The sequence below is a fragment of the Oryza sativa genome, chromosome 6, assembly GCF_034140825.1.
Source record: "Oryza sativa Japonica Group chromosome 6, ASM3414082v1".
NCBI lineage: Eukaryota > Viridiplantae > Streptophyta > Magnoliopsida > Poales > Poaceae > Oryza > Oryza sativa.
The window spans coordinates 21013040-21069449 of record NC_089040.1 but is presented as its reverse complement, the minus strand read 5'-3'; the positions used below and the strand labels follow the sequence as shown (position 1 = coordinate 21069449).

General features: G+C 44.7%; 3 protein-coding genes across 4 annotated transcripts; 1 reads left to right on the top strand and 2 right to left on the bottom strand.

Moving 5' to 3' along the window:
* The first annotated feature begins 33880 nt into the window (after positions 1-33880).
* On the top strand, positions 33881-34984 carry LOC4341221 (uncharacterized). The gene has a single exon (XM_015787914.3). It carries the CDS (start codon positions 34027-34029, stop codon positions 34648-34650), a length of 624 nt encoding a protein of 207 aa, XP_015643400.1. The 5' UTR covers positions 33881-34026; the 3' UTR covers positions 34651-34984.
* Positions 34985-35751: 767 nt separating this feature from the next.
* On the bottom strand, positions 35752-43743 carry LOC4341220 (uncharacterized). 2 transcript variants are annotated; one of them, XR_003242849.2, is made up of 3 exons: positions 40689-43743; positions 39322-39410; positions 35752-36158 (listed from the first exon to the last, which is right to left on the bottom strand). XR_003242849.2 is itself a non-coding variant. In XM_015787913.3 (2 exons), the coding sequence occupies exon 1, from the start codon at positions 43657-43659 to the stop codon at positions 40714-40716; it is 2946 nt and encodes a 981-aa protein (XP_015643399.1). In that variant the 5' UTR covers positions 43660-43743; the 3' UTR covers positions 35752-36158; positions 40689-40713. The 2 variants fall into 2 exon arrangements, 1 of the variants encoding a protein (XP_015643399.1); XM_015787913.3 differs by lacking the exon at positions 39322-39410.
* Positions 43744-47422: 3679 nt separating this feature from the next.
* Positions 47423-54379, bottom strand: LOC4341219 (T-complex protein 1 subunit gamma). The gene is made up of 14 exons (XM_015788576.3): positions 54230-54379; positions 53836-53897; positions 53392-53464; positions 51846-51913; positions 51640-51709; positions 51229-51297; positions 51069-51140; positions 50885-50958; positions 50508-50785; positions 50017-50401; positions 49812-49937; positions 49518-49622; positions 48091-48165; positions 47423-48003 (listed from the first exon to the last, which is right to left on the bottom strand). The coding sequence occupies exons 1-14, from the start codon at positions 54258-54260 to the stop codon at positions 47815-47817; spliced, it is 1677 nt and encodes a 558-aa protein (XP_015644062.1). The 5' UTR covers positions 54261-54379; the 3' UTR covers positions 47423-47814.
* Positions 54380-56410: the final 2031 nt, after the last annotated feature.

Sequence of the window (56410 nt, the reverse complement as noted above, 5' to 3'; positions counted from 1 at the left end):
GAACTTGCTAGTTGGGCCTTGTATCCAGTATAGCCCATTAAGGGAGCATTTCAGCTCAGTTCAAAAAAAAAGGGAGCATTTCAGCTAAGGTCTCCGTAACCTCCTGCTGTCCTCCACCATATAATAAGGCAGCAGCAGCCACCAAGAACACTCGAGTTTTGATTAGATGCAAGTTTAGTTTCAGCTACTTCCTTATATTCGCGTGAATCGGCTAAACCACCCGGATGCTTGATTTAGAACCCTGACTTTATGTGTATTAGTTTTATCATTTGGCAAGTGTTGTGAATTGTTTCCTTATCAACTTGTTCTTCGATTGCCTACAAGTTAAGTATTGTTCTTGGCACAACAAAAACAACAATAAATTAGAGCCGATGTACTGGTTGCTAAGGCGCAACGCCGCTCTGGTAGTTGTAACCGAACCACCAGCGTCATCTCCTCCCACAAATCGAAGTTATTATTCTCTCACTAAAAGATTGGGAACCCCGTTGCTACATCAAAATGTGGATGTCCCAACAGACATGAGCATGGATGTGTTTAATTTGTTCCACTATATTTACTTTCAGCTACTCATACAACCTCTACCTCATTTTGGCACTGCAAGTTATCCATACAACAAAAGGAGGTCAAGGTTTCCACAACAATCTTGCTCTTCTAAATGATATTCCATCTTCAACTCATCCTCATATCAAGCTTTTGTCTCTATGAGCATTATTTTTTAAAGAATTTTTCTTTTCAGTTGAAATGAAGGCGTATTCTCCAGCAAATTATCAGTTTTGTAAGATACCTTTCAGCCATAACAATCATTTTCATATCTACTAACAAAATATACAAATTTTAATTGTCTTGTAGTAAAATTTGATTTTATTTTTCTATACTGAAAGTCGCATATATTTCCAATTTTTGCTCTGGGCCGGGTACCCAGCTAAGGGCTCCCTTTGAACTGGTAGCGCTAATGCGCGCGGAATATTAGTTCGAGCGCCACACGACGCCCTCTCCTTCCGGTTTTTCTATTTTTTACCACCCCACCTTTGCTTTGCATCTCACCTTTTCTCGGTTCCTTTTTTTCTTTTTTTTTACCACCCCACCTTCCGTGTTTCTTTTTTCTCTTTTCTATCTCATCCGTGCTTCATCAATGGGCCCGCTAAAATATTAGCCATCCAGATTTTTCTGTTTTTCGTTCCTTCTCTGTAGTTTTTCTGTTTTCGCGTTTTAGTAAAATATTTACCGTCTAGTTTTTCTTTTCGAGTTTTTCATTCTTCTAGTATTTATGCACGTTTCAAAAGTAACGAATTTAATCCGACGAGTTTTTCATTTACTCCAAGACTCCCACATCTGCTCTTCAAAAGTAACAAATTTATTCGCATGAATGCCTCCACATCGTATGACACCATACCTAGCTGGTCGTAAAATAAAAGAATTACTACCAACTTACAACGCAAGTAATTCTTTTACCAATATTATAAATATTGTTTAGATTTCATGGTCTAATATTATAAATATTGTTTAGATTTCATGGTCTGTGAGTAAAACAATTACTACCTTCCTCTTGTTATAGCCCATGATCTCGTAGCCACCGTGTAGTAATATGTTTACTGATGTATTCAATACATAGTATAAGAGTAAAAACTGAGATTTCGTGGTCTGCGAGTAAAACAATTACCACCTTCCTCTCGATATAGCCATGATCTCGTAGCCACCGTGTAGTAATATGTTCATTGATGTGTTCAACATACAGTATAAGAGTGAAACTGATACTAAGAGTATTGTTGATATGTATCACAAAATAGTCGTATGAATGAAAATATTACAGGCTTAATCACACACAAGCAATAAAATTACTCATAGGTGAATCAAACTAGAAAAAAAAATGATTCAGCCAAAAATCTATCTGGTGGCTTTGCTGGATCTTGCTATAAGGATGAAGATGATGGTTTGTGTCTTATGACGGGTAGTGGAGAGGGCAACCGGGTGGCGATCAGTAGTCGACGATGGAATCATGGAAGGATGTAGCGGTGTGGTATAGAGATGAGCTCGACGTTGCACAGTAGCAGCCATCCATCATCTAGCAAGCACGAAAAAAAAATGCAAAAACATTCTCGTTCATGTCAATAGAGATGACGAGCAAAAGAAAAATAGCAAACAACCTCCATCACCGGCGCACTCCACCCTATCCTCTGCGGCCAGCCACATGGAGCACAATGTGCAAATGTAGGATATGTGCAGCCCATCAATTGAGTTTAGGTAATATTGGAGATTGCACGCTAATTTGATTTGCAAAAAAAATTAGGGCTTCATGCGTGAAATGGAAGGAGAGTATGTAGATGCAAATCAGAGTGTCATTTCCTTACTTGCTTGTTCTATCAATGTCGCCGACGTGGAGCAGCCGCTGGTTGTTGCTATTGGCCCTGGTGAACACCTCCTTGCTGGTTAAGGTGTTGCCCAGCGTCTGACGGCGAGGGTCGAAGCAGTGCCTTCTCCTCATCTGCCGCCGGCCACTGCCATCAATCGCCACGGTGTCGTCGTCCTCCTCCTCCATGGTGTGTCGCCGATCTGTGGGCTTTTGTCGGTGACATGGGACCGGGAGTATCATGACTAGAGGTTTGGGCAGGAGCAATCACCCACGTGGCCTGACCCCCTCGGGGGGGTCGGGCCCGAGGGTGATGTGGCCGCCCCCCTCTTTGTCTCCCCGAGGGGTCGGACCGCTCCCGTTTCGGCCCCGAGGGCTGAGGCGCCCCGACCCCTTGTGGGTTTGGCGCCGCGTGTATGGGTTAGGTGAGCATAACGGGGCTCACCTAACCGCATTTATTGCGGTTTAGACGAGCGCGTCACGCCGCATGTAACGCAGTGCAGCGCGCTCGTTTATCCGGTCTGTGACCAGTCATAGACCGATCAGATCGTGGGTTAGGTGGCGACAGGCGGTCTGACGCACGCCTCGCCCCATCCCGTCAGGATAAGAGCCTCCAAGCACTCGTCCCTAGCCGGAGCCGGCGTGTTAGCTCCTGGAGGTGGCACGTTGGACCCGGTCAGATATATGCCAGGCTTCATCCCAACCATTACAAGCAAGATATTGTATGAAGAAGGGCGAACATGCAGATTGCTAAACTGACACGTGGTGGACAAGAATGACCGATTTGTGACCGGTCTGACACTGGTCATGTCGTCGGCAGACAGCCATGTTCCCACGTCGCACCTGCTTCCGGCGGAAGTGGAGGTAGGTATGGGCCGTCCCATCAGAAGGTCATTCGGACGGCAACCATTACAAATCTCCGTCCATTTATGAAGAGAAGGCAAGTCAAGTTTGAGAAAAGAGAGGATAAGTCCCCACACAAAAAAGAGAGATGGTGCATGTGGTATCCCCTTGAGATATAAAAGGAGGACCTCGCCCACTTAGCAAGGGGGGACGGAAAAAAGAACGATGGACGAAAAGAAGAAAGGAGAGAGGAACTGGAGAGTAGATCCCACGAGAGGAAAAAAGGGAGAAGAGGGTTTCTAGAGTAAGAGCTCTCTTGCTCTCCAGCTCTTTGTAGCTTCTTCATACACAGATCCACCAAAACACAGGAGTAGGGTATTACGCTTCTCAGCGGCCCGAACCTGTATACATCGCCCGTGTCTTGTGTTTTTTCCATTCTCGCGAACTTTCCACAGACCAGGAGCTTAGAACCTCACCCAGGGCCCCCGGCCGAACCGGCAAAGGGGGGCCTGCGCGGTCTCCCGGTGAGAAGCCCCACGCTCCGTCATCTGGCGCGCCAGGTAGGGGGCTCTGCGTGTGTTTTTCTAAGCTCTCGCATTCTTTCGTGTGCGCCAAGCTTTTCCTGTTCAGCCCAATGGCCGAACAAGCAAAGGCGCACAACCTCTCTCCGAGCGTTAGCGGTGACGACGGGGAGCCGAACCCACACCGTCGAGCTCGTACTCCACCGCCCCCTCCACGCCAAAGTCCTAGGCGGGAGGAGGCGCTCGAGAGGGTCGAAGGATCCGAGACTTCGACATCCACAGGTGATGGAGAAGGGCGCCGAGATGGGGAGCGTCGCCTCCTCGTCTACGGCGACGGCAGCACGCCCCAGGGCGCGCTCCAAGCTGCGGGCGCGCTCCTACGTCACCCGCCCGTTGTCCTTGACCCGGAGTCTCCAGCCCAACGTTGGCTGGACGACGTGGCCAACTTGGTCATGACGGCACGGCAGCGCCTAGGTGCTGGTGGGCGGTCCTCCGCCACCAAGACCTCTGGCGCTGCTACCACCGGCTCCGTGTCGTCAAGGCGGAGGGCGCGGCGAGCGGCGGCTGTTGCTCGCCATTCGGCTGCCACTCCCTCGTCAGCACCTCCAACCCGGGAAGATCAGCGTGGGGGGCCAGATGCCCGCATCGATATCGAACGCCGGCGTAATGGTCGACGTACTGCCCACGCAACGGAGGGCGCCTCCTCGTCCGGAGTGTCACCTCAACTCGGACGCGGGGATCAGCCCTCCGTGCCCCCGGTTGGTGGTGTCGGCTGTAGAGCCTTTGTGGCGAGCCTTCGGAACGTCCGTTGGCCCCCAAGGTTCCGGCCCACCATCGCCGAAAAATATGACGGGAGCGTCAACCCCGCCGAGTTTCTCCAGGTCTACGCGACCAGGATCGAGGCCGCCGGGGGCGATGACAGGGTCATGGCGAATTTCTTTCCCATGGCCCTGAAGGGGCAGGCACGGGGTTGGCTAATGAACTTGCCACCCGCGTCGGTCCACTCCTGGGAGGATTTGTGCCAACAGTTCACCATGAACTTTCAAGGCACATATCCGCGCCCAGGTGAAGAAGCGGACTTGCACGCAGTACAGCGAAGGGATGATGAGTCACTTCGCTCATACATTCAGCGGTTTTGTCAAGTTCGCAACACCATACCATGCATCCCTGCACACGCGGTGATCTACGCGTTCAGGGGGGTGTGCGGCACAACCGCATGCTCGAAAAGATCGCCTCCAAAGAGCCCCAGACTACCGCGGAGCTTTTTCAGCTCGCGGACCGAGTGGCTCGTAAGGAGGAGGCATGGACCTGGAACCCCTCCGGTTCCGGTGTGGCAGCTTCGGCCGCCCCCGGATCCGCTGCTCGGACAGGGCGGCGTGACAGGAGGAGGAAGAAAAGGTCCGCCCATTCTGACGACGAGGGTCATGTCCTTGCCGTCGAGGGTGCTTCGCGGGTCACCCGAAAGGGGAGGTCTGCGAGCGACAAAAAGAAGGAGGCCGGCGCTCCCAGCAGGGAGCGCCCAACCGGCAGGTGGTGCACCGTCTACAACACCTCCCTTCACGACCTCGCGGACTGCCGCGCCGTCAAAAGTTTGGCTGAGCGGACGAGGAAGTGGGAGGAGGAGAGGAGGCAGGAGCGCCGAGGGGGCAAGTCCCCGGCGGTTCCTTCCGGCAATCGGCGAAGTGAGGCCAAGCAGAAGGCCCCCGCCGAGGACATCGATGACGGCGATGATGACCTAGGTTTCCAAGAACCTGGGGCCACCATTGCCACTGTCGATGGGGGAGCGTGTGCTCACGTTTCTCGCCGGAGCCTCAAGGCCATGAAGCGAGAGCTTCTGGCCGCGGCCCCTACTCATGAGGCGACGCGCCGGGCGCGGTGGTCGGAGGTTGCCCTCACCTTCGACCAGACCGATCACCCACCGTGCGTTGCCCGGGGAGGACAGATCGCAATGGTGGTTTCCCCCACTGTTTGCAACGTGAAGCTGGGGCGTGTCCTCATTGATGGGAGAGCAGCCCTCAACATCCTTTCCCCCGTAGCCTTTGACGCCATCAAGGCCCCGGGGATGGTGCTCCGGCCGTCCCAGCCGATTATCGGTGTGACGCCGGGGCACACTTGGCCGCTAGGTCATATCGACCTCCCGGTCACCTTCGGTGGATCCGCCAACTTCCGCACGGAGCGGGTGAACTTTGATGTGGCGGACCTCAGTCTGCCCTACAACGCGGTCCTAGGGAGGCCCGCGTTGGTGAAGTTCATGGCGGCGGTCCATTACGCCTACCTCCAGATGAAGATGCCGGGCCCCGGTGGCCCCATCTCTGTCCATGGCGACCTCAAAGTCGCGCTTGCTTGTATGGAGCAGCACGCGGACCACCTCGCCGCCGCGTCCAAGCCCAAGGGTGGCGACGAGAGGCTTGGCACCTCCGTCCCCGCCGCCCCGAGGCAGCGGATGATCACATGCGACGAGGTCCCGGTCAAGGAGGTTGCCCTGGGCGACGGCCCGTCCAAGACCACAAGGATCGGTGGTCTTCTGGACGGCAAATAGGAAGACGCGCTCGTCTCCTTCCTGCGGGCAAACGCTGACGTCTTCGCATGGAGACCGGCAGATATGCCCGGGGTCCCCAGGGAGGTGATTGAGCACCGTCTCGCCGTGCGGCCGGGCGCAAGGCCGGTCTGGCAGAAAGTGCGGCGGCAGGCCCCGGAACGTCAAGCCTTCATCCGCGAGGAGGTGGCGCGACTGCTGGAGGCCGGATTCATCCGCGAGGTCATCCATCCGGAGTGGCTGGCGAACCCGGTGGTCGTTCCCAAGGCGAACGGCAAGCTTCGGATGTGCATCGACTACACCGACCTTAACAAGGCATGTCCTAAGGACCCTTACCCCCTGCCTCGCATAGATCAGATTGTCGACTCCACCGCGGGGTGCGACCTTTTGTGTTTTCTAGATGCATACTCTGGTTACCATCAGATTCGCATGGCTAGGGAGGATGAGGAAAAAACTGCATTCATTACCCCCATAGGAACCTATTGTTATACGACAATGCCCTTCGGGTTAAAGAATGCAGGTCCTACTTTTCAACGTACTACTCGAATTTCTTTGGGTAGCCAAATAGGACGTAATGTTGAGGCTTATGTCGATGACTTGGTTGTAAAGACGCGCAACCAAGAGACCTTACTTTCGGATCTAGCGAAAACTTTTGAGAGTCTCCGCTCCGCCCGCATAAAACTGAACCCCGATAAGTGCGTGTTCGGTGTACCTGCGGGCAAGCTTCTCGGGTTCTTGGTCTCTGCCCGAGGCATCGAGGCCAACCCCGAGAAGATACGAGCTATAGAGCGGATGCGCCCCCCCAGCAAGCTTAGGGATGTGCAATGCGTCACCGGTTGCATGGCCGCCCTAAGTCGGTTCATATCGAGGCTGGGAGAGAAGGCGCTACCCTTATTTAAGCTCCTCAAACGCTCCGGACCGTTTACCTGGACGGAGGAAGCTGAACATGCCTCGCCCAGTTGAAGGCGTATCTCAGCTCTCCCCCAGTTCTGGTCGACCCGGAGCCAAATGAACCCTTGCTACTCTACTTAGCAGCGACCCCGCAAGTGGTTAGTGCGGCGTTGGTTGTGGAGCGCGATGAGGACAATCCTCATTCCGCGCATCCCCACCCTGTGCTGGCTTGGCCTGGGAGAGAGCAGGGAGGAGAGGCCCCCGAGCCGAACGGTGGCCCAAGGCCCCCGACGACTGGAGCTGGCCCTCTGCCCGCTTGTCAGACGGTGCCAGGTGCCCCCGACCCCCAGGATGGCCCGGGGGCCACTGCGGGAAGGCCGCACCTATCGCCCTCTGACCCCGAGGTTAACCCTGTGCCGACTCGACCCGGGAGAGAGCAGGGAGAAGAGGCCCCCGAGCCGAACGGTGGCCTAAGGCTCCCGACGACCGGAGTTGGCCCTTTGCCCGCTTGTCCGACGACGCCAGGAGCCCCCGACCCCCAGGACGGCCCCGAGGCCACTGTGGGAAGGCCGCACCTGTCGTCCTCCGACCCCGAGGTCGTCGGCACAGAAGACAAGTGCGCCCCACGTGACCGCTTGGACGAAGAGCGCCCCAGGCATGCGGCCCCTGGCGAAGAGGATCGGCCCCACCGAAAGGTGCAGCGGCCCGTCTACTTTGTTAGTGAGGCCCTCCGGGACGCCAAGACCCGATACCCTCAGGCCCAGAAGATGCTTTACGCTATTCTGATGGCCTCGAGGAAACTGCGCCATTATTTCCAAGCGCATCGGGTCACGGTGGTTACGTCTTACCCCCTCGGCCAAATCTTGCATAATCGAGAGGGTACTGGACGGGTGGTGAAATGGGCAATTGAACTTTCTGAGTTTGATTTGCACTTTGAACCACGCCACGCTATCAAGAGCCAGGCCCTCGCCGACTTTGTGGCAGAGTGGACCCCAGCTCCCGAGCCCGTCTCCATTCCCGAGGCCAGCTCGGGCCCCTCGCAGCTGCATCACACCGCCTACTGGGTGATGCAGTTCGACGGGTCCCTGTCTCTTCAGGGCGCCGGTGCGGGGGTCACGCTGACCTCGCCGAGCGGAGACATCCTCAGATACCTGATTCGCCTCGATTTTCGGGCGACCAATAATATGGCAGAGTACGAGGGACTCCTTGCGGGACTCAGGGTGGCAGCTGGACTGGGGATCCGCCGCCTCCTGGTGTTAGGCGACTCCCAGCTGGTTGTTAACCAGGTCTGTAAGGAGTACCGGTGCTCTGACCCGTAGATGGACGCTTATGTGCGCCAGGTACGGCGTATGGAGCGCCATTTTGACGGGATAGAGCTTCGGCACGTGCCCAGACGGGATAACACGATTGCCGACGAACTCTCACGGCTCGCTTCCTCGCGAGCCCAGACCCCACCGGGCGCCTTTGAAGAAAGGCTTGCCCAGCCGTCGGCGCGACCCGACCCCTTAGGGGAGACGGACGCGCCTGACCGGCCCCCGAGGCCCGTCGGAGTCCAGGCCTCGGGACCCGAGGGGAGCGCTCCCAGCTCCCTTAGATTGATTGCTTGGATCGCTGAGATCCAAGCATACCTCACAGATAAGACTCTACCCGAGGACCGCGAAGGGAGTGAACGCGTCCAGCGCATCTCCAAACTCTACGTGCTGATAGAAGGGACCCTTTATCGGCGCGCGGCTAATGGAGTCCTCCTAAAGTGCATTCCTCGGGAACAAGGCGTCGAGCTTCTCGCCGATATCCATGAAGGCGAATGCGGAGCCCACTCCGCCTCGCGCACTTTGGTTGGCAAGGCCTTTCGCCAGGGTTTCTATTGGCCGACGGCTCTCAATGATGCGGTCGACCTGGTCCGGCGATGCAGGGCGTGCCAGTTCCACGCCAGGCAAATCCATCAGCCGGCCCAGGCCCTGCAGATCATACCACTTTCATGGCCATTTGCTGTCTGGGGGCTCGATATCCTGGGACCGTTTAGGCGGGCCCCGGGCGGGTTTGAGTATCTGTATGTCGCGATCGACAAGTTCACTAAGTGGCCCGAGGCTTATCCGGTCGTCAAGATCGATAAGCACTCCGCACTTAAATTCATTAAGGGCATCACAGCCCGGTTTGGAGTGCCTAACCGTATTATTACGGATAACGGCACCCAATTCACTAGTGAGCTTTTCGGTGACTACTGCGAAGACATGGGCATCAAGCTCTGCTTCGCCTCACCCGCCCACCCCAGAAGCAATGGCCAAGTGGAGCGCGCCAATGCGGAAATCCTCAGAGGCCTTAAAACCAAGACCTTCAACATCCTCAAGAAGCACGGCGATTCATGGATCGAGGAGTTGCCAGCGGTGCTCTGGGCAAACCGAACCACACCAAGCCGAGCAACCGGGGAAACGCCTTTCTTCCTCGTCTACAGCGCGGAAGCGGTTCTCCCATCTGAGCTCACCCTGAGGTCCCCTCGGCCCACCATGTACTGCGAGGCTGATCAAGATCAGCTTCGCAGAGATGACCTCGACTACTTGGAGGAGCGAAGGCGGCGCGCGGCCCTCCGAGCCGCGCGCTACCAGCAGAGCCTGCGGTGCTACCATCAGCGCCACGTCCGGGCCCGATCACTCTGCGTCGACGATCTCGTCCTACGCCGCGTCCAAACGCGTGCTGGATTGAGCAAGTTCTCACCAATGTGGGAGGGTCCGTATCGAGTGATCGGCGTCCCCCGGCCGGGCTCCGTTCGGCTGGCCACGGGCGACGGCACAGAGCTGCCTAATCCGTGGAACATCGAACACCTTCGTCGCTTCTATCCCTAAGGGGGATCGGGTGTCAGGTTTCGGGCTCGGGCCAACCCCGCACCCCCCTCGGGCGTGCAGGGTTGGCCGGGGGCTACCACACATGCATATTCTTATTTCTCTTCTATCTGTATTTCAATAAAAGCATTTTCAATTTCCTAAAGGCTGTATCTGTGCTGTTGTTTCCTTTTGAAGAATCTTGACTTGAAATAGGTCACTCGTGCTCAATCCTGCCCTCGGGGGCTCGGGTCGGCTAAAATCGCCAAAAGGGGCCCAGAACCGAGCCGTGCCCCGGGGCGTGGTGAACTCCGGGGGGGGGGGGGGAATCGGCAAAAACCCACAATCGGGTCACCCATAACCCTCGGTCACCACGCTCCCGGCCTGGCCAGTCTCGACATGTGGATCTCCCCAGGCACTAGCCCCGACCCGAGCCAATTGAGGACTGGGACCTGGGCACGAGCCCTTGTTCAAGCCAAGACACAAAAGGACCGCGGCACAGACCATCCTCGTCTCATACACACAACAAATAGAATTGACACAAAAATTTCCTCTTTATTTGATTACAGATTAAATTAGTCTATACAAAAAGGAGGCCTGAAGGCCTCGGAAGAAAGAAGAAAATGGCGGAACCAGCCCTGCCATTGCGAAAGGGAGGAAGAAGACGGACCGCCCCGGGTAGCGTGGCGCCGAGCGTCCCTCGCCCAGCGTGACTATCTCCCGGCCGGTGGCAGATTCCGGCATGAAGCGGCGCGGCAGCCCGACCTGTCTCTCGCTCACGATGCGGGAAGGCGGCAGCACGCTACCATCAAGCGGAGCGGAGCCCCGTGCCATGACGCCGGAAGAAGAGATGTTTGAGAGCGAGCGCGTGTGGCGAGGGTAGGGCACAGGAAACAAGGAGTTAGGGCGCAAGCGGCGAAGACAAGGGGAATAATGGCGAGAGGAAGGAAGTAAATCCCTTCCTCGGTGTCTTTATACCCTTGCCAACGCTGTGCTCGGCTCCTCGCTTCTCGCGCCCACTATCTCGCTCCCTCGTTTCTCGCGCCCACGCTTCCACTAATCCCATTCGCCCGCTTGCGGCGCATGAGGTGGATATGCGGCTGTGGCGGTCGAGATGGAACATATCGTGCGCGCGTTAATTACGCTCGCCGACCGAAGCGCCATCACCATATCTCCAGGCAAAACGAACCGGCTCGTCCCAATTCGCGTGCTACTCGAGTAATGTGGCAGTCTTGAAGAGACCGCTCATTATTGACAGCCGAGTTACCATTGCCGATGTGTGTGATTTGCGACCGTTGGGTTTCTGCCCAACTGTAGAGACCAGCCCCACTTGTCACCAGGCCTAAGTAAGTGGCGTCACGCCCGACCGCTTCCCTCAAGGAGGGCGATCGCCCTGGCATAACGCCGGGGGCTACTGTCGGTGACATGGGACCGGGAGTATCATGACTAGAGGTTTGGGCAGGAGCAATCACCCACGTGGCCTGACCCCCTCGGGGGGGTCGGGCCCGAGGGTGATGTGGCCGCCCCCCTCTTTGTCTCCCCGAGGGGTCGGACCGCTCCCGTTTCGGCCCCGAGGGCTGAGGCGCCCCAACCCCTTGTGGGTTTGGCGCCGCGTGTATGGGTTAGGTGAGCATAACGGGGCTCACCTAACCGCATTTATTGCGGTTTAGACGAGCGCGTCACGCCGCATGTAACGCAGTGCAGCGCGCTCGTTTATCCGGTTGTGACCAGTCACAGACCGATCAGATCGTGGGTTAGGTGGCGACAGGCGGTCTGACGCACGCCTCGCCCCATCCCGTCAGGATAAGAGCCTCCAAGCACTCGTCCCTAGCCGGAGCCGGCGTGTTAGCTCCTGGAGGTGGCACGTTGGACCCGGTCAGATATATGCCAGGCTTCATCCCAACCATTACAAGCAAGATATTGTATGAAGAAGGGCGAACATGCAGATTGCTAAACTGACACGTGGTGGACAAGAATGACCGATTTGTGACCGGTCTGACACTGGTCATGTCGTCGGCAGACAGCCATGTTCCCACGTCGCACCTGCTTTCGGCGGAAGTGGAGGTAGGTATGGGCCGTCCCATCAGAAGGTCATTCGGACGGCAACCATTACAAATCTCCGTCCATTTATGAAGAGAAGGCAAGTCAAGTTTGAGAAAAGAGAGGATAAGTCCCCACACAAAAAAGAGAGATGGTGCATGTGGTATCCCCTTGAGATATAAAAGGAGGACCTCGCCCACTTAGCAAGGGGGGACGGAAAAAAGAACGATGGACGAAAAGAAGAAAGGAGAGAGGAACTGGAGAGTAGATCCCACGAGAGGAAAAAAGGGAGAAGAGGGTTTCTAGAGTAAGAGCTCTCTGGCTCTCCAGCTCTTTGTAGCTTCTTCATACACAGATCCACCAAAACACAGGAGTAGGGTATTACGCTTCTCAGTGGCCCGAACCTGTATACATCGCCCGTGTTTTGTGTTTTTTCCATTCTCGCGAACTTTCCACAGACCAGGAGCTTAGAACCTCACCCAGGGCCCCCGGCCGAACCGGCAAAGGGGGGTCTGCGCGGTCTCCCGGTGAGGAGCCCCACGCTCCGTCAGCTTTGATGGTGGATCGATTCAGATCCAAAAAAAAAGGAAAAAAATAAAGTGGGGGCAAGAGTGGTTGGTTGGGTATGGGAAACATAGAATATATACCGGAAACAGAGAAGTTGTTTTTATCGAGTAAATCATTTACTCCGATAATGGTGGGAGCACGATGCGGGACGTGTGGTGCGATCGCAAGAATGGGAGTTGTTTTTATTATTGAAGTAAATCGTTTACTCGAATAAAGGTGGGTGGTAGAGGCGCGCGATAGGAGTAAATCGTTTACTCCGACAACGGCAGGAGTGGGATGACGGGACGTGGGGTGGGGTGGGCCTGAACTGATGCATGCTTGGTTGAAATATTAGGAGCATGCGTAGTTCTACTAATTTATATGAAATGTCTACAAAATATCTTCGCTCCAAGAAATATTATCCGGAAAACACAATTCTGTGGAATATTCTGTTTTCGATTGTTTAATTATCCGGCGGTCAATTGTGCTTGCCTCCTTGCTGGTGGTCACTGAAAAACAGTTCTAGACTGCTAATCAATTAACACGTGCAGACTAGAAGGACTAAAATAACTTTAAAATTATATATACGTCATTTCACAAAGATAGTACCCAAGCAATATATGGTCGATCTAGCTTGTGCAGGTGCTCGATCGGATCAATTACTATTTAGTCTAATAATTGATCGAACAAGAACACAATCAGAAAAGAGATTCCAAGCTATATCATATCTGGAAAAAGGTACAGATGCTAATTGATTTAATTTGAGTTAATTAGCTCCAGTTATTGCAAATATTTGGTCTAGTTGTACTTGTACGGGCATATATGGTTGCTTCCTGGCACTAATTAATCTCCATGGCAGGTGGGCTTAACATCTGGGAATCTCGCTTACCAGACGACTAAGTTGTGGTGCTAATGTATTCAGAATGACCTTTTTCAGATGATTTATTGAATTATTTTTAAAGTATTAACTAGATTATTAATACAGATTAGTTACTAATATGTTTTTAAAACTTCTTCTATTACATAACTGAACATTCGTTTTAGATCTTTGTTAAGTTTATTTTCAAAATATTTATATTATATCTAAAATCAAGTAGATATTTCATGGTAATAATCTGCTCACTAATCTAAAATAAACGAGACCTTAGTCGATAATAAGTTAGTTATTCTTACTCAAACATATCTACCAAGTGTGTAGTCCCATGGATTAATTTATTAAAAATCGTATGTCAGACTACATGACTATGGGGAATGGATTTAATGTGGAAAAACCTTTTTGGGAAAGAAAAGAAAATAGTGTAGTTTCAATATATAATTGCGGTTTTTTCAAATTAAGATGTTTTTAAAACACAAGTACAATGTTTTCCTAAATTAGCTAGAAAGGTTAATACTTTAGTATGATCAAATGCCATAAACCACAAAATAAAACCATCTAGCTTTGTAAATGGGATTCAACTTTAGTGTGCCTAGCCAACATAAGCTCCGGTGCCAGACCGATCGGTTGTAAAGAGAATTCATTCACTATACGTTGCTTTGAATATATAGTACCGGATGTCGTACTTGTTCATATTACATAATCTCCGGTGCCACACCGATCAGTTGTACAAGAGAATTCATTCACTATACGTTGCTTTGAATATAGAGTACCGGATGTCTTCCTTGTTCATATTACATAATCTGCGGTGCCACACCGATCGGTTGTACAAGAGAATTCATTCACTATACGTTGCTATGAATATGTATAAGTACCGGATTGCCAATCTTACTTGTTCATATTAGAAGACAATTTTCCAAAAAAACAAAAAAAAAACCATCTTGAGCTTCCTGTTTCTTATACTCCCTCCTTCCCATAATATAAGAAGTTTTAAAGTTAGACACGGTTATTAAAAAGTAGGTATAAGTGAATGGTGGAGGGTTGTGATTGGATAAGTACGTAGTGGAGGTAGGTGGGAAAATTGAATGATAGAGGGTTGTGATTGGTTGCGAAGAGAATTGTGGTGGAGAAGTTGTTATATTTTGGGACAAATTCTGAAAGCTAAAAGTTTTTATATTTTGGGACAGAGAGAGTAGTGATTAGTAAATATGGAAGCACTTACAAGTTGAAATTATGGAAATATGCTACTACCAATGTTGGATATAATCAGACAAATTCAGTTGGCAACATCAGTCACAAGTCATAGACTTCTTTCAAGATACCTCTTTAATTAGTTAATTAATATCATAGCAAGATCTGGCTAATCTTCACATCTTTTAGCAAAAGGATCATTTGTCTTTGTCTTTATATGTGCCAAGTGCCATATCAGTATCTTGTTACTCAATGGTTGAAATTTACTAGAGCTCTCTTAATTATTCTTCTTTCTTGTATACACTGGTCCTAATCCAAAAGCCTCCAATTAAGCAGGGAACTTCAAATTAAAGTCTCCAAACTAGATATATCCTAAGGTAGGTCAGATACGTTCTGCACTATAGGCTTTAATTTCAGTATGTACTGCTACAAATGCTACTACCCAATTTAGAGCACTTTAGCTTATCTGGGTTTAAGTTAGGTCAGATGCCCCTCCACTAGCTTTTGGCTGCTATTAACTAGTTTCAATCGTGTGTGCACTCTGCCAATTCTCCTAATTTAAGAGTAAGTAACAATAATTACCTAGGGGATTAGGATGCTTAATCAAGTATGAATCATCTGATGATGCATGTCATGATAATAAAGTAGGATTGATCTGACTCTTACTACATGGGATGAGCTGTTCTTGTGCTAGTTATATACTCCCTCCGTCCCGAAAAAAGACAAACCCTGGTTTCCGTGCCCAACGTTTGACCGTCCGTCTTATTTGAAAAAATTATGAAAAAAATTAAAAAGACAAGTCACGCATAAAATATTAATAATGTTTTATCATCTAACAATAATGAAAATACGAATTATAAAAAAAATTCATATAAGACGGACAGTCAAAGTTGGACACGCAAACTCAGGGTTTGCCTTTTTTTGAGACGGAGGGAGTATACTTTTAGACCACTTGGAACAATAATGCAGAGATGATGATGCCACACATTCTGTATGTATCGAGTGTGGGAGAAGATAAGATATCATGCAGATCTAAGTTAGCAAAGAAGTGATGAACAACCTTTTTAGAACACAAGGAAGAAAAAGTGCTCCAGTTGAGTATTGTCATTTGTGACAGTGAAAGACACAGATAATCCTTTAATTTATTCGCATCAATGTATTATTGGATGTTTGTCCAACGAATGTAAAATCCTCTGGATTCGGTCAAGCCGTCCACCGTAAGTTGAGTGCGTTGAGAGTTGGGAGTGTGTGTGATCAACTAACTAGCTTTGAGTGCTCCAGAAATTATCTTTCAGTTGTGAGTTGTGACCCAAGGTTTTGTGAATTGCCAAAAAGAAAGTAGTCTTAGGTTTTGGCAACTACCAAAGAAATCCTCGTCCTGGGACTCCCCCTTAGAGGCAGTTTAATTATTGATGTCTCTCTCTATGAACAATAGGAGATTGTTTTAACGGCAAACAAGATTATATTGTTTCAGGACTAGGGGAAGCACCATTGGTGGTTATATATATAGCCGTACGCATGGAGTACTACATCATTTGCACGTTTCTAAAACGTAGAAACGGTTTTTTTTTTGGAGGGGGGAGGCGAGCGAAATATCATAAATTTGAGGATAAATAATTTTTGAAACTTAATCAAATTAACCAAATTTGATTTTTTTTACCAAATTTAAAAAAATGAGGATTTTTTTTTTGTGGGGGGAGGGGGGTAGGGGAGTGGGGGGGGAGTATTGTGATAGATATCCAAGCTGAGAATGGCACCATAATAGGCTCACATTGATTAGTCTAATAATTGTGTAGAGTTTGATGGAGCTCCATCCTACGGAGAAAACAGAGAGAAAAGGGGACAAGCTAGGGAGGACTGTGGTAGCTTGGTCCTTGAGGTTGTGACCCATGTAGCGCGAATGCGCGAGATCGAAGAAGGATGGGGCAATGGCTGAATAAGTTGATAGGTGGACCTGTGCATTAGTGAGAGATATGTGAATAGTGTTGGTTTGTAACCGAAATTTTGATAATTTGATCTTTAAAAAAACTTATTTAAAAATAAATAGTGTCAAAAACTTATTTTAAAAATAAACCGTGAACTTAGGGTCATCGGAATTGGCGTAGAGGTCCAATGACTCAGCACCAGCCATCATGGTGCTAACCACTACCCGCTGATGAGGCTGTGTGCAAGGTGCAAAAGGGTCAGTGCCATGTTCCAAGTAAGGTCTTAAGTAGAGGATATGTCCTTTGCAATCGTCATCCCCAGTGTAGCCCAATGGTAAAGCTCTTCACTTGGCAGGGTTGTGAGTTGTGATCTAGGTTCTGTCTCTCGGTTTGCATATTTTTATTTCTTTTCCCATTGGTAACAGATAAAGCTTAAAAAAAGTAGTGCTCAAAGGGAGAATCGAACCTAGTAAACCACTAGTCCACTGTGATGTATTATGGGGGTCAGTGCCATGCCGCATGGCATTGACCCCCTTACACTTTGCACGTGGACTTGTTAGCATGGTAGCGGCCGATTAGCCCCATGCTCGCTGGAGCTGAGCGCCATTGGACCTTAGCGTCAATCCCGATGACGCTGAGGTCACGGTTTATATTTACAATAAGTTTCTGCTATGGCTCATTTTTTATATAAATTTTTAAAAGGTTAAATTATCAAAATTTCGGGGTTTGCCAAGTGACATGAACCACATGAACCGTATGTGTGCATGTCTAGGGTTGAAGATGATTGGATTGGCTACAAGCTAGGGAACATGGTGAGGAGGATGCTGGTGGCCACAACGAGGAGCTCAAAGGCTTTCTATAGAAGGTGGGTTGAAGATGCTGGATGCTGGTGGAGTGGTGGCCACACTAGATCCATTAAAGGAAGGATTGGGTGATTGGGTCTACCGTCTACGTCCACTACACGCTTAGGGACACAAAGTTGCTACCATACTTAGGGCCTGTTTGGTACAGCTCCAACTCCTAAATTTAGTTACAGGAGTTGGGTCTGGAGTGGAGTTGTGGAACTGCCTAAACCCAGCTCTACAACTTTAGTTCATTTTGTGAGAGAGCTCCACCTAGCTCCACTCCCAGTTTTGGTGGAGCTAAAACTGTTTGGCTGAGCTCCAGCTCCAGGAGGGGTGGAGCTGGAGCTCAGCCAAACAGGCCCTTACTAATCCTATGACATCAAATTATCAAGAGATCGATATCGATCGACAGAAACAAAGAACTTACTAATGTTAGCTCTATAGCCACTGGATGCGTTCATATATTTTACTGGTCTGTTTGGTAAAGCTTCAACTTTTAAATTTAGCTCCAGGAGTTGGGAGTTTGGAGTAGAGTCGTGGAGCAGCCTAAGCCCAGCTCCACCTCTTTAGTTCATTTTGTGAGAGCGCTTCACCCAACTCCGCTTCCATTTTAGGTGGAGCTGAAACTGTTTGACTGGGCTCCAACTCCATGAAAGGTGGAGCTAGAGCTATGCCAAACAGACCCTTCAACCCATTTTGGAGCGGGAGGAAGATAACACTTTCTCATCGAGATTTCATTTTAAGCACATCGGGCATAAATTCTATTTGTTGTGTTAAAAACGAAATAGTTGACTTTATGGTCTTAGAACCTACTACATTGGAGAGCAAATAAAATAAATACCATGTCAATTTTGCTTAAAAAAATGAGCCATATTTTTCATGATTTCAGTCACATGTTTTCACCATATGATTGCTAACATAACACTCATGTAAGTATTTCTTGACTTTCGTTTTCATCTTTTTTTTATTTATGTGTTATTTTGCACTAGCATGTCTTAAGGAATCAAGTACTCCCTTCATCCCAAAATATAAGAAGTTAGTACTATTAATCTGGACAGCCCCTTATCCATATTCATAGACGTGTCCCATCTAATACTAGCTAGAGATTATTATATTTTGAGACGGAGGGAGTTGTAGGTAATTAATTGCCCCCCCCCCCCCTCCCCGGTTTATAGCGAGTACTAAGAAAAAGTTGCAGCATAAGATTTGTAATTTGCAGTGTATAAACATATGAATTGACAGTGTATGTAAGACACATGTTAAAATAACTTTACCGCTTCGATGAAAATTCATCTAAATAAGAGAGAATCTATTTTATATCACAATGATTTGCCATGCATCGACTTTATCTCCCTCTATAATATGCTACTGACTTTATCAATTTTTTCTACAATATAACATTAGGGTGGAAACTTTTCAAGAAATGAATAAAATATCCTTTAAGTCATACAAGGGTATTGATTGACCTACTTGAAGTTTTGAATAATTATGAAAGTTCTTTTTTACATAGACTTCTTACAAAATATAGACATTTGTGTGCATTTCAAGATTATGTATATTACTTAGTAGTATTTTAATACATGCAAAATAAAATTTTAAAATATACACATGCTTTTATATTATGTAAGAAGGCTATATAATTTTTTTTTATATTTTTTAAGACTTATAGCAGGTCAACCAATAGTCAACTCTTGTAAGTCTTGAAGAGCATTTTAGGTTTTTTTTAAAGAGGGAGACTACAGAACGGTATATCGTTCCAACGGAACAGTTGTTGTCAGCATGACATCAGCAGATACCATGTATGTACTAGATATGACACCCTGTAGGTATCAGATCTAGTATCAAGATACCATGCTGACGTCAGTATGATATCGTAGGTATCAGATCAGGTACCTTTGATACCAGACATGATACCCTGTAGGTATCAGATCTGGTATCTAGGTTCTATGCTAACATCGTCATGGTATTTCTAAGACCAGATATGATGCCTTGTAGGTATTAGATCAGATATCACATCAGCTATTCCATTGCAACGGTATATCATTATGTAGTATTTCTATTTTCAAAGGTATCCATCTCAATAGCATATTATAAAATAATTGATAAACTCAGTGGCATATTATAAAGGGAAACAAGATAGATGGTAAATCGTTGATCTAAAGTAAACTCAGTCTCATGCAATAAATTCTCTCTCAGAAAAGAAACTGGTGTACATGTAGCCAGGGCTAGCTAGGGGAGATGGATTCTAATATCTCGGGTGGACGTCCACCCGTTTCTTGCATGCCACCTAAATGATTATGAAAAAATTCAAAAAAAAATCTAAAGTAGGTTAATATGTGATATATTTCTCACAAACATGCAAGTTCAAATTAAACTTCTACAAGTTGTAACAAAAATAACAAATTAAACTCTAACTAGTATACATATATTTACAGTCAAATTTGTTGTTTTTGTTAGAACTTGTAGAGGTCGAATTTGAACTTGCATGTTTGTGAGATGATATATTACATATTAATCTATCATGTTAATTTTTAAAAAAAATTTCTATAATCATTTTGATGACATGGAAGAAACAGATGGACGTCCACCCGAGTGTTTAAAACAGTTTCCCCTAGCTAGGCACCACCAAAAGAGCACCATCCTATCATATCCAGTCACTATTACATATGCATGCATGTTTCATGGGTTATTGACCTGACTGACATACTTTAGTTGTTGCTGGATATCACAGCAAATATTCCGTGTACCGCTACTTCACACAACAAGTCTATTGGGCGCCATGGCTTGCATTATTGACCTAACAAATCCTGAAAGGAAGCTGTCAAAGTAAGGATCGATGCCAACGTGTGTAAGATGAGAAAAGTGCGTGCTAAGGTGATATATATTCGTTAGGTATTAGCTTACGTGCGTGAAAAGCGAGTGATACCTAACTTATGGTCGAGTATATATATGTTTAGCATCAGATTTGTGTATGTGTGTGTATGCGTCTGACTGCAGAAATAATGGCTGGAAAAGGCTCGATCAAGGGAATGAAAAGGAAATGCAAAGGTCAGGACCGATGGGACCGCCACTATCCACACGAGAATTAAGTTTGCAAATATTAATCTTGCTTGCGTTGTTTGAGAAACACAATCATGCATGTTCCTCGCGGAAATAAAAGTAAAGTTAAGTAGATAAGGGTTAATCAGTGACGGGGGCTCATAATTTTGTATAAGAAAATAAGAGCAAAATAAGAGCAACAACTTGCTGCAGAAGAACATTAAAGGAAAGTCGTAACCCCGATGGTTTTTACACCTTTCAGCTGTAAGCTCAAAGCCGACATGGATCCTAATTGTGGACTGTATGTTTTTTTTTTTGCTTTGTAGAAGCATCACTATAACGTAAATTAGTGAACAAACACCAAATATAGAATATAATTATATAAAATAAGATAACCATGATCTTCTCCACTGGTGAGTGGTGACTGACAGCAAGCGGTGTAGTAAGAAAAATACTGCATAAAGAAAGGGATATGAAATATCCATAATATGCATCAAATGGACGCTAAGTGATCGATCTTATACCTCCCGGTCCAAAACGTTTCAAAGTTTGAGTTAGGGGAAGCCATGGGCCACCCATCTTATTGTTAGCGACAGATCAACTAAAATCTTTCCCAAGTTTTGACCGAGGTTAAAAACTAAATGGTTCTGATAGTTCAGATTAAATAGTATTTGATTTTGAAAGTTATTTGTTTTTCATTCTTCACAACGATTCGAGGTTGCACAATGGTCCTTTACTTTTATTAATTTCTAGGGACCAGGGTTATTCACGTCATTCCAATTTATGTACTTGGTCATAAAACAACATATATATTCTTTCATAAATGAACCTTGCAAAAAAAAAATTGGAGAAAATATTGTGCTTTTATTGGTTAAATAAACTATTTACACCAACTTTTTCATCCACACCTCTCTTGTTTCAAGGACCGAAAAATCAAACAAAAAAATGAATAAGTTACTCTTAATTTGCACCGGGTAAAAACACACTGTTTCACTTTACACTAGGTTTAGAACATACTTTCGTTTTACACCAGGTTGTTTTAAAATAAGTTTCACCTAGCAGTAGGATACATCACCAAAAACCTATAGAAATTTCATCAAATTTTATAAAATACGAATGGAACTTTGTAAATCATGGTCTAAATTCAAAACATTTCATAAGTTTCACCTGTAGTTTATAACATTTTCCTTTAACTATATGACTCAATCTAGTAAATGTCAAACTTATTTTGATATAACATGGTAGAAAGTGAAAATTTACAGTAAAGCCAGTTTGAAACAAGATACATTCTACCCAGTACAAACTTCAATTTACTTAATAAAAAATTCAGCTACACAAAAATGTCGGTTTGATTTCGCTATAACGTTAGTGTTTGACTATATAATTCAGTGCGCCATTGTAAGTAACAACGTCTTATAGTCCGATACATTTGGTTGGCTCAGCTCGCTATCCAGTTATTAGCTACGAGCAAACCTTGGGGGACTCTAGAGCTACACTTCTGAGCTTTAAAAGTCTACCAACTGAAGCAACAAATCAAGGTGGCATATCTACCTGATGCGTGAGTCGTGGATCGATTGTTCATATATTTTAAGTTGTGCTCCCTACGTTAAATAATATCAAATGTCGGACTAACTAAACCCCAAAAGGTGGAGATCACAAATATGATTCACACGGGCAGAACTTGAACTTTTTGGTCAATATCAAGTACGTACTATGGCATCTAATAATTGAAGAACCCAAAAGGAAGAAAAAAAAAACTACCTCAATTATTGGCATTTCAGTACAGCGCTAGTGATGCATGTACACCCATCCAAGGACAAGAAAATATGCTTGGAAAGCTAGGAAATCTAGCTTGACACGGATGGACATCCACTTGGCAGGTGCATGCATGTGTGGTAAACGACTCAACACTCAGAGGTGGCCTGTGGCCACCCATTTTGCGTTTGCCATTGTCCTCCTCTGCATATACCACAGTGGGAGAAAATTCCACGGATAAGACCCCCAATTTGGATGCATTGCTACTTCCTAAGCTTGCTATCATAAACATGCTTTGCTGCCATGTGCTCCATACCTCCTATAGTGCGTGTGGATCAGAGGATGGTGCAACTTGTATGTGTATCTAGATGATGTCTATGTATGTGTAGTACTATTTGGTCAGAACATGTCTAGCCTCACAAACTGCCACTACTAGAAAAATAAATTTTACCAACACGAGGACTTTTATTTTTCCAGACGAATTAAAAAAATACCGTTTGCAAAAATAGCTAGAAACCCCCTAGATCTAGTCCCGCCTACGACAATCGAATTTTTCTAGACAGAGCCTTAAGCACTCTGCCTGTAAAAATAATTTTGGAAAAATTTTATTATCGCAGGAGGGACCTTAAGTGGTCTAGCGGCAAAATATGGAGATACGTAGTAGCTATTAAATCCGCTAAGTCCCAAGACCTCCACCTCTTTCCCCCACTCCCTCTTCCTCAGCCTCTCTCCTCTCCTACAGTAGAAGTCAGCATCAGAGAGGGGAGGACAGTGGTGGAAAAGGGTGCGGCGGTTCAGCCCTCCCCTCACCCCCAACCTCTCCCTCCCAAATCCCACCGGAGGGAGGAGTGCAGTGGCGGTGGCGGAAGAGGGTGTGGTGGAGCGGCCCTCCCTCCTCGCCCCTCCCTCTCTCCCTCCTAGATCCTGTCGGCTGGGGAGTGCGGCGGCGGTGGCGGAAGAGGGTGCGGCGGTGCGGCCCTTCCACTTTCTCCCGGCCAGATCCCGCCGGGAAGTGCAGCGGCGGAAGAGGTTGCGGCGGCGTGGCCCTCCCTCTCCCTCTCGGCCAGATCCTAGTGCAGCGACGCAGCCCTCCCCTCCCTATTTCTTCCACTCCCTCCCATCCTCTCCCTCCCAGATCTGGCCAGAGGGGGGAAGTAGGCGGCGGCGACAAAAGAGAGTGCGAAGGCACGGCCTTCTCCTCCCCTTCCTCTTCCTCTCAGATCCAACCGGAGGGGGGAGGCCGGCGGTGGCAACTGCACCAGTAGAGGGCAGCAGGGAGAAGGTAGGCAGTGGCGGAGCTGTGACGACAACTCCTTCATTGGCACCACACTGCGATGACAATGATTATGTTTCTGTTTGTTGTTTCCATGTTGATTGATGTTAACCTACAAGTCGGTGTTGTGAATTTGAATCCGGTGCTCTTGTGTTGATGTATGGATGTTTGTGATTGGAATTTGTTGGATGGATGAAAATTTTGTGAGAATTGTGATTTGTTATGGTAGCAAGGGGTGTGAAAGCGGGGGGGTCTGGTAGGGATTTTTTTTTTTTTTGCTCCGAGATTATTTTCGTGGGCATGCGGCTATAGCGACTGGGAAGATGGAGAGGCCGCCTGTGGCACTTGGTCCACCTACTAAAAGTTGATGATTTTCATAGTCCTTTAGGTATAGGCGGAAGATTTGGCCACTTACGGAAACATGTTTTGGTCCCCTGGAAAAACCACTTCTCAAGTTTTATATTTATATATAATATATAGGGGTGTGCTAAAACGCACCCTAGGTAGTAAATGTTTTACTACGAGTTATATGTTAGACTTAGTACAGGGATTTGTGATGGCTTCACTTAGTAAAAAATGCACACTGAAAGTGCAATCATCACAAATCCCTATATTAAGTCTAACGGTAAAATATTTACTGTCCAGTATTAGAGAACATATAACGCGTAGTAAATCATTTACTATGTGGGAAGTGCGTTTTAGTTATTACGCACCCAGGGTTCGTTATATTTTACACCTTTTAGTTTGTTAATTTCTCGCTTTATTAGAGGCTGGAGACCTTTGAAATTAGAGAGAGAAAATTTCCATGTGGATCTCTTGGATAGCAACACATCAAGGGCAATGTGCAGGGTGTCTGGATGACTATATCTTGTTGGAATTGCTAAATGGCATTTGACAAAAAAATCAAGTGGGTTTCTTACAGATTTTGAACCACCTAATTTGCTCGAAGATTTTTGTATGCCCAACTCCTCCTCGATCTAGTTCCGGGGACTAGCAGTGACCCAATGAGTTACGGTTCAGGGTTTTGGATTGGGGTGGCCGTGGGATGGGGGTAACAGCCAACATTGGCAAGCAGGGCAAAGCAGAGCGTGTGGTTATGAGGCAGCGGTCATGAGCAATGGGGAGCCGCTGGAGACGGGGAAGATGGTGGTGCAAGGGCACCTAGCTGCCGGCGGATAGAGGAGAACAAGAGGGGGGAGGGGGAAAGCCAGCCAGGATGGGCCTTACTGGTGAGGCTAGACAGTGGCGCATTGGGGCGGTGGTAGCGGAGGAGACAGGGTTGAGGCGTCGAGGTCGCTGGCGTTGGTGCGGGGCGGGTAGAGGGAAGAAGCGGAGGAGGGGGTTAGGGTTTTTGGGATGTGCTCAAATCTCAAAGGGATCTAACGATCTAAAAATCACAATATATTAGGAGGCTTCTATCAAATTGATAATAGATGGTCTCATTTCTTATTGCTAGCAACCCCGCTATAAGGTTCTGTAGGAGGACAAAGGCATTATTGTGGTCACATATACCATGCACACAATGTGCACATCGCAATATGTAAAAAATGGCTGTGCATTGATAAAAAAAAAGAAGATATTATATTCTCGGATTTAGGGATATTTGTGAGCATCAGGATTTGAAGAGAATCATACATTGCAATATATCCATGACTCTACCATTCCATAAGAAATGAATCCTCCTTGCTTACCATCTGTATTACTTAGAAACAATTTATAAACATAGATGTATTGAATATTCTAGCCGAAGTTACAAAATAAAAGGGCCCTGACAGATAGCTCTAGTCACTAGCTACCAGAAACTCAACTAGCCCTGACAGCCCAAACAGTCAGCAAAATGCATAATCACGTCAGGAAAATACATCCTGATATGGCACTGTTAGGAAAATTCCGTCAGAACTGACTTGTCGGAATTTTTTTAATTTTCCTGATGTCGTTACTTATTATAAAAAAATATCTTTTTGTCACCTAAAGAGCTTAAGAAATATATTCATGATATATGATGTGATGGTCGATTTAGCACATATATAAAAAATATCAAATATATAGGGTTTTTTAGATACAAATTAGTTATAGTAGTAATTTTGTTACGCATCTGACGACACTTCTTCCTTTTCATAAAAGAAGAAAATAATTCATTAGGTAATGTACTAGTGAAGGTATATATGCCAGGATTTAGCTTGCATAGGTACGTGTATGATATTTTACTCAATCTGTAAATCTCTATTTTACAATCAATATGCAACAAATAAATTAATCATTAGTATAATTTTACTGAACTTTATTTGAATTTATAATTTCATTTTAAGTGATGAAAATTTTGCATGAGTTAGTCACTCCAGCTGAATGTTGGGAAGTACAAAGCAAGCAGTTAAACATATCAATGAGTGTGTCTACATTTTAGGCGACTTAAATTTTAAATTATCTCTGCCACTTTTCTCATTCCTTAATAACAATCCAACAGTTCTCATCACTTCCTGTAAAGTTCCTCATTTCTTAGATATAAGGTTGGATGATAAATTATTCTAACTTAAATATGTAAACATAGAATAAACTTACAATTAGTAAAAGTTTACAACATTGCATGGAAATTATTCAAACTTGGATAGACAATAAAGCAAGTCTTTCTTTCGTTTCCATCCCATCCTCGTGTCAGAAAAAACCGCTTAGTTTCCACCCCATCCCACATCAAATAAAACGCTCAATAAACCGAAAGAAGAAATATGAGAGAGAAAATTGAACCATGTTTCCCATATTTAATTGCAACCCACGGGTATATGTGAGTCACGTAATAACAAAATTGAACTTAACTGAGCTAAAGTTATGCATTACATACAACTGAAATTTTAAGATTGACAGATACAATTCTATATGACTCAAAACTATACAAACTTTAATTTTTGGCGTGTCAAATCTAGCCAACAGCAACAAATAGTCACAATTTAGGTACATAGGCTATTGTTGGTTGATATATACATTGTATGGCCACTAATATGTCACGATGTAATGATAAACACGAGACAATAAAATATTGGTAAAGATGGGTGTTAGGGATGGGTCTGGATGGTTATTAATTGGATGTGACAATATTTCTTTCATATAGTTTTAAATTTAGGGCCTGTTTACATCACCTGGCAAGTTTTTTCACACTGTTACATCAAATGTTTGGACACATATATGAAGTATTAAATATAGAAAAAAAAACTAATTCTACATATTGCGTGTAAATTGCAAGACGAATCTTTTAAGCCTGATTGCTACATGATTTGATAATGTGGTGCTATAGTAAATATTTACTAATGACAGATTAATTAAGCTTAATAAATTCGTCTCACAATTTACAGGCGAAATATGCAATTTGTTTTGTTATTAGACTACGTTTAATACTTTAAATGTGTGTCCATATATCCGATATGGCACGGTAAAAATTTTGACCCCTAGATCAAAACACAGCCTTATAAAGTATAATACTAATTAAGGAGGAACGGTGTATATGTATATATATATATATATATATATATATATATATATATATATATATATATATATATATATATATATATATATATATATATATATATATATATATATATATCCCCAGAGCCCATACAATAAACTTCCATATGCAATTATGCATGAAAGTCAACTACTATGAGAGTTTTTCGTACAGGACACCCGTACGTCTCTTATTGCGGGTTGCGACACGGTATAGGTAGGAGGATCTTAGGCTGCATTCTTTGTCGTATTTGCTGATAATTTGAGTGACATAGAACGAGACAAGTGATGAGTATGTTTTCATTTAAATAACAATTATTGCAAACAGTTATTCAATTTTTAAAATAAAATATATATTGTTTAATAGGTCGGAAAATATACTTATGATAAACCAGAGAAGTTTAGTTGTAGCGGTACATTCGGAAAGAACCTTATGGCTGTGTTCGGTCCTGCTGGTTGGGACAAATCTCTTGCGCACGCAAAACAAAGTGGTTCATTAACACGTGATTAATTAAGTATTAGCTATTTTTTTAAAAAATAAAATAATATGAATTTTTAAAGCAACTTTCGTATAGAAAATTTTTGCAAAAAAAAACACAACGTTTAGCCATTTGAAAAGCGTGCGCGTGAAAAAGATAAAGATGAGTTGGGAAAGTTGGGGAAAGTGACATCGGTTACGTAAACTAAATGAGTTATAGGAAATTCATCTAACAGCTAGGATTTTAGTTATATGAAAGTTGTCAGCCAAGATCTTGGTAGTAAAATAAATCAAGAATCAAGAATATTTCAATTAACTTAAACATTACATGACATCCCATACAAATAAATGTGATAGAAAAAATTCAAAAATATTTAGTTGAATTATATAATCCAAGATATTAGGTTATGTTAGGCATCCCCATAATTGCAATTCTGACTAGTCGCGGATATATACGAATCTATAGTATGTACAACTGTATATTATCCTTTATAGTTCATCCCAATAGTTATTATCCTTTTTATTTTTTATTACACAAGATGTGCACATGCGCCACTATGAAGCACATCACACTCACAAACCTGCGAGTGCAGCCCTAACACATGCTGAGGGTAAATCAACTGGCTAGATTTTTTTTATGGTGGAATCAACTTCACCCGGCTTCAAATCTTAGATTTGATATGGTGCTCGTATTTACGGTAAATTATTCTTTAAGTGGCAGGCGACGTACTCATCGACAACGAGACGGCAATAGTGACTTCGTCAATCTAAAGATATACCGGTCTAGTCTTTCGAAGATACTTATAGAGGTAGAGTGTGTGTATGTTCATAAGATCCACTGGTGGTGAAACCATCTTTACTCCCGGTTGGGAACCCCCTTTAATCCTGGTTTTCCAACCGGGAGTAAAGATCCGGGACTAAAGATGGACGTCTTTAGTCCCGGTTATGCGGTTGTTACCACCAACCGGGACTAAAGAGAGGGGATCTTTAGTCCCGGTTGATGTTACCAACCGGGACTAAAGAGACAATAGCGGCAGTGCAGATGGTCCCTTTTTCTTTTTTCCTTTTTATTTTCTCCTGAATCAAGTAGGCAAATCCCCAAATCTAACCAACATCCCAAATTCACATCACCAAATCCACATCACAAATCATAAAGTTACTTATACACACAAATCAAATACATCACAATATCCTAAGAAATTACTCAAATACATCACAGATCCAAACAATGAATCACAAATTTGTAACTTCTTGGACAAATACATCTCAGTGAATCATCACAAATTAAAAATAAAAGAATGCCGCTGCCGCCGCCGGCCGCCGCCCGCCGCCCGCCGGGCGCGGCCCCGCCGCCCGCCACCCGCCGCCGCGCGCGGCCCCGCCGCCCGCCGCCGCCACACGCGGCCCCGCCGCCGGCCGGCCCGCCGGATGGGAAGGGGAGGCCGGCCAGGAAGGGGAGAGTAGGGGGAGGAGAGGAGGAAGTGGAGGAGTTGGAGAAGAGAGTTAGAGAGGATAGATCTGAGGAGAGGGGGTGAGATTCGATCTGTTAAGTTGTAACTGTGGAGGAGAGGATAAGGGATAGGGATTATATACTACGTGTTTAATTTTAGTCCCGGTTGGTACTACCAACCGAGACTAAAGATCATCTTGATCTTTAGTCCCGGTTGGTAGTACCAACCGTGACTAAAGTGGTGATCTTTAGTCCCGGTTATTGACACCAACCGGGACTAAAGATCCTCGGCCCCCTGACATACATCTGATAGGGGATGAACCCGGTTGGTGTTACCAACCGGGACTAAAGATCAAAATTTTTATAACCGGGACTAAAAACAATCTTTAATCCCGGTTCCTTTTGGATCCGGGACTATTGTGGATTTTGCCGGACTGACCAAAGATGGTTTCTCCACCAGTGGAGTGAGTGTGCATGCGTTGTGGGTGTTGTGTTTATACTGTACTGTTTGTGAAAAGTAAATACGCGAACACAAGTGGAAACTCCTATTCTCACTAAAATTTTATTAAAAACGCACTCGCATATACTTAATATTCGCGCTCATAAGATTTGAGTCCTCGTGGAGAGTCCTTGTGGATAGAGTAATAGACTTGTTCAGTTTCAAAGATAAAATAAAGGATTTGGATTTCTAAGGATGAATTCCTATGGATGTCATTTGGTTTGTACAAATGAGATATAGGAAAATTAGAGAATTTTTTTTCTTTCCTACTCCCTTTGTCTAAAACAAACTCAACCTAGGTGGGATGTGACCCCATTTGGTACAACGAATCTGAACCGTCCTTTATCCAGATTAGTTGTATTAGGAGGGGTTACATCCCCACCTAGTTTGAGTTTTTTTTTACTAAGGGAGTACAAATTATAGAGAGAACATAGAAAATTTTCCATCCAATCAAAACTTATGAAAAAATTCATATGAGTTAATGTATGCATTTATTCCTATTAATTTATTTTTCCTTTTCCTACAAACTAAAATTCCTCTAAAACCAACAAGCCCTTAAGACTCTAGCACCGCATACTAGTTCTTTCACATTATCATTTTTATTTAACAACTAAACTTTAAAGGTAATATGTACTAGATTTCTTAACGTTTTTATTCATAAGGCCATATTCGATTTGGAGGGGATTGGAGGGGTTTAACGGAGAATAATTCCACACCAGGTGTGGAATAAATTCCGTCCAATCTCTCCCTCTTGGGATTAACCGAATATGGCCTAATGGGTATTTGGTTGGGTTTTAATAGACCACACCGCTTTCTAACAATGCACAAATAGTAGAACCAATAATTCGATTGGGTAAATGAGAGACCGATAAGTCAGGGAAATTAATTGTGAGGAAATAAAAAAAAAAGACCAACCTAGCTAATTGATGAAACTGAAAAAGAATATATATAATCGATTTAAAAAGATGCTCCCTGTTGATGAAAATGACATGGTCGTTTAATACTCCAATATGGACTTGGAGAGGGGCGTACATGAAGGGACGACGACCCACTGGGTGGGAAAAAGACGGACATAATTGCCGATAATTTAGGAGCCTTCCTCTAACGTATTTCCGTGTACTAGTTTTCTCTTTAGACAAGCAAGCAATGGAAGAAAAAGAAACAAACAAAGAAAAGAAAGAAAGTGACATTTAATTAGAAAGGGAATATATATTTGAGGCTTGCCAACGACGCGGAGATGTCACCTTTTTAATTAAGATAATAGAAAATTTTATTGAACTCAGCCAATCACATTAAGATGGTTAAAAAACACTGAATATATTTCCGACATCTGTATAATTAGAATACACAGTCAAAAAAACACACCTAAAAGTTTATAAGATGAATAAGACGAATGGTCAAACATGTTTAAAAAAGTCAACGACGTCAAATATTTAGGGAAGGAGGGAGTATGTTATTTTCGTCCCATAAAAATAGAAATAGATACATTAGTCCTAGCAGATGTTGGGATGAGGTTGACAAAAGCCACCAAGAATGAACTGGAGATGAAAAGGAGAGAGATGGTGGTCTTTCTCATAGTCTAGATGATCCATGTTTAAATCGTTTATGATATGTTCTCTTAGTTTCAATGGTTTTTTTAAAACATGTCTACACAGCCTCAATAGTCTATAGTAGTCAAGGGAATTATTCAATATATAATCCTGTGAAAACAAATTGTACATTATTTTCTTTGTGCACATATACATATGAACGGTGTTAAGCACTACCTATAAGTACTTAACGCAGTTAGATCATTGTCTTTACTTAAAATATCACATATCTATATATGCTTATCTCTACTACCATAAAAGGGAGTTGTCCTCCGGTTTCCACCTATCCCACGTTCCAAAAATAATAATAAAAAAAACTGTTCCGTCTGCACCCTTTTCAAGTCCCAGAAAACCGAAAGAAAAAATTGGAAAAGAAAAAAAAAAGTCCCATAACCCGTTACAATGCGCCTCCACATCATAACTTAAAGAAAGAAAAAACAAAGAAAAAAATATTTTCTCCATATCCCGTTGTAACAATGCACAGGCATGTGACTAGCTAGTCATCCTAAATATCCCACCGGCATCACATCCTCCACCATATACAAAATCCTTTTCTCCGTGCAGTCAAAATCCATTTTTCCGTGCGGAGGTAGCACCCGTCTACACCCAGGGGTCTGAAAAAAATCAATATTTTCACGTGCGGCGGCCTAACCACATATGTTAAGTGGACTGCACGAGATAATCGACTATCCCATCTAGTCAACTTATACCGCCCGCATGCACAAAAAAATAAAATAAAATAAAAACCTAACCCTAACCCTAGAATCGCTCGCCGCCGCTCCCGTCGTCGTCGTCGTCGCCGTCGTCGTGCCGCCACATCACCCGGCCACACCCGGCCGCCGCCGCCGCAACCAGCTGCCAGCGCAACTCGTCGTCATCACGACGCCGCCACCGCTCCCCGCAGCTGCCGTCGAGCCCGCCCACCACTGCCACCGTCGTGCCGGACGCCACCGCCACCGGATCCGCACGGATCTGGGCGGGGGATGGCCACCGCCACCAGATCCGGGCGAGGGACAGCCGCCACCGCCGGATCCGGGCGTGGACCGGTTGCCGTCGCACCCGAGCCGCTCGCCGTTACGACCAACCGCTGCCGCCGCTCTCAAGCCCACCACTCCCGGCCGCCGCCACCATTGTGCCGGCAGCCACCGCCGCCGTATCCGTATGGATCCGGGTAGGGATGGCCACCGCCGCTAGATCCGGGCGGGGGATGGCCGCTGCCGCCGGATTGAGTGGGGGCCAATTGCCGTCGCCCCTCGCGGCCACTCCCGAGTCGCTCACCGCCGCCGTCTACCAAGCCGCTCGCCGTCGCGCCCGCCCGATCGTCGCCTCGTCTCCAGCCGCCGCATCGCCTCGCGCCCATTCCCGGCCGCCACCTCGTCGGCGGCGCCGCCGAGCCGGCCGCGTCCCGTGGAGAGGAGAGGAGAGGAGAAGATAAAGAGATGGAAAAAGAGATAGAGAGGAGGGAAGTGAGAGAGAGAGGGGAGTGAAAATAAAAAAGTAAAGGAAGGGAGAGGAGGTGTGAAAATTTTGAAGTGGGTGAGAGGGAGAGGTATTTTCGCGTGCGGTCTACTTAATATGCCCGCACGCAAAAATTGATTTTTCCGTACGTTTCTCTTAAGGAGCCGCACGGGATAATGGGGATCATCCATGCGGTCGGATTAAGACGCCCGCACGGGATAATGCATTTTCCCGTGTGGGCAGCAGCCCGGTGCCGGTCGACCGGTTTTTCCAGACAACACCACTTACGGTTCGTCTGGAATCTACCGGGGCCAGCGTCCAGGAAAATATTTTGTGTACCAGTGTACCTCCCTCTCAATACCACGTATTTCTTCTTCTACGAAGCTATATATTTGGCCACAAAATTAGAAGGGAAAAGAACTAGAAAATAGAAATGATGTCCAATAGGTATGCCAATTTTTTTTTGATCAAACCCAATCACCTTCACAACAAATATACGACACTGACCCGGTGACTTGACCGTTTAAAAAAGCCATTGTCACACCTACTTTCTTTCTCTTTCTGCATCTTACAAATGCTCTTGCCTCTTGTAAGGATGTAAATTAAACGCGGTTATAAACACATGGGTAACACGAGGTATACATATAAACTTGTACGCTATCTAGTTTTTTTTTTCGCCCCTCCCAGTGACACACTATATATACGAAGGAAAGGCCCGTCGTTGTCTAGCTACTAGTTGAGTTGTGCAGCCAAGTCAGCTGCACATGGGGAACAAGCGTGCAACAGCCAGTACACGCTACTACGTACTACATGTTATCAACTCTAACCCTCCGTTTATAAAATATATGACAATACAGACTTTTAAACACTGTTTTATTCAGAAATTTAGTGAAAGTATGAAAAATATAAGCCATATTTGGAGTAACTTTAATGATAAAATAAGTCGCACCAAAATTAATTATACTTACATATTTCTTTCGTCCCAAAATATAGCAATTTATGTTGGATTAGATATATCTTGTGTTAATATAGACAGTCCTAATTTAAAGACGGATTCAGCGTGGGTGCTACTCCGTTGAATAACCATTGAGAAAAAGGGGACAGGGAAGGAGGAAGAAGAGGGAGAGAATAAAGAGAAGTGGGGTCTTGAGGAGGAAGTCGGAGATAAGCCTTCCCCTCTAGTAGAATTGTGGATCTGCTGATCTTGGCCCAATCTAAATAGGTGGCTGCTTAAATTTGTATTGCTAGATGATATATTCAGTATTAAGTTTATATTCCCTCCGTCCTAGAATATTAGCATTTCTAACAATAAATTTGGGCATATATATGTTTAGATTTATAGCTGAAAGTTGTTATGTTTTACGATGGAGGTAGTATATTTTAGTATAGAGGCGGTAGTTTTCAAAGAGACGAAAGGTAAAACTTCATTTATAAAGGTGAACGGTCGTATTAAACACAGAGATAGTATAGTGGCACTGTCTAATTAAGTAAACCACCACCCACTCTCGTCGTACGTACGTGTCCTCGGCTATATATACCTCCTCCGTCTTTCTCGCCTTTCGCCACCACCACCACCAACTCGATCGATTCTTTCCACGGTTTCCATACTACACGAATGGATCGCCACGTCTTGCAGGGCGGCGGCGCCGCCGCCGTGCCGGTGCCGGATCAGTCCAGCTACGGCGGCGGCGGCGCCGGTGGTCATCAGGCGGATGTGGTCGTCGTCGACGGGGCGTTCCTGATGGAGCTGCTCGACGACACGCCGGCGGCGGCTGTGGCGGCGGAGCAGCAGCCGGAAGGCGACGACGCCGACGACCGGCTGAGCCGCGTCATGCGGTCCCTCGAGGCCGAGCTCGGCGGCGCCGGGGCTGCCCCGGCGCCGACGTCGGCGCCGCCGTTGGGGTCCTCCTCCGGCGACGGCGGCTCGCCGGCGAGCGGCGACGGCGGCAGGCTGGATCAGCTGGATGACGTGCTGTCGCTGTCCGACTTCGACGGTGGTGGCAGCAGCCGGCCGGGCTCGTGCTCGGCGCCGCCGTTCGAGTACTGGGCGCGGGCGGAGTTGCCGCCGGCGATGGGGCACGACATGGGCGGCGGCTGGTGCGTCGACGGCGACGGCGACGGCCTCGCCGCCGCCGTGGCAGGGTACGAGTTCGTCAGAGAGCCGTGCTACTACACTTACGGCTACGGTTACAACGAGAGCTCACATGTCGAGCAGCCGTACAGCCCACTTTGGGAATAATTGACAAATTAAATAAAATTTAGGAAAAGAGGCAAGAAAAAAAAAAGATATGCAATCATGGACTAAATGAGGGCAGATATATCTTCAGGGTTTCTTCGGATCGTAGGAACTTTAGAAGAAAATTGGAGGATCCAATTCCTACAGGATTTAAGTATTGTTCACTCAATTCGGTTTGGAGGAATTGGGCATGTGAAAATTGGAAGATTTTTTTTCCTTCACCTATGATTTCATAAGAATTTCATAGGAAACTGAACATTCACTGGGTCCTCTTTTTCATTTTCCTTTGCCAAGACAAATCCTCAATTACATTGATGAACTGTGCAATAATTTTTTACTCGCTACTAAACTTCAGAGGGGAAAAGATAAGAGAGAATGTTCAGTTGCCTTTTTATTATTTAGCCATTTTATATATCTTGCAACGATATTAGGACATGTCAAACATCAGGCTGTTTTTACAGGGAACATATCTTGGCATGAAAAGCAAAAGGGGGAAAATGGGGAGACCTAAAAAGAAGCTGCTAACTGTGCAAAAGGAGAGTGCATAGGACGTACCTGTTTCTGACTTTCCGCTCCTCTGAAATTTATGCATCTCAGATTTTACTTAATTTCAACCAAAACATGCTTATTGCTTGTCACTGATGAATGGCAGGCTGCCATCAACTACGTCTTCCAGAATTCTGCCTATCTTTCATGTGACGTTAATGTTCTTGCAAAACTTTGGTGTTAGCCCCTGTTCTACATGTAAGATTCGCCATGTTTCCTCTCAAAAAGAACAAAAAATATATCGCAAATGTTGGTCAACTTGTAGCTGTATCCCTACCAATTCTTAGCTTCCATTGTACAAGCTTAAGCAGGCAGATCAAACTAAGTTTTCAAGCATGCCATCTCAGCCTGAACAATGAACTCAGAATTTCCACAATTTGCAACCAAAATGGCAACCTCACTACACAGCTACAATCTTGTGCTTATGAAAACTTTAGCAGACACCAGCTTTCCAACAATCCAACGTGCACACAGCTTTTCTACCACATCTCTAGTGGTTTTCTCCACACATGAACAGATGTCTAGTGTTGTGTCAGCTATAATCTAATGCCAGCCAGGTCACAGGGATATCTTCCAAATCCATTACCTCTCACTCATTGGTATAACCGAAGACATGACAATGGAAGAAAAATCTACATTACGACTGAAGTACTGAACTATCATTGCAAACAGAGGATGAGAATGCACAATTTTGTTCTATCCAACAGGAGCCCAGCAAAGTGATTGCGTCAAAAGGGCATCTAAATTAAGCACTAACCGTTTAACCGTCCTTGAACAAGGATACGTTACAAGTGGGATTAATGCCGATCTTTACTAGAATATACCACCAGGTAGCTACATCGCTGATGCGCGGGCTTGACATGAAAATACCCATCGAATTGGAGTGCATTTCTGAGGGAGAGCTCGTCAGATCCACAATGACATTGCCGTAGTGGGGAGGCCAGTAGGCATCTTCACATCAGAACCTAGCACACAGAGAATGATGTTAGTTCCCGGAAAACATGGCTCACTGAACATCCTGCTAACAAACAAATAAAATCTATAAATAATGTTGAACATTGATACAATTTATGCCAGACCAAACATATGCAAGATCAAAAACTCAATAAGGATAGTCGTGATCCTGGATACTGCATAGTTGCACATGACAAACAAATGGATGGCATGAACAAAAAATGCTGAAACTCAGTCACAAAATGCCAGAACCATGCACATTATCAGCACTCCAGTCATGTGAGTTTTAGAACAATTTAATAACTTAGCAACAACGAATCAAAACAAAAAATTATAGCATAATCCTCGAAGTTACCTCTAATTGGCAGGTGGCATTGTAATGAATGCAGCATGCCAGCATGTGGTTTCAACTCATTTAAAATATAAAAACGTAATGGTTTTCATGACTGAAGTTTCATCACTTGTATTGAATGTATCAACATCTAAAATCCAATAAATTATTTCCTCTAATGAAGTGCATTTCAAAACATGACCAAACAAATACACCATTAGAAGTGGGACTCAGGAGTCGGGACCTCCGCTATTTACCATTGAAATATTTTGGTACACTTTAATACCATGAAAAGGTTGCTCTGTTCATATTTTTTACCATTATATGGTAGTCACCATCTGCCATATTCCTGTATTACTAGCCAAATACATGTGCAGTGCTACAGAACATAACAATATACGAGGGACAGCAGCAACATGTGGGATCTCTGGTGAGGGTGGCACCGAACCAAGCAGATCTGAACCAGTTTTTCTGGGTAGCTGGTCTTTTGGGGAAGTTGGCTTTTTCAGTTTTGTAGGGGATAACAGGAGGTTACGCACATAGCGCGGTGGAGTTTGGAGAGCCAACGGCCGAAAACTCATTTAGACCTTGTTCAGTTATTCCCCGTGAGGGAGGGGTTGGAGGGGATTGAGGGAGATTAATTCCACATCTCAATATGTATGGAATTATTCCCCTCCAAATCCCCCTCAATCCCCTTGTGGGTGGGACTAACCAAACAAGGCCTTAGAGTAATAGAGATTTTTGTTCTTTAGACCAATGTGCCCTGTGAAATACTACATAGCAAAAACATCTAGATGCATCTTGGTCTATCGATGATTGATTGACCTGCAATGGAGGCATGGATATAGTGCAGGTGGGCTAACTCATCTCTGACAGGAACTGGAGATAGAACCAGGTTGGTAAGGGACCTTGTCCCATGGAGCAGAATTTGCCCTCAATTTTTTGCTTCATTCTCTGTTCTAGACACCCGTTAAATCTTTCCATATGTGATGATCTAGCTGTATCAGAGAACTCTGAGCTGTCAAAGTGCCCCGGCTATGGTATTCCATGATGGCAACCTAGTCGTCTAAACATCGCCTCAAACTAATGCACCGCATTTGCTTGCTCACCTGCACAACACCCGCCTCACATGTGCAGGAGCCTTTGCCGGATAGAGCACTTGCTCCCCTGCTGTTTCATTCTGACCATCATCACATGGGGTCTTCTAACCCTGATTTCAAAAGGAAGGGGGTGATTTTGAGGAAAGGGGATGAAGCTCAGGCTAGAACCAAGAAAGGTGAGTGCGGAACGGTTGGGAGGCTCAAGCTGACAGAACTAGTAAAAACATTAACAGGTCAGCCATTTGAAGGTATTAAGTGTAACAGAACATTGATGGTATATGGAGCAACATCAATGAATTTTTCATGCTATAGAACCCTTTTTCACTTGAGTTTGACCACAGAAGTATGAGGAAGTCATGTATTGTGGATTTTTCTCATATTTAAATAAGTAGAACAAGTACATAACTACATATTACTAATGAAAGGAAATTTTGCTGCAGGGCACTCCAAAATTGTGGGATTTGCTACAAGACATTCCAAAATTGTGTTACTTGCTGATGGACTCTGCGAGCATCATTATATTATTTCCACCCAAGTGAAGAAAGATAAGGTTTGCAGAAAGTCTATTTTGCCCTTGGTACATGTATTCAGTGTTCTAAAAGTTTGGCCCTAGTCGCTAAGCGCTAGATAGCCGCACCGATTAGCCATTAGATGGCTCATTAGGCAGCTAACCATCCTTGGAGGTCCTTGTGCTGCTACTTGTTTGTTCTATTGTGTAACTTTTATGCAATATGCTTGCTAATTGCTTGGAATTCACTAGTCATGTTGGACCTAGCCAACACCCTGTCGACCGTCTAGTGCACAGCGCCTTCTTGAACAATGCATGTATAATCATCCTCTTTGGACCCAGATTGTGTAAAGAGAGAAAGCAAAAAAGAATTCAGGCTAAACAAGTTCGATGGAGAAAACAGAAGCAGTGAGGCCATTTTCGAAAGTTGCTCCCTGAATCAGTCAAATATGTTATTTTAACAGGATAAGTGTCCAGTATCAAATTACTACGAAATACAAACTTAAAGAGTGTCTTCTAGTTAATAAGTGAACCATGTTTTTTGATATCTTGTGGCAAGACCACAATTTTAGAATTTCCTTTAGCAAATTTTGCCTTACGGAAAACATCAAAGGATTCTAACTATTTCAGAACGCATGAGGTGCATATCTGCATGTTATTTTTCAAAAAAAAAAAAAAAAGGAAAGAAGAAGAAGAAGTTAACTACGCATCTAAGCTCATCACTCATGAATGCCCAAAAATATGAATGGCAATCTCCTCTATCAAATCAAGGTTGTGTGGATGCAAAACTGGCCCCAATAGTCAGTTCTGATTTGAAATACTAAGTTGACTAAGGTCCTTTATAGGAAGATAGCTTACTCCAAAAAAAAAAAAGCAAACAAGTATAAACAATCTCAGCATGAAATTTATGTATCAACTATCAACCATACATTGGCATTTTCTAACCAGACTCTATTGCTCTTTATCACACACAGGGTAACTTTGGGTTTTGCGCAAATTTAATAGGGTTGTATGAGGATGATAATGTTTTAGTACATAATACATGCATGTACCTTTATGAATCAACAAGATAAAAAGAAAAATGCACCATGTGTAAATCTAGCAAGGCAATAACTAATTACTAATATGATACTGGGACTGGTTCTACAAAAGATTTGATGCTCAAAGGCAATTTCCTTTTTTGTTTTAAGAAAAAAGGGGAAAAGTCTTGAACTGTGCTAGATTCAGTTTTTCACCTTGAACTACCTAGTACGAGGTAACCTCGGCATTCCAAATTAACCCCAGCCTCCTTCAAGACCATTACCTCCTTATTAGTCATCCTCGACTGTTAAAACAGGGAATACATCAAGTGGCATAACTAAATAAAAGGATGTCATAAATACCTCGTGGAATGAGTTAATGAGTTCGTTTCATTATTCAACCTAGAGAAAATTCCTTATTTTCCATCTCACGATGCACTTTCCATATTTTTCATTCATAATTTGTTATTCCCTTGTACACCACTAGTTCAACTTCTCTACCCTTTTGTGACATCCACATCACCAAGCCACAAGAGTACCACCCTTAGAGCTCAGAATTTTGTAAAAACAGCAAACTTTGCCCCCACAGTTCAAAGTTAGAGCTCGTCAACTGGTGGTTCAAGGCAGTGGTGGCAGATCTGGAGGATGGGTATGACTGGCAGCTCAAAGTTTTTTTTTACGAGAAACGGTAGGAGAGACTCCTACCGTTATAATATATTAAATATAGATATGTACAAAGTTACATAGCTAGGAAGTCAGCAGGCTCTTCTTTGTCAGTGGCAGCAGCCAATACATCAAAATCATGGGAGTAGAGGAAGACCAGGAGATGGCACACACAACCATCGGCAAGCTTGCCACACAAGCAGCCACCCCAATGGAGGCCCCTGGAAACCTGGAGGGCATCCAGCCATCCATGCAGAATTTGAAAAAGGAAATTAGATAGGGAGATCAGAAGGAGTATTAAACTAACTCATGAAGCCAGATCTATCCAGCATGGAGCAACTCAAATCGAATATCATCAAAGCTGTTGAACAAGAATGGGCGGTAGGCTAGTGGCTCATAGGAGGTATTCAGTGCAGCAGTAAGGACCCCACCAACTTAAGGAGCAAGTGCAGCAACAGCAATGAGGCTTCCACTGCCAGCAAAGTGGTCTTTTCACAACTCAGTTAACAGTGTATTGGTGTTAGATGGAGAGCAAGACATCGAAGGAACACGAAAGGCGTACGAGGAAATGGACAGCTTTGTGTGGAAATAAGAAAAGAGTGCAACTTTCAGTGGCAAATAAGGAAATTTTCTTTACCTCCTATCACTTTTACTCTTCATTCTAAGAAAACATCTCTCATAAAAATGTATGGACGCTTCAAATAATAGCTTAGATACAGTTCTAAATATCATGCAGTATGCACACTCTTAAATATGTAAAGAAATTCTTCCCAACTATACCAAAAACATATGTCTCCTAAGAGTATCAACAATTACATTCATCCCTAATACAACAGATTACTTAATCTTCTCAGTCCTAACCAACAAATTTATCCATATCACAAGAAATCAAGATGTTGGTTTGCATGATATCCACATACCTCTGAATGTCAGGAAAGTGAGAACTCATTCTTCTGTAGCTGGGGTTGTACCTTCCACTTTTTCTGTAGCTGGGGTTGTACCTTCCACTTCTTCTGTAGCTGGGGTTGAAACTTCCGCTTCTTCTGTAGCTGGGGTTGTAACTTCCGCTTCTTCTGTAGCTGCAATTGTAACTTCCACTTCTTTTGTAGATGGGGTTGTAACTTCCACTTCTTCTGTAGCTGGGGTTGTAACTTCCACTTCTTCTGTAGCTGCGGTTGTAATTTTCGCTTCTTCTGTAGCTGGGGTTGTAACTTCCACCTTTTCTGTAGCTGGGGTTGTAACTTCCACCTTTTCTGTAGCTGGAGTTGTAACTTCCACTCCTGTAGCTGCGGTTGTGACTTCCGCTACTTCTGTAGCTGGGGTTGTAACTTTTGCTTCTTCTGTAGCTGGGTTTGTAACTGTTGCTTTTCTTTTTTCCCTGAGAAGATTGATCTCCCGAATCAGTTCTTCTGTTCTGCACCATATAAAATGGATAGAACGTGCCCAGTCATCAAGCTTTGAAAACCATTCATGCTGGAAGTTTTCAATCATTTCATTTGCTATTGCAAGTTTCTGCTGCACCTCCTCCAACCGCTTCTTCTCCAACTCCTTGACACTAAGAACAAGGCCACCGCCACCAGCAACATCACAATAACGAGGCTTGTCACATGGGAACTTCTTCCTGTACTCATCAAAAGAGGCTCGGTTCTGTTTCAATGCCCTCCTATAACCAGTAACCAATTGTGCCATCACATTCAGATCATGCTCAAAGCGTCTAAGCTCTGCTTGCCACTTATTCTCTTGCTCAAACCTGGCTGAGTTCAACGATTGGATAATTTGTTCCTTCTCCTGGAGCATGTTGGCCAAATATTGCTTCTCCACCAGAACATCTTGAAGTTCTCTCTCTTTCTGTTCATAGAACATGCTAGCTTTGCTCATCAAGCTCTGAAAGGGTTCTGCAAAATGTGCATTGAAGACTGATGATCCAGGTGGTATACTACTATTGTTGCTGTTCCGCATTCTCTTATTTGGATTTCTCTGGTCAAACTGCTCATGGCCTGGCATAGGGTCATTGTACTCTTCAATTTCTCCAATGTGCCTCTTCCCATTATTCTCAAAGAAATATGAGCTCCCAGTCCCTAGGTCCAGTCCATTTTTATGAGCATCAGCCCCCATAGCCAAGAATTCTCCGGACGACAGGTCAGGCGCGTTCTCTGAAACATTGTATGTCGCAGGAATTGAGCTCATTGCCTGCAGAAGGTTTGTGGATGTCATCCCATGCAAAGATCCCATCTTTCCAGAGAATCCATCATCGTAGCTGACTTCATTCCTGATCTCATCATCACCTTTGTTCAAATTATCGAACTGAAGGTTTACAAAATCACTCCCGTGATCCTTCTCATCCCCCATTGTCCAATTCATATCTTCGCCCCTATACTGCCCAAATGCATCTTCCTCTGATTCCTCTGCCTCTTCATTGCCACTATCACCCTCACCCAGATTCTCCACATTTGCATCCTCTTCACCATCTGTACTGTCATAATCATTGGCGGAGCCGATGCCCAAGCTCAACCCTGTTGCATCATTCTCCTCATCCCCATCTGCCTCTTCTTCATCATCCTCAGGCACTGCCACAAACTCCTCATGTGTCATCACTACTGTTTCTGCCAATGAGCCTGCATCATTTTCTACCGCAGCCATTGCTGTATCGCCATCTCCCTCTGTCGCCACCTCCTCGTAATTAGGAAGCATCACCTCATGTGTAACAGAAACTTCTTCCACAGACACAAACCCCATCTCCGATTCACCAAAGCTCTTGCCTTTCGCATCCTCATCCACAGCCTCTGATTCATCCAAGTCCATATGATTTGCATCCACATCTTCTGCACGAGTTTCCTCCAATCCCTTACTCACCTTGTCCTCAACATGCGATTCCAATTCCTCCGCACTCGTCCCCCGTACATCCGCATCACCCGACACCAGCTCCTCCAAGCAATTGCTCCTCAAATCTGCACCCCCGGCCTCCGACTTTTCCAAGTTACTGTTCTTCGCATCAGCATCTGCATCCCCCGACTCCAACTCCTCCATGCTCTTGCTCTTCACATCCGTATCATCCTCCCCGTCCTCCTCATCCATGTCGGACACCTCCAAGACAACCTCTCCTCCTCTCTCTCCCTCCTCCGTGCGCTCGAACAGCTCCGGCTTTTGCGCCCAGATGAGCCTCTGCAGATACGCCCCGTAGTAGCACAGCCCATCGTCCCTCTTGGGCAAATCCTGCATCTCCTTCTCGACGAGGCCCCAGATCAGGCCCGCCCAGTCAACCCTATGCGCCGACCCGTCCCTCACCGCCTGCTCCGCGGCGGCCACCTCGGGGGGTAGTATGCACATGTCGTCGCCCTGGAACGGCGGCAGGACGTAGGCCTGCAAGAGCTCCATGGCGGCGGCGGCGACCGCGGCGGGGTCCGCATCCTCGGGCGGCGGTGGGGCCGCGGCGGGGGACGGCTTGCAGGGGAGGCAGAGCGCGTCGGCGAAGTGCTTCCGCGTGACGGCGACGCGGACGCCGCGGACGAAGCTGCGGCGCTGGGGCGGGTCGTAGTAGGCGACGAGGTGGGCGACGAGGTCGGGGCGGAGGGGCTCGGAGGCGGAGGAGGAGAAGGCGGGGCCGAGGCGGGCGAAGCCGAGGAGGCCGAGGGCACGGAGCGCCGCCTCCTCGGGGGACCCCTCGGGCGCGAGGGCGCGCGGCGGCGGCGGGGGCAGCGGGTGGAGGCGGAGGCGGGCGCGGAGGTGGGCCAGGCGCTGCTCGGCGGCGGCGCGCAGCTTCAGGGTGAGGGGCCGCTTGAGCTTGCCGCCGCCGCCGGCGGGGGCCTTCCGCGGCGGCATGTCGGGATCGGAGTTGGCGGCGGCGGCGGAGGGTTGGAGTGGGGGTTGGGGATCGGCGGAGGAGTCGGGCATGGCGGGTGGGGGATTTTGGGGGGTGGTGAGAACGGAAACGCTGCTCTCTCCTGCCTGGGTTTGCGTTCCGTTCGGGCATTGAATGAGGGGAGATTTGGGAAAGATTTTAGGAAAGGTGAAGGGGTTTTTGGTGAAATTTTTGGGTTTCATTTATTTTGTAATTTTTGCTAATAATCAACGAGTGAAGACAAATTTGGTTATACATATTAAATCCTCGAATGGAAGATTATTAGCAATAAATCATATAACAACTTGAAACGAAATTATGGTTACTAAGTTTGAAATGAATAGGTTTACTTTTTATTTATTATTAATAAGTTTATTGCGACTTTTTAGTGATTTTAGTTTGGAATTCATGTTGAAGACTTTGAGTAACAACTAATGTCTACGGATTTTAACTTTACGTTAGAGAAAAACTATATAACGAGACCCCGTCGCACAGGATTGAGTCTTAAACCGTGGCCTGGCACCAACAGCTCTATGGCCTTCAGGGCCGCCTCTGTTTCCACTCTCTCATGGAGTATATACCTAAGTGTGTCTGGTACATATACCGCAATCGGGTCATGCATAGTGGGGTCCATGCACTTAGTGAATGTGTGCATGCATGCACGATGGCCCAAGACATAGTAGAGTCCTCCTGTATGACTGCATGGTAGAACTAGACTTTCATGGATCCGCATGTGCAGGTGGTAGCCGGTGCACCAGTGCATGCATCATCACAAGTACAAGTATATATAACTATATTGATACCTGAGAAGTATCACCATCGATAGTTACATGTATCATCATTTTTATTTAAGCAGGTATCATCATAAGTGCCTACAAGTATCATCACCTCAGCTTAGGAGGTATCACCACTAGCAACTACATTGCTATTTGCGATACCATCACAAAAACTCTAGTGATACCTGGTACCTATATGGTATCAGATAAGACCTGGTACGATGGTACCTATGAATCAGATTGGTACCAATAGGTATCGGACTCGATAGTCTACTATTGATAAGTATCAGACCTGATACACATATCTATTAGATTTGGTACCATTAAAGTATGTGACTTGGTACCCATATAATATTAGATGAGATTTGATACATGGATATCAGCCCTGGTACCAATGGTATTGGATCTGGTAGTCTGGCACCGATGGGTATCAAATGTAGTGCCTATATGGTATCATAAGATTTAGTACTATAGTATCATAAGATCTGGTACTTTTGAGTATTAGTCCTGGTACCGTCGTATACTCGTAGCATTCCCATCTATCCGTATCATCACCAACCTCTTCGAAACTTTTTATAGGCTCTTGTACATATGTGTTTTTCTCCCTTCATACAACGCTAGGCAGCTAGCTAGCATTGGTGTGGAGCAGCACAACTTTCCACGTGGCAGAGTAGAGAAAGATGAATCGGATGGTTTCACATGGCAGAGCAAGAGGGATGAATTGGATGGTGTTGTGCTACGTGGGCGTTGGCACCAAGGTGCACGTAGCTCCGCGTGTGTTGATGAGTGGCAGCAGCGCGAGTGGCTCATTACCTTGCGCATGCGCCCCATGATTTATCCCGTACATGATCGTTGCAATGGGATACCGTCGACTAGCGGTCCTCGTTAGGTTAACAATCTGGCCTTTGATACAGTTGTACACATGCAAAATTTAACTTTTGTGTAGTTTTGCCACTGAAAATATTTTTCCAGGATGATTCCAAGTTGTGGAATATTTGCTTCCTACCAACACCAGTGTTTATTGTATGTGTTCCATCTGTTCTGCAGACTGCATCCGAACAATGCATTTGACGGTGAATGGCGATGATAGACTAATTTGCATGTACGGGTCACGAAACACAAGATTAAATTACTCTGGAGTAGCCACTAGGGATATGTACAATGTTAGTGGTCCAAGCAAACAGCATGCACAACGATGACAACGGTGCGTTCGTGCTAGGTTACACGGAGCATATCAACACATACAGTGAGCTCCTTTGCGAAACTCTATCGCACAGCAAGCAGAAATAGAGTCGTACGTGTCGCACATGAAGTAACTAAACACAGAGTAACATGCATCGAGCTAATGGATGACAGTGGCGTTGTTGCTACCCACCGCGTCAAGTTCAGCTCTGACAAACCATGCTAGCACCATGTTAACCCGTAGTCCGTCGTACTTCCGGGTAGCAGCACTCGACTGCTGTATTGAGGGATGCCTTCCTTTTTCACCTAGGTCAGCGTTTCGCGCTCATCGGGGGATATGAGCAGGCAAGGTGGTGCTGCATGCTGAAAATCGGGAATCAGGATGGAGAACTAGTTCTTGTGCAATTTGACATTGGTGGTGTCACCATCTTCTCGCTGATGTCTCCGGTAACTAAGGAAGCTAACTACCATCCTAGCACACATTGCCATCCTAGCACACATTGCATGCAAACTAGCATGATGCAAGCAAGCATCTGACTGGATAAGTAATAATTTAAGAGCTTGATTAGGTAGACTGAAAGCTGATGGGGACCTTGTATCCACAATAGTTGAGGAAGGGACAGATCGATGGGGACGTCAAGGTTGACGCTGAGCACGTTGGTGTTGATAGCCACGACGTCCAGGACAGCCAGGCTGGTGATGAGCGGGCAGCATAGTGCCTTTGTGGCTTCCCCACCATCACGTGGATAAGTTAGTTCAGCACATCGGCTCGCACACCAAGCTCGACAATGTTCAACTTGGGCACTTGCCCCCGTAGGCGTCGGGCATGGGTGCCCGTCAACCGTCACATGCTACCAACCGTCGATGAGGAAATCACTTTGGAGTTCTAGTTGGTTCGGTAGGGAAGTAGTCCCCACTGACGGCCAGCCTGCAAACCAACACTAGTGCCATGGCGGCCAGTGGCATGGCAAGCATTGGTTCTACCATGTCTGCATGCGGGAGAAGAACACTAGCTTTGGATCTTAACTAGTTTCTCATATAAGCACGTCACGCGAGCCGCAGGATACGTGCAATCCACACGGGTCTAATCGCTTGCGGGTGTCCCACATGGACAAATGATTGCACGTGGTCAGACTCATGGACTACACAAATATGCACGGACGACAATGGACGTGGATGAGATGCAACGTCGAACAAAAAATCGGACGTGTGATGGAATGATACCGAACCAAATTGGACGAGCGCATGCCGCACGCGTGACATGATGCTGGACGCGCGCTAGAATCACCTTCAATTTTTATAACAGGGAAAGAAAGATTTGAACTTTTGAAAATCGTGGTTCACATTAGAAAAAGAAGGGTTATGCCTTTTTCCAAACATTTATACTGCCAGTATCTGTGGTCTGTTTCTTACTTTCTTTCGCCAGTATGTGTCAACAAACATAACATCTAAACTTTAAACAAAGCGTGGTATATTACAGGCATTTTTAAACTCATACTAAACACTCTATAGGCAATGTGCATACGATAGATGACACCAACATCCATCATCAGTGCTAATCACCGTCGCTATGACCAAAAAATAGATTCATGTAGGTACATCATGCATGTTGTAAAGTGAGATGAGTCACAAGTCAACCGCACCTAAGGACATACAATGGTAAAATGATCTACTTCCCCCATTTCATATTATAAGACTTTCTAGCATTACTAACAATCATATATATATATATGTTAATAAATATAGATATATATATGTGTGTCTAGATTCATTAACATCTATATGAATATGGGCAATGCTAGAGGGAGTATAAGATTGATATAGAGAAACATAAAATGATCAAGCAGAAACATAAGTCTAACAGGAATTTCTTTCTCCGATTTAAGGAATGCAAGTCATAAAGCTAATACTAGTGTTGCTGCTTAATCAAAGTTCCGGTAGCCGTCCAGTACGAGGTACATTAATAAAACGAACAGCAGCTAACCCCGCAGAACGTGGGATCCCAAAATGCTGATACAATACACAGAACGAGAAACCTCATCGTGCCCCTAAATCAAACATATAAAAGCGGCACATTTTCAAACTAAAACCAGAAAAAACCCTGGAGGCTTAGCCAAGAACAAACATTCAAGAAACACAACTCGCAAAAGCTTCACATGTCAAACTAGCCGTTCTCCCTTCATGGGCTTACTCTGGCTTTAGAGCATAACATCGCCAGTGCAGGCTCCTCACACCAACAGCACACAAGTTCTACTCTGGGATCATCTGCTCATTGTCCGCGTCACCCTCCTGTTCGATCTGAGGCTGTTTAGGAGCTGAGGCTCCAGGAGCCTGCTTCTTCTTGATACCGCTGACGATGTCGTCGATCCTAAGAAGCATGCAAGCTGCCTCGATAGCTGTCTTGAACGTTTGTGCCTTGACACTGTAAGAATCCCAGATCTGCGACAAGGCAATACTATGGTGTTTTAATGTGTACACAACAAAAGCAGGATATATGCAGCAGTGCACATGGAGAAAAAGGCCAACCTTCCGCTCTTTCATGTCAACAATGTCACCGCTCCTTCCGTCAATGCCAACCCACGCATTTTCACCATTTGCATGCTGAAAAAACAGACATTTAGAAACAGGTAACAAAAAGTAATGCAAATACAATTACTTCTCTAAGTACTACTTGGTGCATGTTCAAAGGTAGAGCCCAGTATGAGCTCAGACAATACAAGATCATTTAGAGACTGCCCTTACAACAGTTGAGACAACAATGGCTAACTATTAACCACAAAAAAATGATTATTGTTTTTTCACTTTTTCCACCCTCATGCAGCCAAATTTCCATTTTATAGAGGCTAAGAGTCGTTGCTGAGGATGTTGTCTCCTCTTTCGCTCTCTTCCATGTTAGTAAATATTCATAATTAGAAATGTTAAGAGCCCGCTACTAATTACTACCTCCGTCCCTTAGGGCAAGTACAAAGGTAGAGACCGGTATGGTCTCTACGTTAATTAGAGGCTATCACGTTACAATAGTTAAGACAATACGGTCTCTAACCATTAATGTACCAAAATACTTTCTTACTAGTCATCTTTCCTTTATTAGACTAAATGCAACAAAAAATTTCCTAATAAATGCTAAGAGCCGACTCTATGCCGTTGTCATGCGTAGCAACCATCTTTCTCTTTCCTTCTTCCTCTCTCTTCCACGTCACCAAATATGCTTGCATGATAATAAAGAGAGACCGCTAATAAAGACCATTGTACATGCCCTAAGAAGTTCTAGAGTTGGACACGGTTATTAAGAAAGTAGGTAGAATTAAATGGGGAGAGGTTGTGATTAGTTGAGAAGTGGAGACATGTGGGAAAAGTGAATGGTGAAGGGTTGTGATTGGTTGGGAAGAGAATGTTGATTGAGAAGTTGTTATATTTTGGAACAATTCTAAGTGCTAGAAGTAGTTATATTTTGGAACGGAGAGAGTACTGTTGCACATGCCCTCAAGAAACATGATGCAAAGATGGAATACTAGGTTGTCAATAAGATTAATAATTATTCCTGAGTCGGTATATAAGGACAATTCACAGTTTCATTACTGTCCTTTCCATTATACTCAGTAGTTGGAAATTTAGGTCTGTCCTGAGGGTCTCACGAAGTACTTACCAACATATCCTGTAAAAAGATCAGTAATCTGAAACTATTGCTATGATATGCTTATGCCCACTCAACAAACTAAAAAAGAAAATCAAACATCACAAAAGCTTCCGTATTTCTTTTCAGACAAGCCCTAGTCAAATCTCTACCCAGAAACTTAACCCCATCTTCCCTCTAGCTTATTTTCAACAGTCAGCCATTGAAGAAGTGAAGCACTCTAGACAGGATCCATGAATGCTGGAGTCCCTCCTCTGAGACTGAGAGCCCCAGCTTCCAACATTTCCACAAGTGTTAACAAGAAGAGTTTAATTATTACCTTTCCCTGGAGTTGTGTCATTATCCTGATGACATTCAACCCACAATTTTGAGCCAAAGTTCTTGGAATTGCTTCAAATGCTAAAGCAGCAGCTTCATAGGGCCACTGATCCAAACAAACAAAATATAAATAAGATATAACATAGTCACAAAACAGAAAGTAGCCATTAAAAAAACTAATGAATGCTGCATTGATGAATGACTTAGACAAACATACAAATAGGCAAGCACCTCTTTATGAGAACACTTTGCTAACCTTTTAAATCACTAACATAAAAATATGCTGAAAAAGTACCTTTTCTACACCTTCAACTGAAGAACTCTTTTGCTTCAGTGCTGCTGATACAGTCAGCTCGGTAGCACCACCTCCAGGTAAAAGTTTTGGGTTTTTCAAAATGTTCCTTGCAACAGACATGGCATCCTGTCAAAAAGAATAAGAAATGGTTATTGGTGAACATGGCATGCAAAATTACAGGTACCACAGGAACATTAACAAATACCTGAAGGTTCCTCTCAACCTCATTCAGGACATCCTTGCTTGCTCCCCTCAAAAGAACAGTGCATGCCTTGGGATCTTTGCAGTCGACAATGAAGGTAAAGAATTCATCACCTATCTTCTTGACCTCAAAGAGGCCAGCTCTTGTTCCAACATCCGATTCTTGAAGCTCCTCTGGCCTGTTCACTATGACTGCTCCACAAGCCTTAGCAATCCTGTTGTTATCAGTCTTCCTTAGCCTACGAATTGCACTAACACCAGCCTTGCTTAGGTAATGGATAGCAAGATCACTGAGACCTTTCTCTGTGACAACTAAATCAGGCTTGAATTTTAAAATCTGCGCACAGAGGTTCTTTATGTATTCTTCCTCCATCTCTAGCAGAACCTGCCTGAAATAGCATATTTACAAATTATTCCATGCTACATTGCTTCAATAGCACCACAATAGTTCAACAATTCAAATTGGCAAAACATTTGAATTTATCCATCCCTTACCAATCTTCTTCCTTCATCAGTTCAGCATTGGTCTGGTTTTCTCCTTTCTTGTACTCAACAGGGCAATCCAGAAGGATAATGCGGGGGTTGACTATCTTCCTTCTCATTTTTCCAGGAGCTACAACATCTTTATTGAACATAACTCCTTTAAGAACCCGTGAATCCTCTAACTGACCACCAGGAACCTTCTCCACTTTGATATATTTCTTGATATCAACTTCACGCATACCTTGACCTAGGTCAACACCTGCTGTTGTAGTAGCATCAATAGCAAGGTCCTGAGCATAGTACAACAAGACGTCAGATAAACTATAAACTGAACACACTTAACCGAGAAGTTGTGTGGCACTCAAATCTTGAATAAAAGAAATACTTACAGCAATAAGGTCACCAAACTGACCCGTGAATTTTGTACCAATAGAGCTCTTCACTAGCCCTAGCATAGCAGCACCTGCATTATGGTACATCTCACTCAAATCAGTAACAAAAACACAGAAGACGATACATAGATTCTCCAAACTAAAATTTGCAATATTTGTAATAAGCTTGACATATACTTACGGTCATTCACGTCAACATGCATTGCAATTTTGTCAAGGACAGCTAAAGCATCCTCAAGAGCTTTGGTGTATGCTGAAAATGAGAGACACTAAATGTTTCAGAACAGACTAAAAAATCAACAAAGGAAATAACACCATCTGATACAATGATCAAGCAATACCTCGGCAAATAACAGTTGGGTGGTAGTGCTTATCAATGAATGCTTCTGCAACATGGAGCATCTCACCAGCTAAAAAATAATAATTAAAGTTAGTGCATCAGAAGAAAATGATAAAATCCAACAAAGTTGCTCACATTGATCTGATGGAGCACCTACAAGTTATTGCTATTCTACCCCTAACACACCAAAATAATCTTACTTAATCATGCAGAGTTAGCTTAAAATTTGCAGTGGGGTTTGCTAACTTTCCTTGACAGTTGCCACAGACGTTTATTGATGACTTTGCAGCTCATAGTAATAGCCAAGTGTTTTAGTTCGACCAGAAAGAGATGTCACGATATCCTAGTGTTGCGATCTCATATGACATTTAAATAAAACTGAATGAAACTGAATGAATCAGGGAACACATACCTAAAACAATGACAGATGTTGTGCCATCACCAACTTCTTCATCCTGTGTACGGCTTAGCTCAATCATAGACTGCCAAAGAGTGACAAGAAAGTTAGATTAAGTACTAATTCATACATTAGCAGAAAATATTGGCAATTTAACACATCAGACTAATAATTTCATCAGTAGTACTCAACAGAGAGAAAACATCTAACGTTCCACATACCTTGGCAGCAGGATGTGCAATATCTATTTCTCGCAATATAGCATTGCCATCATTAGTAACCACAATACCTGCAAAAACAGAAAGAACCCAAATACAATGAACCTTGTAAAACCAGGAAAATTGCAAATGTGAAAACAGAAATGCCTCCAAGGTGATGAGATAGAAAATGAATTATCTTCTATCTCCGTTCTCAGCATAATGTACTGCACAAAAGTACTCACGATAATTTTCTTAAAAAGCTATATACAAATGAAGGCGCAAGTTGCAAATGGCATAAACAAAAGTATGCAAGTGACCTAATAATGTGGTGCAAAAGCCTGTTTGGGTTATCCATTGAGTAAAACCAGTTCAAAAGGATCACATGCAACATGGCTGAACTGCTTTGTCATTGCCCAGAAGAGACTCAACTTTTTTGAGTAAACGATGGTCATCATTAATACTAGTTATGGTTAATATAAGCAACAAGTGACACTCAACTACTGTTTTCACTTTTTTTAAAAAACAAAAGTAGAAAAGTGAAGGAAAGATCATTGATGTGAAAATATAGAGAAAAAATAAAAAAACAAGCCATTTCCATACATAAAGGTGTAAAAGCTGAGTAAAAATCATTGTGTGCAAGCGACAAAATAATTAATGCTGCTCTTCACGTGAGACATCTAGTGGCAATCCAATTCAAACATCGGTGGAACTAGTCTTTGTGGAAGTGAGAATGCAGGCATAATTTTCAAGCATTGGTTTAGTAACTTAGAAATAGGCATCTTGGCATGGTTTCTTCAAACATGTGCAGTTTTATGTTGTTGCAATTTGCAAATGCATTTACGATGTTGGCACGGCTCAAAAAAGGTTAAAACACAGTTAATATGTTAGCGACAAATTTTATTTACAAATTCTAGTCCTGTGAAGATTTAGAAAAGGTTATGAAAAGCCCATTTATTACAGCAATATGGCCAAAATATTATGTATGTCTACAGCAATCGAGATCTGTCAAATACTTTGTGAAAGACACTGATCCTGATTTGTATTACTTAGGAAGCACATTAGTCTATGGGAGGATTGAGTAGTAGTCTATGGGATAATTGAGTAGGTAATAAATAAATGTACAAATAAAAAACAATTAGCCAATGTCAACTTTAATAAGTGAGTTAATTTAATCCAACTGCTCTTGCATCAGAACGTAACATCAAACATATAGAGCCAACATATTGACTAGGGAGGGATTTTTACACAGATACACAATAAAGAACAAATTTGGATTAGTAACTTATTCGTGGCTGTGCCCTTCGGAAGGATATCTGTGTATACACCCAACTTTCAGTGGTAAATAGTGGGAATCTAGTGTCTTGTGTTTAAACATAACGTATTCCTCTGAAAAGGCTATGGCAGGCTAGCATTATGAGTGGGCCGACACAAAAATTAACAGATATACAATAGAATGAAGCACAACTGTACCAAAGCTTATTCAATACAAGTAAATAATCATCAAGTGTGCACCGTGAAAAGTGCAATACTGAAGTGTTTATACACTAGATTAGAGTTCAGACAGCACCTCCAGAAGCATCCAGAAGCATCTTCAACATGGACCGAGGACCGAGTGTAGTACGGATGATGTCTGCCACAGCCTGCAGAGCAATTGATCACGGTTTTACCAAGTGACAGGAAAATTCATTTCTGTTCTCAAAATTAACAATTTTTACAGCTAGCCAGACAGCCAGCTAGGTCTTAAAATTTTAATCTAAAACAGAAAATAATGCAAAAGCAATGGTTGGGTCGCAACAATCACAAAAACAGCTTAAGTTGCTACATATGCCTACATCTAAAACACCTACTATGTGCTGTCCAAAGAAGGGTATAACAAAAATAATCTGACATCTTGTTTAGCACCGGTTACCCCTAATTGACTGTGTGATAATTATCACCTACAGTACAATAAAAAAAACAACTTCACCACATCTAGACAGTATATAAAAAGCTTATAAGAGTCTGTCCTCACCTTGGCGGCCTGGATGTTGGCATGGTGAACCTTCGTGCCGGACTCCCGCTTCAGCGAGTCCTCTGCTCAAATCAAAACAAAAAAAAACAAAACAAAATCAGAGAGAAGTTCCCGCATAAACGGAAGCGACAGGGATCAGATCAGAATGACAAAAACCTAACAAAACCATAACACCAAAACCAAATCTCGGGTTCACACCAAGAGATCAGGTAAACCCCCCACCACACGAGGGGAGGGGGGTGTCAAACAGACACCACCAAATCGAAAACCTAGAAGGCACGAAACAACCACCGTTTCCTATGGAAAAGATCCGAGGCGGGAAACGCGGGAGGGGCCATAACCCTAGCCACGGGGAGGGAGGGAGAGCAGGGGAAGGGGAGGGGGGCGCGCTTACTCAGCACGAGGACGGGGGCGTTCAATGCCATGGCGCGATCCCGCGGGAGGCGAGGCGGCGGCGGCGGCGGAGTGGGGGCGAGAGGCGGCAAGGGAGAGGAAGGGGGTGAGGCGCCGCGGGGGATCGAGCTCGACGAGGGTTTGTTTGTTTGGTTTTGTGGGGGGTGGGGGGGGGGGGGGTTTGAAGTGAAACTGAAACCCTCGAGAGGGTTCCGCTCCGCGGCTGCTCACTTGCTGCTTCGTAGGGTGGGTGCCCTACAGTACTCTGCCACTGCCAGTGGGCCGCGCTGGTCTTCTTAAAAAAAAAATAAAGGACTTTAGTACTCCAAAGGCTGTTTGGCATTGCAATCCATATCATAAATCGAAACTGGATTTGAAGCTTGTTTATTAAATTATATTATTTTATTTAAATTTTTGTATTTTATTTAAAATGGGAATAAAATGATTTATCCAAATGTTATTAATGTAATTGCATATCCAAGATCTATGGATTTGTGCGGCTAAGAATACTCAGCTAAAAAAAATTGAATTCAGAATTGTGTAAAATATGGCTTAAATAAAGTGTGGGCTTATGCTACTTCAAAATCCTATTGACGAAATTATATTTTCTTTTTATAACATTTTAGTTGGAGCAAGCTACAAACAAAAATGTTCCGGTCACATGGCAATGTTCTAAAGCCATCCTTTCAATTGTTTAGAGACGTTTGTAGACGACTTAGTGGCAACCCTTAGGAGGTCTGGCAACATCCGATCTCTCATAGCAGTGGCCGATTCTATGCCAAATCTTTGGTGTGTGATTGGAGCGTCGGTGTGTGGTGGTTTGTTTTTTTCCCTAATTATAGTCTTTCATGACTATAATTTTGTATATTTTTTCTGCTATATTATTATAATCATTACAGCTATTCACTAAAAGAGAAAAAACCCCATTAAACATCTTCCGGAGGTACTCCCTCCGTCCTCTAATATAAAGGATTTTGATATTTTCCTTGCACTGTTTGACTACTCGTTTTATTCAAAAAAAATTTATGTAAATATAAAAAATGAAAAGTTGCACTTAAAATACTTTAGATAATAAAGTAAGTCACAAATAAAATAAATAATAATTTCAAACTTTTTTTAATAAGACGAATGGTCAAACGGTATAAGCAAAATGTCAAAATCCTTTATATTAAGGAACGGAGGGAGTACTTATAAAGATATGATTGTGTGTGTATTTATAAAGTAAGTGCGTGTATTGTAGACGACTGCACCATGTTTCTTTTTTTAAAAAAGAATCCTCTGGAAATGTAACATCCTGAAAATTCCCGACAATAAAAATCACTAAAATTTCAAACTTTTTAAAATAAATTGCATCATGTCGATTTTATTCGTCTATTTCATTGGATGTTGCTTTCAGAAGTTCATAGATCGCGAATAAAGAGTAATTAATTAGGAATAAACCCTAAAACTAAATTGGCAAGATAAATAATTAAAATATGATTTAAAATAAAGATTAGGTGAGGTTGGAAATAAATAAAATATTATCGCGACCATATTGGTAACAATTAAATTAAGCGCGATGGAATAAGAATTAGCCCTCGTTAAAATTCAAATAAATTATATAAAAATAAAATATGGGTAATATTAATCCCGGTGAACCCTCTGATTAGAATAACACAAATATTTGGGAAACCTCATTTGTGTGAAAATTAGAATTTATGAGACAAGATTTGAATAGGAAAAACAACCAAATTGGAAAAATAGAAAAAAGTCACTATTCATTGCCGCTAGGTGTTCGAGTGCGTTCCCTAGACCTGCCCCCTCCCCTGCCGCACGCGCCTCGCGCCCCGAGCCGCCGCGCGCTGTCGCCATCGCCGCCTGCCGCCGCGCGCCGTCGCCATCGCGCTGCCGCGCCGCGCCGCCGTCCCGTCGCGCTGCCGCGCCGCGCCTCCCGCCGTCGCGTCGTCGCTCCGAGCCCCGCGCCGCCGCGTCGCCGCGCGTCACCGTCGCCTGCGCCCTGCCGCGCGTCTGCTCATCGCCGTCGCGTCGCGCCGCCCGTCCCATCGCTCCGAGCCTCGTGCCGCCGCACGCGTCGCGTCGCCGCTGCCGCCTGCCGCGCCGCGCGCCGCTCGCCCGTCGCCGTCGCCGCCTCGAGCCCCACGCGCCGCGCCGTTGCATCGCCATTAGGGCCGGCCACCCCTTC

Coding starts and splice junctions, on each gene's coding strand:
- LOC4341220 (XM_015787913.3), bottom strand. CDS start 43,659: ATGCCCGACTCCTCCGCCGATCCCCAACCCCCACTCCAACCCTCCGCC.
- LOC4341221 (XM_015787914.3), top strand. CDS start 34,027: ATGGATCGCCACGTCTTGCAGGGCGGCGGCGCCGCCGCCGTGCCGGTG.
- LOC4341219 (XM_015788576.3), bottom strand. CDS start 54,260: ATGGCATTGAACGCCCCCGTCCTCGTGCTGA. Junction 51,914..53,391: donor GCTTCTGGATGCTTCTGGAG/GTGCTGTCTGAA, acceptor CTGTTTTTGCAG/GTATTGTGGTTACTAATGAT. Junction 51,710..51,845: donor TTGCACATCCTGCTGCCAAG/GTATGTGGAACG, acceptor ACTCTTTGGCAG/TCTATGATTGAGCTAAGCCG.